General features: G+C 37.7%; 9 protein-coding genes and 1 pseudogene across 13 annotated transcripts in view; 6 read left to right on the top strand and 4 right to left on the bottom strand.

The window, feature by feature from the left end:
• The first annotated feature begins 6,153 nt into the window (after positions 1-6,153).
• Positions 6,154-10,428, top strand: LOC111324809 (QRFP-like peptide receptor). The gene is made up of 5 exons (XM_022928458.2): positions 6,154-6,422; positions 6,629-6,776; positions 7,636-7,906; positions 8,518-8,772; positions 9,330-10,428. Exons 1-5 carry the CDS (start codon positions 6,335-6,337, stop codon positions 9,681-9,683), a joined length of 1,116 nt encoding a protein of 371 aa, XP_022784193.2. The 5' UTR covers positions 6,154-6,334; the 3' UTR covers positions 9,684-10,428.
• A 239-nt stretch (positions 10,429-10,667) lies between these two features.
• On the bottom strand, positions 10,668-15,630 carry LOC111324804 (galanin receptor 2a). 3 transcript variants are annotated; one of them, XM_022928453.2, is made up of 6 exons: positions 14,882-15,630; positions 14,234-14,526; positions 13,683-13,819; positions 13,052-13,316; positions 12,022-12,270; positions 10,668-11,608 (listed from the first exon to the last, which is right to left on the bottom strand). In XM_022928453.2, the coding sequence occupies exons 2-6, from the start codon at positions 14,285-14,287 to the stop codon at positions 11,243-11,245; spliced, it is 1,071 nt and encodes a 356-aa protein (XP_022784188.1). In that variant the 5' UTR covers positions 14,288-14,526; positions 14,882-15,630; the 3' UTR covers positions 10,668-11,242. The 3 variants fall into 3 exon arrangements, with proteins under 3 accessions (XP_022784188.1, XP_088592586.1, XP_088592585.1); XM_088736460.1 differs by lacking the exon at positions 14,234-14,526 and having other exon boundaries at positions 14,882-15,629; XM_088736459.1 differs by lacking the exon at positions 14,882-15,630 and having other exon boundaries at positions 14,234-14,862.
• Positions 15,631-15,910: 280 nt separating this feature from the next.
• On the bottom strand, positions 15,911-18,313 carry LOC111324779 (adenosine receptor A3). The gene has a single exon (XM_022928413.2). It carries the CDS (start codon positions 18,035-18,037, stop codon positions 17,039-17,041), a length of 999 nt encoding a protein of 332 aa, XP_022784148.1. The 5' UTR covers positions 18,038-18,313; the 3' UTR covers positions 15,911-17,038.
• A 5,065-nt stretch (positions 18,314-23,378) lies between these two features.
• LOC148721454 (E3 ubiquitin-protein ligase DZIP3-like) lies at positions 23,379-24,330 on the top strand (annotated as a pseudogene).
• A 53-nt stretch (positions 24,331-24,383) lies between these two features.
• LOC111324757 (NACHT, LRR and PYD domains-containing protein 3) lies at positions 24,384-27,790 on the top strand (the record flags this gene model as incomplete). The annotated part of the gene is given in 10 exon segments (XM_088736177.1): positions 24,384-24,595; positions 24,597-24,767; positions 24,803-25,143; positions 25,146-25,256; positions 25,812-25,850; positions 25,853-26,005; positions 26,008-26,310; positions 26,355-26,555; positions 26,558-26,790; positions 26,792-27,790. Coding segments are annotated over 10 exon segments (2,511 nt in total), but the record flags the coding sequence as incomplete, so codon positions are not given.
• A 4,068-nt stretch (positions 27,791-31,858) lies between these two features.
• Positions 31,859-33,497, top strand: LOC111324786 (adenosine receptor A3-like). Its single transcript, XM_022928418.2, has one exon. It carries the CDS (start codon positions 32,204-32,206, stop codon positions 33,113-33,115), a length of 912 nt encoding a protein of 303 aa, XP_022784153.1. The 5' UTR covers positions 31,859-32,203; the 3' UTR covers positions 33,116-33,497.
• Positions 33,498-34,323: 826 nt separating this feature from the next.
• LOC111324767 (tubulin-specific chaperone D) lies at positions 34,324-54,753 on the top strand. Of its 2 annotated transcripts, none has more exons than XM_022928400.2 (49): positions 34,324-34,498; positions 34,639-34,689; positions 35,085-35,182; positions 35,866-35,967; positions 36,570-36,722; positions 36,835-36,890; positions 36,984-37,066; positions 37,277-37,326; positions 37,824-37,869; positions 38,524-38,612; positions 38,872-38,915; positions 39,127-39,187; positions 39,661-39,702; positions 39,888-39,930; positions 40,095-40,155; positions 40,499-40,573; positions 40,691-40,719; positions 41,205-41,267; positions 42,390-42,449; positions 42,538-42,634; positions 42,874-42,931; positions 43,242-43,271; positions 43,504-43,589; positions 43,703-43,783; positions 44,206-44,279; positions 44,750-44,867; positions 44,977-45,037; positions 45,293-45,315; positions 46,681-46,712; positions 47,046-47,108; positions 47,321-47,376; positions 47,455-47,536; positions 47,638-47,692; positions 48,316-48,379; positions 48,772-48,863; positions 49,380-49,520; positions 49,838-49,921; positions 50,193-50,297; positions 50,735-50,788; positions 50,957-51,095; positions 51,257-51,309; positions 51,575-51,643; positions 52,031-52,108; positions 52,456-52,545; positions 53,037-53,124; positions 53,310-53,419; positions 53,558-53,636; positions 53,846-53,903; positions 53,995-54,753. In XM_022928400.2, exons 1-49 carry the CDS (start codon positions 34,354-34,356, stop codon positions 54,015-54,017), a joined length of 3,594 nt encoding a protein of 1,197 aa, XP_022784135.1. In that variant the 5' UTR covers positions 34,324-34,353; the 3' UTR covers positions 54,018-54,753. The 2 variants fall into 2 exon arrangements, with proteins under 2 accessions (XP_022784135.1, XP_022784134.1); XM_022928399.2 differs by having other exon boundaries at positions 40,688-40,719.
• A 396-nt stretch (positions 54,754-55,149) lies between these two features.
• LOC111324769 (histone H3) lies at positions 55,150-56,560 on the bottom strand. The gene has a single exon (XM_022928402.2). It carries the CDS (start codon positions 55,892-55,894, stop codon positions 55,484-55,486), a length of 411 nt encoding a protein of 136 aa, XP_022784137.1. The 5' UTR covers positions 55,895-56,560; the 3' UTR covers positions 55,150-55,483.
• Positions 56,561-56,618: 58 nt separating this feature from the next.
• Positions 56,619-64,228, bottom strand: LOC111324768 (disheveled-associated activator of morphogenesis 1). 2 transcript variants are annotated; one of them, XM_022928401.2, is made up of 17 exons: positions 64,000-64,228; positions 62,793-62,847; positions 62,596-62,702; positions 62,318-62,383; positions 61,880-62,079; positions 61,475-61,553; positions 61,027-61,089; positions 60,532-60,656; positions 60,048-60,119; positions 59,452-59,541; positions 59,143-59,211; positions 58,963-59,034; positions 58,333-58,465; positions 57,977-58,029; positions 57,805-57,876; positions 57,002-57,160; positions 56,619-56,890 (listed from the first exon to the last, which is right to left on the bottom strand). In XM_022928401.2, the coding sequence occupies exons 1-17, from the start codon at positions 64,037-64,039 to the stop codon at positions 56,867-56,869; spliced, it is 1,479 nt and encodes a 492-aa protein (XP_022784136.1). In that variant the 5' UTR covers positions 64,040-64,228; the 3' UTR covers positions 56,619-56,866. The 2 variants fall into 2 exon arrangements, with proteins under 2 accessions (XP_022784136.1, XP_088592149.1); XM_088736023.1 differs by lacking the exon at positions 64,000-64,228 and adding an exon at positions 63,191-63,502.
• Positions 64,229-66,515: 2,287 nt separating this feature from the next.
• The window catches only part of LOC111324761 (delphilin), a 19,707-nt gene continuing 17,604 nt past the window's right edge, over positions 66,516-68,618 (top strand). The window contains exon 1 of the mRNA XM_022928391.2: positions 66,516-67,852. Coding sequence (XP_022784126.2) covers positions 67,298-67,852 — 555 coding nt within the window. The 5' untranslated portion in view covers positions 66,516-67,297. The remainder of the gene's footprint in view (positions 67,853-68,618) is intronic.

Here is a 68,618-nt window from a genome sequence, read left to right as displayed (position 1 = left end):
ATCCCCTCAGATGTATATATCCGTGTGAATAGCCTCTGAAACAGAAGGTGTAGCTCGCAGAAGGTTCACTTTGTTCTTGCATTTTTTTATCATAACGCGAAACGTTATTGTCAGCATGATCATATTGCGACATGAAGAACACCATTTAATGGCCTTAAATGCGAATTCCTTGTTCTTGCGATAACACATTTCTTAAATGTGCCAGTCAAAACTGTTGAAACCTATCCAAGCACAGCCGGTGCCATGTGATGCATGATGCATGATGCTCCGTATGGTAATGCGTATTCTGGCGTGATGTTCGACAAGTTTAGGACTTGGAAGGCTCACGTGGACTATGTGTGTGGAAGGTGGCGTCAAGAGTTAGTATTCTGGGCCGTACTAGAAGTTTCGTCACAAAAGAGGCAGCAACACTTGTTCGTAATGCTTTAATTCTTCCCTTATTTGATTACTGTGACATTGCCTGGAGTAACCTTCTACAGCAAGATATAGATCCACTACAGCGCTTACAAAATAGATCTGCACAGATTATAACACGTTTCTCTCGCTCATCTGAAGCAATAGAGCAGCTGCAATGGCCGAATCTTTCCAGTAGACGCTATTACCACAAGGCTAAACTCGTTTTTCTCTGTCTTCACTCATTAGTTCCTAGTTACTTTTCATCATATTTTACCAGATTTTCGAATATTCACAACTATTCCACAAGGCAAAGTATGAGGCTATCCCTACCAAAAGTAAAACAAAATTCTGAGAAAAGGACCTTTCTTTTTACTGGTGCAGAAATCTTTAATAAACTCCCTTTAAACATTGTGAAGAGTGAAAACATTCAAACGTTCTGCCGCAGAGCAAGACATTTCTTTTCATCTTAACTTTGACATTTTACCTACTATTTTAGGTCTTAAGAGAGGCCGCCAGAATATTTCGAGAATCGAAAATCAGCGACGAAAACCTAATTTTTTTTTATTTTGCCAAAACATCCTTTTCTGTGAACTAGTTTTGAAAAAAATATTTTAAAGTTCCAGCAGTTTTTTTTTCGGCTGAAAATTTAAAAGGTTTGAAAAAAAGTTAAGAAAGCCGTTTTCGCCTTGCCTAAACGGTCAAATTGTCACGCAGCTTTAGGAAGATGTTGGCAGTGCAAAGAAAGTCTATTCACCATCAAACTTTGTACAATAATTACAATATCACTGCAAAGTGAAAGCATATGGTGTGCTCAGTTGTTCTCTTTGGCACCCCATGGTTTGAATAAAAGAAAGGAATTTCATTCGAAAAATAGAATTTCCTATAATCAATTTTCCATCTTAGATTAGGCGCTACTAATTGATCGTTTAAAGGCACTTTACTTGGATTTTGTCGGCCCTTTAGGTGTGGATTGGACTCAGAGGCCCTGCCAAGGGATCTTATTATGATTAGTATCATTTAAGGGCCCCTCCAGGGATTTTGTCGCTAATTTTCCCTTTCGGGCTCCAAAGGCCTTGTTTTGGGATTTTGTTACGGTTTACAGTTGTAGTAAAAAGTGGGCCTTCCCTTTTTTAATGCTCGCCGCATTGCTTCCTTGCAATTGGTTACGCCACTCATATTAACATATTTAGTATTCTCATCTCTTAGTTTTTAGGGTTTGTTTCTTGTATTTTGTCCATTGCTTTCTTTGTAATTAGGTTTTTTGTTTATTAGCACCAGTTCATTAGTCGTTATCTGTAATTGCGTAATCATGAGCACTTCGATCCTATTTAATGCTCTTTTTTTTATTTCAAAAGTTGTAAATAACTGAAGAAGGTATCTGACTGAAACATTTTTTTTTTTAATTTTTTTATATTTTTTACGTCAGAAGTTGTCCATCCTCGCAAATTTTTTAAGCTTTCTATATGTATATACATATTATATATCGCGCAAGTCGTTAATGAAACTCTCAGGCCAACAAAGGTGCACCGCGCGATTCGCAGTCCAAACCTCACAGCCAACACGAACGTAGAAAGTTTGCAAAATTGCGAGGATGGACAAATTCTGACGTAAAAAATATAAAAAATGTTATATATATTATATATAAAATTATATATATTATTATATAAAATTATATATATATATATAATTGAAGTTCTTGATGTAAATTATTTTTAAGAAATAGGGCCCCTATGGATATCAGCCTTAGAGCTGAATGGGCTACCCTGTGTGAATAAATCGTTACTTTACTTTACTTATTGAAAACCTCGATCCCTTCGCACAGGCTGTGATCAAGTTGCTGAAGCGATTCACTGCAATGGTAATAATTGTCAGCATCATATTTGGAGTCTTTTGATCTACCGACTCGACCTTTCATGTCCTTTACTTCATCAGCTCCCCGTACAGTGATGTCGTTTTTGCTGACCCTGCTGATCCTATTTAACTCTGCTGTAAACCCGTTTGTATATGCCCTGGTGAACCAAAGATTTCGTCAAAAAATCAAAGCAGTGTTTCGCTGCAGTTGCGTCGCCACAAACAGTATTGGCCCCAATGTCAATCCCATTGGTAGGATCGTATTGCCAACCATTACCACCACTCTCACGAATCTACAGGGCAAAGCCGATGCGGGAAAAAGTGATGACAGCAATTAAAGAATAAAACATCAACGTGAACGCAAAGTTTCCGAACTTCACTTGTACAGCAGTAAACAGCTATAAAGACTGTATGAATTGCTTACGGCTGTTGTAATGTCGTACAGCATTTCCTCTTGACTGTATATGTTTTGTAGATAGTAATAACAATGATAGTAATAATGATGATAATAAAAATCATGATCATGATAAAGCACATAAAGACATACGAATGACATAATTACTATGAACTATGAAAATTAAATCGTCAGGTAAAAACTTTTTTCTGTCTTTGAATTTTATCCTTAACTTCTTCCATTGGTTTGATTCTCCCACCTTGTTTCCCGCCATGTTTGATGCGCAGTCACGGCCGGCAGAAATTTCCATAGGAAATCATTGACTAATATTGAGCTTTCCTGTATTCTTAGCAACAGACTTGTAGTTAAGTTTCTCCCCCTAAATGCCTAGTTATAGAGGACCATTAATTTAAGAAGCTTGAGGAAACTTCATACCCATAATGAATCAAAAGGCGCCCCTTAAAGCAGGTGCATTTACTTGATCTTTATTGACTGTAATTTTGTTTGTCTTCATTTCAATCGACAACTACGATTAGTTCAGATGATTGTTAGAACATATTGGGGAGTTGAATTTAACGTCAGTTCCAAGGAATATTACATTTACATTGACGTTTGCAGGCTAGACTTGCATACCAAAACTTCCTAACGTCTTACCCTGTCATATTTTTTATACAATCTCATGGGTTTGTAATGCTATCGTCGTTTCAAATAACCTTGGCGAATCTTTAACTGCTGTGGATTTGAAAGAGAGCGCAAGTCTGCACAGACGAGGTTAGTTAAAAGGTTTGAAAACAGATGTTCAATCACTAATGCTTTGTTTCACCTCTCAAGTAGAAGTTTTCACGTCTTTTATGCTCATGCAATAGGAAAGGTTATTACCGTTACTCAGCTGAATCTACGGAGGATCTACCTCAGTCTGCAGTAGACCTGGTGAAACAACCATGAAATTACGAAATGTGCATGTTAAATAAAAAACTACTTTGCTGTTGGCTTCTCACGTCCTAAGTTAACATATCCTTATCCAAACAAACCGAACAGATCGAAGGTAGTTGTTAATGGCCTAATTCATTTGTTTATTTCATCGCATTTCTTTTTTAATTTATATTATCGTTATTTTTTTCTCTTTTCTAGGTGAACCATCGACCCCATGAAATATGGCCATGCGATCAATTTCTGACGCAACAGCTATTGCTTGTGCGACGGTCCTTTCCGTTTTCATGATAGTTGTTATAATGGGGAGCTCTATTTTTTTGTACGATCGTACTGAAATATCGCGATATGAGGTAAAATATTCTTCCCACAGTGCTTTTGTGACTTTCTCGTCATTCCATTGATCGGGGACATCCCGTGTAAATGATATCGTAGCCAGGTTTTATCAGTGTCGTGAGTCCGCAACATTCTGACCACTGTAATGACGAAATATCGTTGTCGATAACAGCACAGACCGCGCTGAACCACTGTAGATTTGTTTTTTACCACAATATCGACGTCAAATAAAACGATTCTTTCAATGCATGATACGTTGCGTGACAGGTTGACGCGAACGGCGTCTTTTGCACTCTTATCGACAAAGGCAAATTGGCCAGTCAGAATGCGACATTACTGCCAACTGTGGTAAAAATCATTATCGTCACTAGCAACATCATCATTATCACTGTCATCACTATTACTGTTATCATTATCATTATTTTTATCGTTTGCTGTTGTGGTTATTGTTATTATCATTGTTTTTCGTTTAATCTTACATGGTCTGTGTCCATTTTTAACTACATTTTTGCGTTAACATTTTATACTCTGCGGAAATCCAATAAATTTTCTTCTTATAGGCCTGGCTGTTTCGGATATTATGATGGCAATATTTTTTCCACCAGAGTACATCTTCAGCCCTATGTTTACCCATCCTGATGGAGTGACCGGTACAGTTCTATGCAAGCTACTGACTGGAGAAAATTTTGCTTGGGTCGGAGCATATTCGTCCACCTTCACTCTGGTTTTTATCTCCTTTGAACGCTATAATGCAATAACATATCCATGTGGTGGAAAGGGAAAGCTTACTAATACCAAACTTAAGGTAAAAGCTGCCAGGGAGACTTCCTTGTTTTCTACTTTAGTGTAAAATCACGATGAGTAAAATAAAAGCAACTAATCAGCAAGAGGGAAACAACAATCCGCTTTGCCGGAGATAATTAGTCAATACGAGTGCGCTTTGAGTCGAATGCAAACACCTGTCTCATAAAGTTTTCAATACACATAAATCCCACGTCACCAGTCATATAGAGTGTTAATTTCACATAAATCACGCGCCAAACACCTACAAGGTATCCCGATTTACTTACGTTTTGACTTCAGTCCAAGAACTTGAAAATGGGCTGAGAACAGTTTTCAAGAATTTCGAATAATTATAGTAAACAACCTCGTATATCGATTTTCATCGATTAGCCGTCACCAACTGGCTAAAACCCTTGTTTTTTAATTCTTTACTGTGCTAGGTGATTATTCCTGTCTGTTGGATTCTTGCTTTTTCCTTCAATATACCACTTTTCCTGGCCATAAACTTCACAAACACTATAGGCGACTGCGAGGAAGACTGGCTTCAGGAGTGGATGGGTACAGCCAATAGCATGGTTTGGTTGAGGGCTTTTACAGTTCTTCTCTTAACACTGATGACTGGATTTTACTCTAGAGTCATGTACTCGCTGTGGTTCACACAAGTTGATGATAATCAACTTTCTCATCGGCAGAGGGTGAGAAATTTTTGCAAAGTTAATACGAGAGTTACAATTCTTATTTCCCACTAGCCTCTCAATACTGTAACCGTTATGTGACATAATAAAATAACATTGCAAAATATTGCAGTGCATCAAATCCCAAAGTTTTCTACTGTTTGAGGCATTCGAACAGCCTCGTGACATTTTAGCGCTAAGTTGTGGTTAATCAAATAAGAACACCACATCTGCTCTTAAATTCTCTCTATATGACTAGTACTATTTACCTCAAACAATGGTCATTAAAAATTCAAAACACACCTGTAACGCGAATTACTTTAAAACTTCAAATACAGACAAAAAATAATAATTTAGTAAAGCTGCATATTGCTTCCTATGGTAATGCGTATCCGGTCATCTTCTTCGCCCGGGAAAGACCAGCAGGGTATAAACAAAATATCACCATCCGCAGTGGAAGTCGCTGCGTCGTGTGACGCGCGATAACACTTCATTTATTATTAACACTTATTTATTATTAACACTTATTTATTATTAACACTTATTTATTATTAACATTTATTATTAACACTTCATTTATTAATGGTGTTTCCACCAATATGAATAACAACCTCCAATATGATCCAAAAAAAGTTGAACAAAGCAGCCGACCGAATAAGCATTAATAACTTTGTCGAATTCTAAATAAATTTTGACTAGGCCGCCCACCCAACTTTTTTTTATAATCCATAAAAGGAAGTTGGATGAACGCACGCATACAAAAAAGCAGTTAATCAAGTAACCACCTCAAAGTTCAACTACTAGTTGACACTAATGGCGGTGAAAGGATCACATAATAATCTTAATAGCCCAATCTGTTTTCCTTCTTTGACATTAATTAATTATATTGTATTATGGTTCTAGTTCAAAGATGATGTATGCTCGGCATACGGTCGAAATACTTTTTGCATATGGAAGCATGCCATGACGAATGATCGTATTATGTAAACTAAAGAGGAATCCTAAAAGTTCTGAGGCATCTATTGTGCGGGATTTACACAAAAAGGAGGTTGAGACTGGTAAGGTGTAAAGAATCTTCTGTTTCGCCACAGTTTCGAACTAAAAGGCTTTCATCGGTAATTTCTAAAGCGGAGGTTATCATGACACTCAAATGTGGCGCAAAATTAATTTTACAGTCGCTCAGTCAAGCATGAAACATTTAAGCCTATAAATTGAAAATACCATTTAATGTAAATACCACTTTTTGTGTACTTTGTATTGGAAGGATCGTCAAACTCTTTAGAGATGTCCATGCGTTCAACCTCAGAAACAGCTGCTTTTGCCTGTATCGCAGTTCTCTCTGCCCTTGTCATTATCGTCGTGTTAGGAAACGTTTTGGTGTGCACAATAATTATGAAACATCGGGATATGAGGTAAGTAATTAGCGAGCGGTTTTCTCATTGTTCAAACTGATTCTTCACTAATGAAAAAACATACCGCGGAGCTGAATTCTTTGTGAAGCGTGTTGAATGACACGAACACCGAGCCTGATAAAATATAAAATCTGGGATTGTTCGGTTTCTGCAATGGAGCGCTACATTTCATGACATTCATTGTGCGTTTTTCTTTTATTAATATTCAGCCATAATTTGTTCTTTTAAAAGTCTTGAGTTTTTCACAATTCCTTCACGTAAACAGAAAATTTCGCACAAGAAGGGTATACTAGCATTAAGCAGTCAGTTGAAGCACCTGACAGTTTAACTTGAGCATATTTCATGCATTCTTTTAAATGTTTTTGTTACAGTTTTCAACCATAATTTTCAAATATGATTCTCTGTCGGATTTTTTACATTTCATTTTGTTCTCATCAGTAGAATGCTTCATATTCGTTTGAAAATTAATTTATAGTTTCTTCATTGCATGTAATAAACCTTCATCAAGGGAGAAAGAAAAGAAATTAATTGACATATTGATTTGCAAATTTAGATTAAAACTTTCTTTAATATCAATAGAAAACAAAGTTATAATAACCCCTTAAATAAACCTTTGATAATAACGGCTGATAGTTTCTAAAGAAACTGTTTGGGGCTGCGTCGGTGGGGGTAACGAAATAATTTGGATAGTCAACAAAGTTGAAATGATAAATTGGCCACCGTTACGATTACAAGAGCTGACGTTTCGAGCGTTAGCCCTTTCGTCGGATCGAATAGAGGAATTGTGGGTTGTGTGTGCTTTTAAAGGCAGAAAACGGAGCTACGTTGATAATAAACGATGTTTTTTATGATTTCGCAGAAATCCTATAAACTTTCTACTCGTAAACCTGGCTATCTCAGACATCGTTATTGCAATCTTCATCATACCCGACTTCATCCTGAGCCGCACATTTACCCATCCTGACGGAGCTACCGGTTCAGTTCTTTGCCGCCTACTAACTGGCGGAAACTTCTCATGGGTTGGAGCTGCTTCATCGGTCTTTACCTTGATGGTGATATCCGTTGAACGCTATCATGCAGTATTGCATCCTTTTGGCAACAGATGGAAACTTAGTTATCACAAACTGAAGGTAAATTTGTTTTTGAGCGCAGGTGTTTTCCAAGATTTGCATGCGCATATATAGTCTAGAATTTAGCTATAAAAATTGGTGGAAGAATTCCTCTCATTAGACAAAAAATAGTGAAGAAAATGGTGAATATGATGAACGTTGATGGAGAACTTCCAAAGAATTAAACTTATTGGTAGCATTGCTGCCTAACTTTTTGGGTCTAGGAATAATTCTTTTACCGAGGTAGTGTTTTCTCTGTTTTGACAGAGAATATAAATAAATATACTTAAAAACATTAGAAATTAACACAATTTTCTATGGGAAAGTTGAGATTATAGATCACCAGACAAGCCCTGAAAGTTATGATGAAGTCAGCGTTCCCTCATATGCTAATAACGTTTTTGAAAGAATATCGCAGCCACGTCATTTTAATCTGTTTCACCTGCACCCAGGCAAAAATGTAAACATAGACAAAATGATGAAGACCTCTGATGAAGAAGGGGGCGAGGAAAGAGTGGATTGAGGGAAAGGGCTTGGAGATGATGTGGCTCGATTCTTAAATTAAGCATGACACCATTATTCCTTCATTTTTGTTGCTTTTATCAGTTTTGGTGCGTTTCTTTCCTATATAGGTAATTATTCCAAGCTGTTGGATCTTTGCAGTGATAATGATTCTACCAACGTTTCTTAGTGTTGACTTAAATAAGACTGCGCGCGACTGCGAAGAATACTGGCCTTCAAAGTGGATGGGTATAGCATATAGCATAACTTTGTTCTTAATCTTGGCCGCACTTCCTTTGGCATTGATGACCGGTTTATATTCAAGAGTGGTGCACGCTTTGTGGTTAAAAAGAAATGACCACACTCAGCTCTCTCTTCAACAACAGGTAAGAGCTGATTGTGTGACTCTTTGAATTTAACAGCGTTGGTAAATTTCCCCACTCGATTAAATCTCTCAGTAGATTCTCGGGTCATGACTGATCACTGAATTTAGCGCGCCTTATTTCACTGTAGAGCCTGCCAAATTTAAAGTTTTTTTTTTTTTTAATTGAAATCTTCTCCCTCCATCCGAACCCAGAAATATGATGTATCCTCGTCTAATCAGTCTGTACTATGCAACTGTATATGCGAGCGGAAAAAGCTCGCTTTGATTAAAAGAACGGACCGACGAAATGAGGTTAATAAGGAGTATATAAAAGAACTGTACTGTTACTAAAAAATGGATCCATTTTGAATCACCTAACTGTCATTAGGTGTGTTTGTCTAATCTCGACACCAAGCGATTAAAGCTTCTTAAAAATTGACGATGGGCTATGTATCGTGATGTGGTTTGTTTATCTGCTGGCTTTGTTTTTCTGTTTTGTTTCTTTGCTTCCACTCAGCATTGCTGTTCGCAACTCTAAGAAGTATTGAGTTATTTTTCAGTTAAACTTTCTTTGTAAAGGGTGTCATGAAAGTACGAAGGCGGGTCACTTTGACGGTGACAATTGTCAGTGCCAGTTTTGGAATCTGTTGGATCACGGACTCGACCATTTTTTTCCTGCATCATGTCAGTTCACCTTACAGTGACGTCACTTTTGCTATCGGCGCGATAATGATCCTGTTCAATTCTGCTCTCAACCCGTTTGTGTACGCTCTGACCAACCGAAGATTCAACCAGAAGATTAAGGCCATGTTGCGCCATAGTGTTTTCCAAGGGAACAAAGTTCATCCAAGTGAGGAACATATCAGCTGCAAAGAATTAACAGATGGAAACAATACGCCGCGTTCATTGAGATTTCCAGCTTTGTGCGATTAACTTCTTGAACGCAATTGTAGGTCGCTAAATCAACCAGCGCTACGTAAAGCTTAATTCATCCGAGTAACCTTTGGAGATACTAAGTCTTGCTTTCATGCAAAAGTGATCGAGCCTATCCCACAATGGTGATTTCAAAAATAAAAAAAAAAACATATTAATAAGTAACAAAACAAAGAACATAAAATAAAATGCATGATGATTCTCCCTAAAAAATAAATCCGAAAAGGGAACAACTGGACGCCTAACACAGTTTTGTACCTTTATGACGAGTGATTCAATGTTGTGCAGTGACATAAACTCCGCAATGACTATTGCTAACTTGTAGGTAAAATGAACTGAATATCAACATTTACGGTGAAGAATAAGAAACTGGCAAAAAAAGGCAATTTCCATGGGACGGTATAATGTCCCATAGCCTTAACGTCATCACTACTAAAACGCAAATCTCATGCAAGCCATGACGACATAAACTATCGTTAACTAAAAAATAAGAAAAGTGGATCAATCAATTCAAATATTTCCAAGCCATTGCGCGTATTAATTTCGGCATCGTTAAACTGGATAGAGTGAAATATCTCGCCTAGCACTTAAGTATTAGACCTATATTCGCGAATAAGTCTACCCCATTGTACACCTCGATAGAACATCTTTAGAAGTGGATCATAATATTTAAAACATCTTGAATTGTATGAATTTAAACAACCGCCCTTTACATTCGATGATATGGCAAATGTATCAAATAAATACCTGAGCTTTTTGAACCTGGCTGGACGATTTGTCTTGTTAGTTGCCCAAAGATAGCCCTACTTTACCTGGAGAGTAACCCTAAACTAATAGAAAGAGCTGTCCTCTTCCACGCTGAAAGAGCCTTTACCAAACGGTGGAAAGCACCCAGAAAGAAAATGGGCTCTTTCAACGGACGTCATATTCAGTATCTCTCATGGTAACCTACGTCACCCACGTAGGGAATCTCATCTCTCTAAATGATGATGATGATGATGAAACTTTATTTATGTGTCTGTTAGGGATCTAGCTCCTGACTAGCAAGGTGCTAATTGGTGACACAGTATAGCTATACAATAAACGTTATCTTAAGATGTACTAATTAATACACTAACAAAAACAGTTTATGGCAAGAAAAAAGGGAGTAAAAAAAAGGGGGGATTTCTCGTTACTCCTTCGAAAACTTAATGTAACTCTAATCTTTCTGACTCGTACCTTTCGTTTTGAATTCACCTATATAGTGAGTGCTCCAAAGTATCACCACAAAAAAACGGCAACGATGAATTCTTATTTCAATCACTTTTTCTATAATTCTTAAATCAAACGAGAAGAAAGTGGACAAAATAACTGGGGATAGAAACACAGGTTGTGAGAAAATATTGACAAGTTCTATGAAATTTTGCCAGTTCCGTACTTATCACGATTAACCTCTCTGATGATTTCCTAAAGCTACAAACCTTCAAAATTTCAACACTTTAACATTCTCGCAAAATTTATTACAAGACGACAATTATCGTGGCAGTGATTTTGCAAGCTCATTATCTCGATAAATCACATCACGAAGCCTCTTGCTGCAATGTTTGTTGCAACTGCACTACCTCCGTGGTGTAAGTGGCGTCTTGGGTGTTATCCTGTCCCGGTATAAAGGCATCCACCTTCGCTCTGCACAAACCAGGGCAGCATATCAGTTCCTTGATATGCTGTCTGAAGCGATGATTAGCGATAACATATATGAGTGGGTTAATGGCGGAGTTAGCAGTTACCACGGCAACGGATATGATATGCAGTAAATCGCTGTGATACGGGGTGTGACTGAAGTAGCTGATGACGTACATTGTTTGGGCGGGAGTTCTGCAAACGGCAAAGACCACGCTAACTGTGAAGACCATTTTGGTGATTCTTCTTCGAATCCTCAACACTCCCTGTAAATATGAAATTGGCGATATGGGTGTAAAAGAAATTGGTAACATCGATAACATTTGCTGTTCTCGATCTAATGATATCCCCATCTAAGCTTGCCGATTCTAAGCTTATGTTTCCCTGACAACCCTCATTCTTAAGAAAGAGAGACTAACATTTTTTAGTTACATCGTGTCTGTAATGGACGAAGTATTTATACCAGATAAACCTTCTGTCGTTTCTATTCAGGAGAAAGACATAACAAAGACGCTGATTCTTCTAATTTAACTCCAGCAATAACAACACAGGAAAAGTTCGCTGATGCTCTCTCAACAGGGCTGGTTTGTCAATGAATAAAAAACAATTGCATCGGCTTTCGTTCATTTTTTTAGTTAGTCTACGGAAACAGAAAACATTTAAAGAACCAAGTGCTTGCCTGTCGAGTGCTGTCGCCATCGTCCTCATCCAGAAACCAAAGCTGATACACGACTCTTGCAGAGAGTCCGATCATCAGGAAAATGGGAAGATAACCGGTCACCAGAAGCCATATCATGCTGCTAGACTTTGCCATCCATTCCTCTGGCCAATTATCCATACATATCTTATGCTTTATGCTGTAGTGGTCGGTCAACAGCAGAGGTAAATTGAACAGGATTGCAAACAGCCAAATTACTGGGACAATGATCTGCAAGGAAGTCGTGAACGTTGGAGCAAGAAACTTGACCAATATGAATTGGGAAACATTAGAAGGAAGAAAGCCAAATTATGAAACATGCTGTGAAAGGAGAGACGACACGTCAACTGGCTCTTGTTATCTCTGATCTTCGCGAGCCTTGGAAAAGCTGCATTCCGCCGATTAGTAGATATGTCTTATTAAACGTTTTGCTGTGTAGTATCGCTGAGTATTTTTACGAGTTGTGTATGTTTACTCAGCGATACTACACAGTAAAACGTTTAATAGGAGATTTATTACAAAACACACAATATTGTTATTTCAGTGCGGGCAAATTTCTAACCGGTTCTCTGGAGTAAAAATACCGCGTGATATTTGTACACGATTCGCGCGTTATTTGTAGTCTACGAAGCACAGTTCAATAACAGGGATAGATAATTCTGCAACCTCATTAATTTCTACTGCGTCACTCAAGGGATAAAATCGCCATTTATGTTTAGCTTCTCGGTTATTGATAGTTAACTTCTCGGTTATCTATGATTAGCTTCTCGGCAAACGAAGGCTGCACGAGGGCGTTCCACTCTAAGAAGCTCGCGAGAAGACAGCAAGCCCGTCATTTTCCCATTGTTTATTCAACTGTTTAAAGTCGGAAAAGTTAACGTCACCCTCGCACCCCTGTAGTGTATCTTTTCAAGATAAGATTTTCTTCGTATTTTTTGGCTGTTTTTCTTTTTTTTTTTAAGTATTTATTTATTTTTCGGCATTACTGTTTTCGATTTTGCCTTTTTCATACCTCCACCTTTGCAGCGGTCAACTGTGTGCCTTGCGGGTTCATGATTGCATAATATCTTTCCAAAGCTACAACAGCCAATGTAAATGCAGAAGCAACTGCCCCGATCCAAGACAAATTGCCACCTATCAGCAGCTGACAAATAACTGTACCAGTCATTCCATCAGGTAGCGTGTATGTATCAAAGAGCACAAACCGAGGAACGATGAAAAGAGCAACCAAAATGTCTGCTACTGCCAGGTTCATGATTAGATAATTCATTGGGATTCTGAAAAAATTAAATCAAAGTTGATGAACTTTTGATTTCTGGGTGTTAAGATGCAACGTAAGCCCATTTAACCACAGACTTCTTTTTGCAAAGATCCAGTACGGTTTATCAGTTAGTACGTATAAGTACTCTCTCGTACTATGATAAAAAGCCATAAAATCGACAAGAATTAATGTAAAAGACACACTGAATAATAACGAGAAAAAGGCTTGAAAGGAGTCACCTTTGTTCCTGTCTTCCCGCCAACTAAAATCTGGATAAGCATGAAATTTCAAATCACTTTCATTTCAGCCTAACTTTAAATCCTTTATGCGGTGAGCGTAGATGATTTTAGACAAGCACCATTACCAGTGGCGTCTGACTCACCTCATGTCCTTAAATTTAACAATCAGCACACAAACAATCACGTTGCCGATGATGTCGATGGCAGTGAGCATTGAGAACATTGTGGCCAGGCCGATCTTGGCAGCTTTTGACTCTGTGTAATACCACATCATGTAAGTCTGGAATTTACAAAAAAAGCAGCTTAATGAGAACTTGGATCTTTTTACACTATTGGAGCATACTAACGATAGTTGGGACACTTATCAGCATCAACGCAACGTTTTCTGTTGAGTCACAGCTCAAATTTTCCCTTTTGGAGTAAGAAATCTCTTTAATTTCTAAAAAGTGAGTTCCTGGCAATGAAACGAACATAATGAAGGCCACCTCCATGTAGTAAAACTGACTGGGTTGTGCAGCAGTGCAATTCTTGAAAATTTACGATTTAAGCAATTTGAAATGGGGAAAATGACAAATGTGCTCCATTTTTACGAAAGAGTCGTTCAGTAGTCGAAATTTCCGTAAAAATATAAAGACGGCAGTCTTTCTCAGTCTTTCTCTTTCAACAAAATATTTAGTTAAACATTTGTACTAACCTCCGAAATGTTACTTGTCAAGATTATCAAAGGGAAGAACCACAGGTCTAACATGAATCAATACTGAGTCATTCTCTAGAAGGTGACTTCGTAATGACACAGGAACTATCACTACCTCGTACAGTTTTTCATTTGACCACGCAGGATGTACCAGTTCAGAAAACTCTTCAGATATTCTCAAAGTTTGACATTTACAATTATTGCGGTTTGCTTTACAATGCTGAGTGATACTTTTCCGCCTCTTCCTTCGTAGAGATATTCACCTCCTATTTATTGAGGAAGATCATACGGGCCTAGAAAACAAACGATCCAATCGCAAAGAAACAATTAAATGGTCTCGAGGTAAGTTAAGTTAAGTTACGTTTCGCTTTCACGAGAAAATTACATTTTTTCTTGAATTATTGCCAGACTTTCTTAAGCAAACAAAGGTAAAGTAAAGGTTCTTGAGTGAGGAAATTGACTGAACTCAATAGTCATCGTAATAAAAAGTAATAATGGCAAATACCCGACTTAGTTTAAGAGGCTTCTCAGAGAAAAAATATAGAATCTATAGTTTCCACAGAAATAAGACTTAACCTTTACAGATAGAGAGCTGAGTCACTTTTGGTAATAAAAATTTGTCACAAGAACACTTTAATTACAACGCACCTTTTCGCCTGAGAAGAGGGAAAATCAAGGTCCAGTGATTAGGGAGCTTTAGCAACGACGACGGCGACGGCAACGAAAACGTCTTGTCGAAATCTAACTCTTCGTTTTTGTAACTCTTTCGAGGTTATTCCGATGTGTTTCACTTGGAAAATGCTGGCGAACCATTAAGGAACTATATCACTACCAATGGCGCTAAAGTGAGGAGAGAGAAAGAAAAATTAACCGTCATGCGCTCACGTTCTCAAGAAAACCTAAAGTTTGGTTATTTCACGTTGTTGTTTTGCCGAGAACGGCAAAGAAATGTACCAAAATGTTAAACGCACGTGCAGGGCGATTGTTTTTGCTCATTAAGCCTATTGTTTTCTGCCGTTCTCGTTCCCGTCGCCGTCGTCGTTGCTAAAGCTCCCTATTATCCCTGGTCGACGCGGCATGCTCCCAGCAACCACGACGTTGGCTCAATCTTCTCTTTGCCCTCGCGTTTTGTCTTCACTACAGCACGGGCTATCGTTCCTCGACATAACCAAATTTCAACTCGGCGGTCGCTATTTCATTTTGTCTTTGTTACATTTTAATTTTGATTTTTTTGCTTCTATGTTTATTTTGATTTTTTGTTTTTATGTTTATTTTCTATGTGTTTGCCATTTTTTTGTTTTGTTTTCTAGCGAGGCAAAATAAATATACATCTGTTGTAGATCGAACTGCCTTTCATTAAAGAATTCTATAGACCACTTTCATAAATGGCTGCCGGATTAAAATTCTTTTATTTACATATAAATTTGCTTGGGTGGCAAGCGAGGCCACTCGGGCAAATTTAAATTTAAACAAAAGAATATTAATCGGGCAGCCATTTATGAAAGTGGTCTATAGTTTGGTCAAACAGAACATCTCTCTCCATTGCTATAAATGATGGGCATTCATTTTACATGTGGTAGATTCTTTGGCATCGGTGCTGACATAGATCCGGGAATATATTCATAATAATTCGGGTCGTTATCTTCAATTAGGAACAATAAATTCAAGACTACCAAATGACCATAACCATTTTACCTCTTTATTACACGTCTGTACATGATTTTCATATTACGGCAAGTTGAAAAAAACCCACCAATACCATCTAATCTATCCCGTCTAATTTCAATCGTAAATGTTGATATATTTTATATAAGGTAACATTATTGCACGCAAACTTATTTTAACGACATTACACTATAGCACGTCCATCTAATTAATGGAAATCGTGCCTAGTAACATCACTAGCCATCAATCTTATTTTACATAATTATATAGGTAGACATTGTTTTAAATTTAACGATGCTACATAATTCACATGCATATAATTAAAATGTTACCTCCTCTACGTCCACGAAAGGAAACCTTTAAAATGACATTAAATAGGATGTCATTTGTTACTGACAAAGTCATACTAAGAAATAGCAAACTTTACGTTAACTTTGTTATTCCTATCTCCCCTTTTTTTTATTAATACATTTTTCATAAGCTAACGAGCCTCATGGTATCCTCTAAATATAAATGTATTTACGTGGCTACATAAGAACACTTCTGTTCTTTAAAACGGCTTTGCTTTAGATATTTATTTTTTCTCACTGTTCGGGAGAAATTCAATCAGTCGTTTCAATGATACAAGGGCCCCTTTTGCCTCAGTGACGTTTCCAAACAAATTTTTAACTTAAGGTAAACAATTTCGCTTTAAGGTTGTATTATCTGTAATAGTATGGCAGTATCACAGTTTTTATACTATTTATTCTAACCATTCTGATCAACCTGTAAAGCATAGCACAGTGATTCACCGTTCTTTAAGATTATACGACACGGCCGGATTCTTAGGGTACGCTATAGCTAGAACACATTAAATACACTTAACAGATCGGTCCGCGCGTCAAAGATTTCCTCGCAATGCAAATATTGATTTATGAAAAGAAAGCTTCTATTCGATGTCACACTCGTTTGAAGTCAAATTTCAGATGTTTGGCATTGTCAGCTAAACAAATAAAAAAATTAAGATAAGTTATTCCTTTCCGCTCTCCCTGAGTAAAGACTTGAATCTAATTTCAAAGCGTGTAATAGTTGCAAAGGCAATTTGTCATCGTCCGTCTACATCACGTATCTTTCTCAAACAGCACTTTCTTGCTTTTGTTTTCAATTGCTCTTACAATAAAATTTTGCGAGAATTAAAACTACCTCTGATCTAATCTCTTGTATCCGCCAGCAGTACAGAAACGGGTTAAGGGCCGAGTTAGCGAATAACAAAGTTATCGTATAACTTAAGACGACAACTTTCATTTTGGTTATGGGCGTCGTTTGTATGACGACGAACATGGCTAGATATGGAACATAGCAAACAAACATTAAAATATAGACATAAAACATGTTAACCACAGATCTTTTGTATGCTCCATATCGCGGTTTCGATTTGGAGCCACCCGAGCTGCTTTTCTCTTCTTGGTAAGTCGTTGATTCGGCGTCCTTCCATCGCGACGCGGTGCGAACTCTTAGTTGGCGAAGCCTGTAGCCAAGTCGGGCATACGCACTTGTACAGAAAACCAAACATATTGTGACAATAGTTATATTAAACTTTTCGTACAGTTTAATATCCCATATCCAGTTGAAAACCCACAAACCAGTTAGCATCCACATTGTGACAATGACTGTTATTACCCTGGGAAGTGTTATGGTTCTCTGATATTTGGACCCAAGGTGAAGAGCCAGAAGGCGATCGGTAGCTATAGCTGTCACCGTCAGAAATGAAACGGCAGAGAAAACGTTCGCTGACAAATGGAATCCAATTCCTGTTACGCAGTAGAACCGATGCATGTCCAATATTTCAGCCGTTTTGTACATCACGTAAAATGGCTGAACTGTTAATCCAACAAGGAAATCAGAGGCGGCAAGGCTGTAAACCAGAGCTCTCGATGCTGGTCGAAGCGCCGCGGATCTCCGCAGCGCCTGAAGGACGATTCCATTTCCGAGAATGGCCAAAATTGCCAATACTGTGTTTAACGTACAGTTAACGATGTATTGTGTTGTAGGTGGACCGCTATGGAAAATTTGAAACCGATCCAGGTAATAGCAGCTTTTTCCTGCTACATCCGAAGAATTGATAAAGGGTGGCACGAATGTTGAGTTGTCCTCCATCATTTAAGGTTTTGCCTCACCTGCAGTTACAAATCACTGACTCTGATCAATGTGATCAAATAAATATATGATTCCATTTTTTTGATCCGGAGCTATACAGCTGCGTTGTATCCACACATTTTTTTTTTGTCATACATCAATGTCCTTCCGATGCGAGGCAAACATTTCATAATATATTATTTGTGTTTGAGAGATTCTCAAGTTGCAGATTAACATAAATGGTACCAAGGGCATAATACAGAGGAAATGTTTTATTGCCTCACACAGTTTCCATAACAGTTCGAATTGTTCAGTTAAAGCGTGACTTATAAAGATAAGTTTCCTTGAACGCCTCGCAATTTGGACAGCTTTTTTAACACAAAAAATGTCAGGTCATTCTTACATTTTAGATTTAAATTTAATGTATGTCGAAATTCTTGACGCGTTTTTGTAATAAAAATTGACTGAAGATAAAAGAAACGCCGTGTTTCTTTTGTGATAAATGAATACACAATTTCCTAGCCATCGTTACTGAAACTTTAATTTCAATTGATACTCCCTAAAAAATAATGTTAAAAAAAATAATTATTCGTATAACCAACAACGTACTATATATGCATAAGTGTTTGACACGCCAAAACTCGTTTTCAAAATGCTTTACTTGTAAGTTTTTTCGCTGAAAGCTTTGGAATTGCTTGAAACGTTAACTAATCTGAAAAATATTGAATTTGTCAGGATCAGTGATAAATATTGTATTATGACCTAATCGGAAGCACTATTGCAGGAACAGTAATAAGGTAAATAATGCTCACAGGAAATTGCTCGTATAACAACGACAGCCTTTTGTTTGTTTATTTGTCCCTTTTTGTGTCATTATCCTATGTCGCTTTTTTATCCTTACATCCAATTGTTTACCTTTTCTCCGCTCAGCTACTCAATAAAACTTTGGTTTCAGTTTCATTCATATAGAGTTGCATTCTCAAAAATATTTTAAAAAAATGTCGTAAGTGCAAGCTACCGGGGCCAATATCATGATATCAACCATAATGGCAAATCTATATTTCAACAGAACTTCCTTCCTCGCTGCACGTTTTTCACAGTTACGCTGCACGGTTATTCTTCCATTTCTTTCAGGATCTCCGGGTTTAATGTTTATAAACATTTTTTGCGACAACATTTAGCCAATGAAAAACACACGGAAAATGTACTAAATTCGTAGGTACTTTTTCATTTCGTCTCTTTTCTCTTTCATTTAATGATTCCCTTCTTTCCTTTAACAATTTTGGCATTGCTTACATGTTCCTCAACATTATGCTATTTAATTTCATTTGACCGGAAAAATCTCTGAAACACGTACGAAATACCATGCGTTACCTACTATTGAGTATTACCCAAAAATTCCCGATCTCGTACAAAAAATCTGTTACAAAAAAAATACAAATTAATCCAACAAGGCTACTGATAAAAGTATTAAGAACATTTTATTTAAATTAGTAAATGGTTCCCAGGCAAAAAACTCGATAAAAATGTTTACTGGTGGTAACATTGACTTTCGGTCAAATTAAACATGTGGTCAGTGTTTGTTTGACGCAATAAAACTAAAATATTTACACTGAGTTTTGTTTCATTCTCACGATCCTTATGGTAAATGCATTCATAAAGGCGGGACATATTCAATATTTCTAGCAAAATGAAATAATTCGTTATTGTAATTTCACATTTCATTTTTTTATAATTACACCTTAAACCTGTCTTTTTCTTTATAAACAAGAAGTATCAAAACGTATACTCGAGGACAATTAAAATCTTTATTCAATCGCCTTCTAACAATTTTTCTTGGTTTTTTTTTCCAGTTGGAGGAAATTATTATTAGTAGTAGTAGTTTCTCTTAGAAATATTTGATGTTCATTCTATTACGAATAGTTCAGATTAACCTTTGATGCAAAGGTGTTGTCTCAGAAAGGACTTAAAGATGGATTCCCTCAGCTTAACTTCCTAGAGAGCAATTAAACTTGTGTACCCGTCATATATTTCCTCGCCCGGAACTTCATCTTTCCAATTACTTTACTCGTCTACTAACACATTTATTTGCTCTTTTTTTCAATTAATCATCTCTTCATTCATTCATCCACTCATTCAGCGTTTTATTCTCTTTTTTTTGTTCTCATTCAGTTATTGAGTTTACCTAATAACAGAAAACGTGTTATTCCTCTGCGAATCTTAGCTTTCAACCCCAATTTCCCAACTGTGACTCAGACAGTATAGCTGAAGCTAGCCAAGTATGATATCGAGAACAGAAACCGGGAAAAATCTCTCGCCAGCACGAGATGTCGATTTTTTTAATTTTGTCTTTGAATTTTTAACTAAAACAGACCGGGTGGAAGAAAAATCCTTTCAATTCAATCTCAATTCCCTCCACTCCTCTCTTCCCCATCCCTGTGACAAAGAAGTGTTCCATACAACACAGTAAGTAACAAGTTCCACTGTGTAGAGGAGGGGAGGGGAGGGGGTAGCACCACTGATATTATGTCGCATAGCGCAGTGCCAGAGGGCATAGTTTTTGAGCCGTTTTGGTCTGCAAGCGGGTTTCAACTAATTCGGCAATCATAGTCATAGATTAGATATGGGAACCACTAGCTGCGTATAAATGTGCTTCTGTCGTCAAACTCAAATGAATAACTGAAGAAAAATTGATATCCAAAACATTCATTCAATCAAGCATTCAATTCATTGATTTTTTTAATAACTTTCGTTATGTTTTGACCTCGGCATTGAAGTGGAGCTTAAACATACTACAACAAAGCTTAGTGGTTTTTTAATTACAGCTTTTAGAAGCCATGTCCAAAAGGAAATGAAATGTAGAGACTAGAAGAAGAAATTGACAAATTTGTAAAAATAAAACGATTTGCTCACCGCATCAAAGAAACCCAACAGGGCAACCAGTTTGAGGAATGCTTTCCCTCGTGAACATATTTTCTTAAAATTTTGCCTGCAGCTTAATTGGAGTTAATAATAGCGAAAAGTTCAACATTCAAAACGACTAACTTTTTTTAAAGTGATGATTTATGACTCATTCAGTCAACAGGTCCACAGTCAGCCACGAAAAATGACTAACGACTTAGGGAATCCAGTATATGATGAAGCCTAAATATGAACTTTCTTGCCAACATCTTCATCAGTGAAGTACAGTTATATGACCCAGGGAATTGTTCCCATTTAAACTATTTCAAGGTTGTTTAAAATTCTTTGGATGATTGGAACCTTACAGACTGGCAAAAACACATGTTGGCGGCATAAGTAAATATGAATTACATGGCTGATTTTTGTGTATATCCAGCGACAGCAAGGATACCCTTCGAAAATTGTTATATGAAAAAAACAATCTAAGCTATCTTAAGCTTACGACATGAAACTCGATTCGGCTACACAACTTTCTTCCTATTTGAATTCACGACTCATACACAAGAGTGGGTGTGCAGCTCGAACTAGGAGCCCGAGTATTTAATGCCGTCCGACAAAGTTACACAGAGTAGTAAACAACTAGTTATCACCTTTCGGGCTGAAACGTTTAGAGTGCCGCCGCCTGATACGAAAACCCAAAAACCCAATGGGAAAATGAGAACGTCCCACCGAAATACAGGCGCACCGAGCTCTGGGCCGAGTTAGAGGTAAAACAGCTTAATTACATGCAAGATAAAACTTAACATGCTGACTTGGAAAGTTTGAGAGCTGAGATGAATACATTACAAATGTCAAACTTTAAATACACCATACAACAAAGGACTCAATTAAAGTCATAGCGGCCCACGTGCCAACATACTAATAGGAAAATATTTAAATTCTTTGTCATTGCCACTTACAGTTTAGTTCCGCCGATTGTAAATACATTTCTACGATCGCCAGTCAATGTCACGCCTCGTTCGATACTAAGCTTTTATTTCTAGAATGTTCTTTTAGCATAAATTCTTGTGACTAAAAAGAGAGCTTTCTCTCAGGCGTTGAAAACGTTTTTCGTTCTGACTCAGGACAACAATCCTTTATGGGATCTCAGTCTCTTGCCCGAACACACCACGTGATCGACATTTCATTGTATTGATCTGAATTGGGAAGAAGGTCTACAAGATCTGTAAATTGATGTCTTTCGTGGCACACCTCACCTAAGGATTTGAAAAAACCTTGGATATCTCTTAATTATTCTGTACGTGTCGCCGCCTCTTGCTTCGCCACTTCCAACCAATCAATCTCCAGTTAGTTTTAGCCTGCGAGAATTCGATTGCTGCCATCTCATTCAAGCAATGTGGCAAAATAAACTAGATTCGACATCCGCAGTGGTGGCCAAAGTTTGAAAAAATTTTTCTGTGGCAACAAATGTGACTAAGTGCTTGTATGTTTTATTTTATGAACATTTATTATCCATCGAAACGATAGTGTCACAATTCCAAGTAGTTAATCACGTATTTATCGCATTTTTGTTGAACTCCCAAAACATTTGCTTGTAACGGCGTTATAAACGACAACAGAGTTGATTAACCCTTGTACGATATGTCTGGGAAACCAAATAAAAGCTCCCGCTTGATTTTTAAGTCGAACAACATCCGATCTATTCGTGCACGTTGATCAATGCCAGAAGAGTGCTATCCCTGATCAATCCAGCTTGTCCATTGCTCATTAGAAGAGAAACTCGATATTCATTACAAGCTAATTCATCATAATTTAATGTGTGTGTGATTCAGTTGCGATTTTCTTAAAACAAAGCAAATACATGTCAGACTGGCCGCCAACCTGGAATTTTTTTTTTTAACTTTAGCCTTGCCATTACAATTTTCTTTTCAGACAATTCAAAAAAGTTTTTTAGCCCTTGCAAACACTACGAACATCTTGCTACTTTAAAAAAAGGCAACATAATTGGGCGACGTACTATAAAAGAAAGCTTGATATATATTATATTTGCTCTACTTGAGCGAGACCCTCATATTACAGTCATGAATAAATTATCTTCATTTAAGATAAAAGGTCATGGTTTGTTCATTTCCCAAAATTCACCTTCTTTCTATTTGCTTTTTCCTGTAAGCCAATCCTTTTGGGATCTGCTTTATTCTTAGATAACAAAGGATCTAAAAGTCGTCAATGGCAAATGACAATTAGATAACTGTGCAGGGTTCAGATAAATATTAACCGTTTTTAGGGGCATCTTCGAGAGTAGTAAACGATGCGTTCTGCCAAAACATTATTAATGAACAATAACATTATTGCCCTAGTCACGGTTTGATAAGCAACTCATTCGAATCTTTGAGTCATTTTCCAATTCAACTTCATCTCATTTTACTTTTAAGGTGCTATCAGTTCTTTTTAACAGCCGTTATCCATGGCCACTGCTGCACCAATCTTCCATTCTTCAAAACAGACGGCTAATTATGCTCGGTTATGTCCCCTTCTGGTGAATGTGTGTTCATCACAAGTTCTCAGAGAGACTTTTGACAAGAATCGTCCAACAGGAAACCTGGACGCAGTTTTTTCAAGTTCTCCAGTTCATAAAATGCTACAATCACTTCGAAAGAAAAAAATACTCAACCCTTCATAATAGGGCAGACTGAACCCTGCCATCAAGTCTTCGGTTTCAACTCAGCATTTTGATATCACCTTGCTAATGGTTTTGTTGAGGAACATTTTTGGTCTTGTTCCTCCGGCCACGGGATGGGATACACTTCCTCCTGCAGCAGACACAACCCTTCAGGCAGACATTGTACGCATCAAGTGCTACAGAAACACAGTTTATGGTCATGCCAGCCAGGCCTCAGTTGATGACCCAACATTCAGTCAGTACTGGCAGGACTTCCAAGATGCCCTGGTGAGACTGGGAGGACCGGGTTACCAAGCTGCTATTGATGATTAGAAAAAAGAGTGCATGGACCCTGATTTCTAGGAACACTACAAATAGCTTCTGAAACAATGGGTAAAGGATCAGACCAGCATCAAAGAGAAGTTAGAAATAATTGAAGAAAAATCGGATGTCATAAAAGATACGTAAACATTCATAAATCCAGCGACAAGAGTAAACATTGAAGGTAATGAAACCAACAGCATGTACCGTAGAAAATTTAGATGAGAATCTCATAACCCCCAGTCAAAACTAATATGATCCCAAATGGTAACATATTAGAGCCTAAGCCTATCTCATCATTCTCGGTAGAATCCATTACGAAAATAACAAAAATAGAACAGCAAATGTAAAAAATAAAAACAAAAACAAAAAAGACAATAGAGTGAAGACTTGTTTAACTCCCACTTACTCTCTTCGAGGGATATTTCTATTACAGGAAAATAGCATTGATTTGTAATTTGAGTAACACGAGGTCTCTTTTCTGCTTGACATGTCATTAACAATTGCTCGCTTTTTAAAGTGGAAAGCTTTTTTATAACGTATCTCGTATTCTCCAGTTCACACCTTGGAATTTTCTTATCTTCAGTTGTAAATTCCCACAGCAGTGCGCTCAAAGAGTCCATCAAAAGCCAGACGAAGTTTCAGACCAATCAAATGCCCTTTTCTTCCATTTCCCACGTGAAAACGGATGAGATATTTACTACTCATACAAAATGGACGGAAGCCTGTTGAAGACCCCAATATCTTGGATGAACACCTTTCTCAGCCCGACTTGGTGACTGAAATACCGGACAGATTGAAACGTCTTCGTCAGTACGGTCAATTGAGTGGAACTCGAATGAAACACAGTCAAGACATATTAATTCATCCGCCATGAGATTCACACCGATGATTTAAATCTCAGGTCTATTAGTCATTCTCACTGGAAAGGCAGGAATTGGAAAGACCTTGTTTTGACAAAAGGTGATTCGAGATTGGGCTCACAACAATTTGTTTAAAGTGCAAGAGAGTGAACAAACCCCTGATTTCAAGTTTGCTTATTTGCTGACTTTCGGTCAATTGAATTTACAAGGAAATGACCGCGTTTCTTTAAAGGACGTCTTAAATTGTTCGTCAGTGCTAGATGACCAATCAGTGATTGACGATTCTTTATTGGAGTATATTGTTCATCATTGTGAAGAGGTTTTGATCATCATCGACGGGTATGACGAGTATTAACAACAAGATGACATCCTGACTACCCCGGATGACAATATCCTAATGACGTCAACGACAAGATGCCAGTAGCAGCTCTGTGTGCTAAAGTTATCAAGGGGAAAATCTTGAGACGTTCAGCAGTTAGGGAGAAGCAACGAAATAAAAGTGAGCCATCACTTAAAGGGATGAGAACTGTTGAAATTAAGGAGCTTGTTCAGATCCTCCTTATCATGACATTCTGGAAATTGTAGTGGTTCATACATAGGCTTACTGCCAAATGAGGAAACAAATAACGTATCTGACTCAAGTGGTTTGTACTCACCGAAAGGACAGGAAGAGGATGTTTTCAGCATGGCAGGAATTAAGGGAGGCTCAGAACCTTGTGTGGAACAGCCTAAAATTATGCAAAACAGGGCATCACCACAACCTTCCATGATGTCAGCTTCCTTTCTGGATACCCATAGACCACTTTCATAAATGGCTGCCGGATTAATATTCTTTTTTTAAAATTTAAATTAGCCCTACTGGCCTCGTTCTCCAGTACAAAATTTAAAAGAATACATTATCTCAAGCGAAGCCAGAAGGGTTAATTTAAATTGAAACAAAAGAATATTTATGCGGCAGCCATTTATGAAAGTGGTCTATGCAGATGGGAAAACCCAAGGTGAAGGTGAAGAACAAAGTTCAGATAGCACTTGTCACTATGTGAACTTACCAGAGCAGATGAGTCTGATAAGTTGAAAGATGCAATTCGCTTTGATTAATTGTGGAGATCACAGGATTTTCAGGAAAAAAAGTTAACGAACACATTGGAAAGTACTTTAAAGACAACGAGCAGATGAGGAAGATTGTACTTGATCACGTGACAAGAAACGATGAACTCGTTAGCTTTGCTCACGTTCCTGTGCTGTGTTTCTAATGTGCTGCTATTTTGAGTATATACTAAAGGAGTCAACAATGAACACTGATAGTCTCCCCCTCCAAATGAGCGACCTTTATTTTGAAGTTGTAAACAGTTTTGTACGAAAACATGACAAGAAAAGAGGATTTTCTCCCAAATATACACTGGATAAGTTATCCATCTTAGCGGCTCAATTGCTTCTAGAGAAAAAGTTTCTTTTTGTTAACGAAGACATGAAAAACTTTATTTCAAATGAAATCACGTACATCAAAGCAAGTGGGCTACTACATTGTGGTCCTCCTTTCAGGATATTTTTTTCTCAATAGTTAATCGAGGGGAATGGTTCCCCTCGATTAACTATGCTCAATCGACAAAGCATTTGTGCTTTATCCACTTCACTCTCCAAGAATACTTGGTGGCTCACTGGTTTGTCAAGAGAAAAGAGGTTCCTTGCAGAAAGAATTCATCCAAAATGGTCATGAAATTTATGGCCGGAATTTTATCAAAAGGAAAAGATCAAGAATTTATGGAAAAATTACTCGGAGGGCTCAGTGCAAAACTTGTTAAAGACAAAAGAAAAAGCCAACGCCCTCTCCTTTAATGGCGGAGTGTCTCGCTGAGTACGAAGACAAAAAGTTTGCCCAGCATTTCGTAAGAAATTGTCACACTCGATTCTCTCCTTCTGGGAGAATTTAATTTCATTCATTCATTGATGTTGACTGTATTGCAGTATCGTTCCTCTTGGATGTTTTCAGTGCGATCAATGACGAAGATGTCGTAGAAAAGGATGACATTGAGGACCACATTGGATCTGAGTGATAATCAGGTCACTGATGTTAGCGTTGTTAGTCTATGTCAAGCATTACAGGCACCAACATGTGAAGTCACCCAACTGAGTCTGGATAATAATAAGATCACCGATGCTGGTGTTGACAGTCTATGCCAAGCATTACAGACAGCAACATGTGAAGTCACCCAACTGAGTCTGGATGATAATAAGATCACCGATGCTGGTGTAGTCAGTCTATGTCAAGCATTACAGGCACCAACATGTGAAGTCACCCAACTGAGTTTGGGTAATAATGAGATCACCGATGCTGGTGTAGTCAGTCTATGCCAAGCATTACAGACAGCAACATGTAAACTCACCAGACTTGATCTGGATAGAAGTCAGATCACTGATGCCGGTGTTTTCAGTCTATGTCAAGCATTACAGACAGCAACATGTGAAGTCACTACACTATATTTGAATGGTAATCAGATCACTGAGGCCGGTGCTGTCAGTCTACGTCAAGTATTAGAGAGAGCAACATGTGAAGTCACTACACTATATTTGAATGGTAATCAGATCACTGATGCCGGTGTTTTCAGTCTATGTCAAGCATTACAGACAGCAACATGCGAAGTCACTACACTATATTTGAATGGTAATCAGATCACTGAGGCCGGTGCTGTCAGTCTACGTCAAGTATTAGAGAAAGTCAATTTTGAAGTATGTGATGTGGCCGGTGGTCCTCGTATATATCGATGCATAACAAATCTGTGAAAATAGAAAAAAAAAGATTTTGGACCATTTTAATGCAGAGTGGTCTGGATGGAAATGAAGATAAGAAGCCATACACTGTGTTTATATCATGACATTTACTTCACGCCTCTACAACAAAAGTAAATATGAATGTGTTTCTAAACGGTATGGTACCGTCCAAAACTTTGTTTAATTTGCAACTAATGATTACTTCTGAATCTATAACAGGGAGCATTTTAAAACTTATTCTGCTTTGTGCACTGGTCGAATAAGTACAGGAAGGAAAAGTAAATTAGCTTAATATCTTGGGAATAAAAGGGCTAACGTCAATTTGAACCTGCTGAATCAATAACGCATGGCTAAGAAATAATTATTTCCGTGGAGAAATTTAGATGATATCATCTAGCCGCGCCGGTAAAGACATTAAGCAATTATTGGACGAGGTTGAGCATGTTAGCGTGAATCATCAAAACCGATGTCTGAGTCATCTTCCGAAGCCGAACACAGACACGAAGTTTCAAGAATAGAGCATTTTATAGTTGTGTACTTAGTTGCCAAGCCTTTGATTTATAGTGAGGCTGAAGGTGACATTGTTGTGATAGAGACCTGTATCTGGTTAGCATGATAACAAAGAAATTTGCCTTTGAAAAGCAGCAACATCTGTATCATAACAAGGTCACCCTTAGCCTCACTCCTGTTCAAAGGCGTGGCCATCAAGCTCACAACTGTAAAAAGGACTATTCGCGATCTCATGCGAAAACCGAAAAAAATATAATTGTTTTATCATACATTATTCAAACAATTTGCAGAAGAAGACACTCATCTGATTTGGAGACATATTGAACGCCCTTTTCATCAGCTGTTGTTTAACCGTCCGTGCCGGGGGCGGGGGGGGGGGGAGGATTTAAACCTTGCCTGGCTGGGGCGGCAAACTTGAACCTAAAGAGTCAAGTCTTTCCAGCGAAATGCAAGTGTTGTATCTTTAAACGAAGCGGCGTCTAAAAGGAGCATTTCAAAACTTAAAGCTTGGTCAATGTGGAGAAATTCACGGTCGCTGATTTTTCATTTTACAAAAAATTGGGTAGGGTAATTGAACACGTTTTTTGCATGTTAATCATCCGTTCAACTTTTTAACTCGCAGTAAGTTAGGCTTGATTTGAAACAATTAGTTTCATAGGCCACGGAATCTTGGGAAATATCGATCAAATACTTTGCGACATGATTTAGATGAGAGTCATCTGAATGCGATATCTTGAATGCTTTAGTTTTCCTTCAAGAAGCGCAAACCATAATCGTAAAACGACACATGCAAATCTGCCATCGAAGTGCATAACATGAGCGACCCTGAAAATAAATATATCTTATTATAATTAGACGTTTTGTTGTGTAGTATCGCTGAGTATTTTTACGAGTTGTGCCGTATTTTGACGAGCCCGTAGGGCGAGCCAAAATAAAAATAACGAGTAAAAATACTCAGCGATACTACACAACAAAACGTCTAATAAGTTATTTATTATCCAACACGCCAAACTGTTATTTCAGTGCGGGTGAATTTCGCGAATATTTATTTACGGGGAGTGCGTGACAGAACTATACGAAGCGGAACGGAATTGGCGCGTTGTTGTGATGCTGTTTCTATTTTCTTCATCAAATGAAGAAATTTTCTGGTCGTCAAGCTGTTTTTCTTCGTTCGATTCATCTAATGAACTTGAATCTATATTTGCCAGCCATTCTGACTCTTCGTCGTCGGAAATATGATTCAAATAGTCCGCCATTTGTTTTTTTTTTTCGTAACTACATTCCAATTCTTCGCTTGCGCGATGTGAGAAAACCTGTTTAACCGGTACTCTACAATAGACGAGTACAAATACCGCGTGATATTTGTACTCGTCTATGGCGTTATTTGTACTTGTCTAGGTGTAGTTGGATAATAATGCACCGCACTCACTCTTAAGTCCCGGATTGATCTCCTTGGAGATCTTTTTAGTCTCACCAAGTGAGCGATCACGATGCTCAGTTGGAATTATGGGAAACGTATAGTTTGATAATGACTCGGAAGTCAATATGATAGCTTTTCATTTGTCGTAAAAACCTGATCGCGAAAAGATTAACCCTCACGCCGAGGAATTATGTCATCCTAAAATAGATTTGATATTGAATTCTCTTTGTTTCACTCTTCACTGAGAAATTATATTTGTACGTGTAAAATCGTCTATTTATTTCTTCTTATTTATTTTTCTGGTTAACCAAGCTTTTGACTCCGATTTCCGGAATCTAGTTTGAAACGTGATATAAATATTATGGTTATATATGTGATCATGTGGGGCAAGCAAGCCACTGGCATGATATCGAAAATAGAACAGGGGAAGTCCTTCGGGATAAAGAGATGCTGGTGTTTTCATTTCCCTCTCCCCCAGAAATATCTATCATAATGAATTATCAATGAAAGAGACTTAAAGAAGCAAGATCCATTCTTGTCAATCAGAAATTGCTTTCCCCTTGACAAGTGCTCGATGGTATTTACGCCATCGAGCTGTAAACATGTAACGCGCTCGAAAGTTGGGGGATGGCGAGGAATATTTGCAACCTCAGTCTGTATGGTTTTTGGGCCGTTTGGCCTACAAGAGCGGACGAATTTTGATCACGGGTACTAATACGTTGACACGATGGCGTGTTAAGGTATCAGTACATTCCGGCTCCAAATGAAATGAAGAGAAGTAACCAAAATATATCATTCCAGCGGAATTTTCGATTTAATTTCACTCGGCAATGCTTTATCGACTTCGGTACGATTCTCCTGGTGAGAGGTTACGGTTACACGAAGGCTATGGCAAATGACGAGAGACTGCCTGCGCAATTTTTCGGTATATGATCGTATAACTGTCTTTTTTTTATATATATATATATATATATGTGCGCAATCGCTTTGCCTACTTTTTGCAAAAAGTAGAACAGATCTTCATTCGCTGATGCGTGCACTTATAAATTATGTTGCCCCTTCCATAGTCAGGGTTTTCTGCAAATACATGTAACCTTTAAATGATCTTTTTATTTTAATTGAAACTAATTGTCATTAATTTTTTTTTCTGTAACAGCGACCGCAGGTGTGAGCAATATAAGAGGAAATTTGCGTCAACGATTGGCATAATGTAAAAGCCATAGAAAAATGTCATCCGTGACACAGTTTCTTAGCTGCAAATTAATCATGAGAGCAGGTGGCCATCATTTTGTTTATCCGTAGGCAGATGCGGGGCTGAAGGAAGCTAGTACGAGCGCCTTCTTTTAAGTAAATTTTTTAGCGTTGCAAATATAAGGAAAATAGAAAAGCTAGAGTACTTTGAGCTATAGAAGACTTTGAACCATAACAGAACAATATTTTGGTGAGGAAGAGTAGGGACATTTCATGATCCTTCCTAAAAATGGACTTTTCCAGATGCTGCATTGCGTGCTCTCCTCCCGAATCACGTTTAGCAAGTCGGTGAAGGATACTTCCTCAGAAGTATATATAGCTCATAAATGTACGTGTTCTAATCAAGAAATTTGTCAGGAGTAGGGAAATTTCATGATCATTTCCTAAAAATGGACTTTTCCAGATGCGTGCTCTCCTCCCGAGTCACGTTCAATAAGTTGTTGAATTGAAGGATACTTCCTCAAAAGTATATCTAGCTCATAAATGTAGGTGTTCTAATCAAGAAATTTGTCAAACATTTGGTGTGAGCGCGCGTAGGACGACAAATAAAGATCACTAGGCGGGTATATGGAGGGAGTGCCTACGTGTAAAGCTACCAGCTTTCTCTGCTAAACTCAGCATTTCCCTCGCGCCTTACATATCATCATGCTATTTAATTCGAAAATAGCTTTTGTGAAGTGAAACTGTTATGATTGACCCCTGATTCTCAAATGTACTTCCCTATTTTTGCAAAACTCTCTTATTTTACATCAACAACACTTTCGTGTTGTGAATAAACTTGAACAAACAAAAAACGTCATTTCAAGAATGAATCTTTTATAAATTTGGTCAGAATAGCGTAATGAATCAGATTCAACTTTTATACTTGCTATGTAATACAAGGTAAACCATTTCGAGAACAGTCAGGAAAAGTGTAAAAGAGTCAGTGATTGACGATATTCATTTCGTTCCCTAATGAAAATATAGTTTGCCTTAATTTGTACAATACTTAGCAGTAGGCACAGAGTTTTTCAACTGACAGATTTTCTACTCTTGCGAAGTAACAAACATTTGATCGTCGTGTCAAAGAGACTGGCGTCTGTCGGTAAATAAAACGCCTTCTGTAGTACAAATATAATTCTACACCTCCCCTGTTTCCATTATCGCCAACAAATTTATATCTCACTTTTGGATTGTAATCCGGAATGCTAAAGTAAAATAAAACAAAGCTGGCTTGCCGTTTATTTTCCTTTCTGTGGAATGCCGAAAGCTCTGAATCTGATTGGCGCAATTGACATCTCCTTTGTTTATGTTGACACAGTAAAACCATCGTTGTTTGTATATAGATTTTAAACTAAACTTCGAATTATCAGTCAAACCGGGCAAGGTTCAACATCGGTCACGACTGAGATGTTAATGAAAATATCATGATGCCGGCGAGCTCTCTAAACCTTGAGAACTCGAAGTACTTCTCCGGAATCGAAGGCTAAGCGAGCAATTTTAGAAACAGTTTTAAAATGGAAGAATGCAATAACTCTTGTACTAATCAAGATTTTCGTGAGTATCAGTTTATACGCAAATCGCCTCGTCACTGGTACGTGTTCTTGTGCATAGCGAATGTTGTTCTTTCCATTTCTGCGATTGTTGGAAACTCTATAATCTTAATCGCCCTTTTCCAGTGCCGCACGATTTACTCGTCTTCCAAAGCTCTTTTTTACAGCTTGGCTTTGTCTGATTTTGGAGTTGGCTTGATCGCACAACCGTTGCAAGTTGCTACAGGCTTGGGCGCTCTCCGTGGTAATCTCGAATTATTTTGTTCAGTTCAACCGTTTTACGCTGCAGTGGCCTACTTCTTCTGTGCCGTGTCTTTTACAACAACGACAGCAATAAGCATTGAAAGATACCTGGCGTTGAGACTCGGAATGCAATACAGATTGATAATAACCGTGAAAAAAGTCACTCTGGTTGTAGCACTCCTATGGATATGCAGCGCTATCTGGGCGATCTCCCGAATGTGGAATATCAGAATCAATAAAATCAGCGCCATAATTCTCGGCTTTTCTTGCATTGTCATAACGTCTTCATGCTATTTCAGAATATATCGCACTCTGAGGGCTTTAAGAACAAGAATATCAAACGAAGCTTCCACAAGGCAACCTCGATATACTTTGAACATGATGCTATACCGCAGATCTGTGAACAGTATGCTAGCAGTTTTCGGTTTGCTTTTAGCATGTTATACTCCTTATCTTTGTGCAATAGTTGTAGTGGCCTGTTTGGGATATAGCTCCACAGTTGTGTTGGCAACAAATCTAACATCAATGGTGATTTTTCTTAATTCTTCTATAAATCCTTTTGTCTACTGTTGGCGAATTAGAGAAATTCGTTTTAAAGTAATGCTAATTGTTCGGAAATTGCCTTTACCTTAACAGCAGGCTTAAAACATCTTGTCAGCTAGATTAGTCATCAATTTTTCATTCTGGGTGACGGCTCAGTCACTTCTCAGTTCTATAAACAGAAAAAGATAATAACTCTTAATGTATTCTTTTAGCAAAGTTGATTTTCGGGTAAATTTCCATACGGGAGAATTCTTGACAATGTTAATATTCTTAGCTTAGTTGGAAAGATTTTATGATAAACTCTGGACTCACTGAAACGTAAGCTATATTTTCTCGTATTGCCTGTTAACACTTGTACAGCATGATTAGTAAGCATGATTTTATCGCAGTTAATTAGCAGGCCCCGGCAGCAATTTAAGCGGTCGGATGTTGCTTGCGTGGGAATTAAACAGATTGTGAAAACACGAACCAACCAAGGTGTCATCTTTCTTATATTGGGTTGCACTGTGTTTAACAAGGGTTTCCTTTATGTTATAAAATGAAAATAAAAAAGTCTCACTTTCTTTGTTTAAAGATATAAGGTTTAGCCCTGAGGTCGTATGACTCTTCGGCATTGGTCCTTAAGACATACGGATACTACGCCGAACTGAACAAACCCATTTGACTATTTCGAGAGTTTTTATTTGAGATGTTTGTTCCAGACATCATGCCTTAAAATATCATGAATATGATAATTTTTTGGTTTAATGCTTGACTTATTCTAAGGCAAAGAGTATTTTGATGATTTCATCTTCTTAAGATCCACAAGAAATTTCAATATTTGATTTTTGACAACCGCTGTTAATATAACAATGAATGAATGGCGCACACTCGAAGGAATGTTTTTAGTCGGGATTTTGAACTGATTTTGCACGATGTCGGACGTTTTGTTCGCAATATTCGCCTCTATCAGCAAGTGTAATGGAGTAAAACGATAATAGAACATTTCGTAGCGTCTTTTTAATATCTCCAATGTATCATGCGCTGACTTTAAAAAGACTTTCGCCTCAGATCTCTCTAATTCTCGTCTGTACTCTTGCGGTAGCTCTTCAACTTTGGGCATTGATGGAAATATGGAGACTTATTGTAAGTACTGATATTTCTTTTCTGTTTCTTCCCGAATCTGCTATATTGTTTACCCACAAGTTTTCTGAATGACGTGTTTTTACTTCATCAGATAAACAAAGAAAAAAAAAATTGTTTAAACCTTGACATCTCAGCTGCTCAAGAATATTACCCGGCTAGGCTGCACTGTAACCGAGTGGGTCTGGTAACTAGTGCCAAATAAAATGGCGGTGAAGGAGGACGATAATTCGGTGACATACAGCTTGGATCATTTTACCGAGCTCAAAGAAGTAACATCATTGATCGAATCAATAGGAACGATATGTCATGATAATATTTTACTCGAGGCTGCAGAGGAGCGGTTAATTCGTAAGTGCGGCATGTTTTCTTTCCTCCTTGTTTTCTTTCATTTACCAAGTTGTTTGTGAGTATGTTATTAACTGCTAGCCTCAGCCTTCCGTCCAAAATTATCTTAACCACTGGCATAACAAAAAACGATTAATTTTCAGTTATATTGAATAAGTATCAAGAGCAGCCGCATTTGTTGGATCCGCATTTAGGTAAGTAGTTTAAATTGGGTTTTAAATCAGCTCTGAGTTATGGTAATCTTAATGTATAGTGTTGTACAATGTTGTAAACTATGTAATACATAATTATACTCTTGAATTGCGATTTTTTTATTTTAAGAAAATAAGGATATGTTCTTTACCCGAGCGTTGCTTGGACTATTTTCTTAACTAGGAAATCCCCATCATTCCTATCATAAAAGTAGTAAACTTTACCTCACTTTACATACAAGTAAACAGTGTACATTTAGCTAATGATGGGAACTATAGATGTTGACAGAAATAAATGACTGAAAATAAAACAAAAATTTGTATTCAATTTTCAACTTCTTTTGAAATTTGTTTGGTGCAAAACTGTGCATCACAGTTATGTGGTTTTTGTCTTCTAGAAAGCCTTGTAAAGAAATTACAACATATCGTCTGTAATGCATCAAATCTAGCTAGAGTGATTCAACAGGCATTCAAATATTTATATTTCATCACCAAGGTTTGTTTCCAATTGATTGTGCATTTAGATACCATTTGATACAATGAACTGTTTGCCTTCTGAGACTATTATAGCTGTATGTGGTCACAAGTGAACATTATATAATACATAGATAACACACACAACACGCAGTTCCTGTAATAGCCCTGGTGAAGGACTAATGCTCATCAGCTTTAGAAACTCTTTTTGTGGCCAATTCACATTATCAACTCAGTTGATAAAACAAAATTACCATGTTGAACCTCTCATGTGCAGTATGCATGATATCAACTGGCAAAGTTGACTGGAGCAATTGGGTTGCAATATAAGACAATTGTTATTGGACTTTAAATTAGTACATTTGTAGGATACAAAGAATGCGGTTGTACCGTCAATAAATACATTTGCTGGTTGGTAATATGATAGGTTTGAGACCAGCTATAATTGCAATCCAATGTGCAGTTGATGTTGTAGTCTCAATTAGAGGTCAAGGGGCTAGCAGGTCCCCTTGTTGCTTATTTCTGTCAAGCTTTGAAAATAGGGTATTCCTATTGGATTTTTATTTCACTGTATTAAGGGTGAATCCTATACTCATTTTGAGTGGATCTTACCTAATATGATCTATTGGAAGACAAACACATAGGTGTGATCACCACTAGTAGCATGTATTCCATTCTTTAATTTTTTCATTTGCTTTCAATAAGGTCAGGGGACCTAAATATGTGGTACGACTGTTTTCTCATGAAGTTACTGATGTGGAACCACTTCTTAGAATGCTGTCTCAGCAAAATCCTCAAGATCATGAGGTGTATAATCTTTACCTTTTTCTTGCTAGTTATGTTATTGCCTTATATTTTATAAATTACTATTGATAATACCTGAGTGTACACACGACACATACAAGTTGATAATTACCATGCCTCCATCACTTAGCAGGGCTTGACACCAACTTTTCAACTTACTAGCCAAGTGGCTAGTGACAATTTAGATGAACATTACAACAATTTCAGTTTGTTTACTGGCTGTGGAAATCGAAAACCACTAGCTAAAACTGAATTTCTACTAGTCTGTGGCTAGTTGACTACCGTTAGTCAAGCCCTGACTTAGTGAATATAATATAAAGTTTAAAATGATTCAGTTCAAAAGGATTTTAACTACTATTTCCATTAATTTTGTATTTTTCTATGTTCCTAAAAATTTTCTTTTCTTAAGCAAAGAAAAATGCAAATCAACCCTTTTTTAGCTTGTGATCCATTTTAACTTGCATCATGCAAATTTGTGTACAGTACATTCGTGTACTGTGGCTTTCTAAAATCTATCATTTTATCTTTTTTTCTTGCCACTGTGATTCATGATCTTTAGATGATCTTTAGATTAATATGATTGTGATGTATATTCTTAACCTCAGACCTGGGAGACACGCTATGTTCTTCTACTGTGGTTGTCTATTGTTTGTATGATACCCTTTGACATGGCTCGCTTTGATGGGTTAAGAAAAGCCTCTGATGAAACACAGGAGAGATGCAAGCCTGTGGTGGAGAGAATTCTTGAAACTGCAAAGGCAAGTGGGATAGACTTTAAAGTAGTTAGTGTTGTACAGCTGGTTTTATTTTTGTTAAATGCCTACTCTGTTTCCAACTGTAATATTTTTCATTTGTTTTTCTTCACTGCAGATGTATCTTTCAGTTCCAGACAAATCAAGAGATGCTGCTGCATTAGTGATTTCAAAGTATGTTAAGTAGATCTGAACAACAATTTAATCTCTGTAATATATGTTTAAGGTTTATTTTAAGTACTACTTGTATCCTCCACTTTTTGATAGGTTTGTTACAAGACCCGATGTGAAGAAAGAAAAGTTGGCAGAATTTCTTGACTGGTGTTTAATAAGGATGGAGAAAGCAAATGGTTTGTACCTTGATGCATCATGGTTACAAAACTCATGTACAATTTAAACCACATGTTGCAAAGTTCATTGAGCTAACTAAGGGCTAAAACCTCATCGTCCGATGGGAATGTCAGACATTCAAATTAATATAATGTTGCGCTTCCTCTGAACTCTTTTCTATTTAGAGAACTCATTTAAAAAGATTGCCCCTTATAATTCTCTCTTGCCAGGTGAAACAATGGATGGAATGCTGTTGCTGACAGGAATCTTGACAACATTGGTCTGTTAAAATTTTCACAGACACATATAGCATGTTTATTACTAGGCAGTAGAGCTCAGAGAATTTTGTGGCTCATGTGCAGAATTCTCTGCATTTATTTCTTTGGCCTTTGCTATTTTTTACTCAGACATGGAGAATAAAGTCCTGTTACTTTACACCTGTTCTTACAGTACATTTCTCAATTAAAACTTTGAGTATATCGTGAAGAAATTCACAAAATCCTATTGGTGTGTAGAATACTTTTAACTGAATCTCCACAAATATCATAATTCAAATTTGAGAGCAAGTAGATATGTTTCAGGTCTGAAGACAAATGGTTTTAAAGCAAACCTTGCCAGAGGAAAATCTGCAGGAGTTCAGGCCCTTACCCTACCTGCATTTCATGTTGCCCTTCCACTGACTCATTGATTGACTGATTGATTGATTGATTGTTACCATTATAACACCATGTGATAACATCTCATTTTTGTTATGTCACTTATTTCCTGATTTTCAAGGCCCTGCTTTTCAAGCATGGAAAGCGAGATGACTTAATACCATATGGTTAGTATTTAAAGTATTGTTTGGGATGACACAGTACAACAACTTTGTAGGACTCACGTGAATTGAATCAAGGTTTAAGATTATCAAGCAATACTTTACATTATGGTCATTTTTACTTGTTGTTATTGATATTTTAGATTATTATTAGATGTGTGTATGTGAGTATATGTTTCATTACATCCATTTTGAAATCACTGGTGGTCCCTGTAATCTGGTTGGCTCTAACTGGTGCGATTTATTCTCAAATCGCACCATTTTTTGCTCTAAATCACATCATTTTATGCTTGACTGAGTTTATGACACATGACGTCAAAGTCTTTCTGTTTTGCATACAAAATAAGCTGTAAAAGCATTTCCTGTTGGACCACTTTTTATTTAAAAACTGGCTCAGTACTGCATCAATGAAATATTTGAATTTACCAAGTCCTGTATTTGGGCGATTTCAAATGGATGTAATAAAGTAGTAATTGAACTGAGTGTCATGCAATTTTGGTCTGAAATCATACTTGTGATTTTAAATCGAACTTGTGCTGCGCGCTCATGCGATTTTGAAATCATGCGTATGATTTCAGCCCAAATTGCACTCCACTCAGTTCAATTACCATTATAAATATCATTAATACTAATCTGCTATATATTTTCAAAAACTCTCAGCTCCTACAGTTTTGAAGCAAATAGGAGCACGTGAGATTTCCAACATTAACAACACACTGCTTAGGAAGCTGAATATTAAACTTACACAGGTAATTGTACATGTATTTATACATTGAAAGTGTGTTAAAATAAGTACAAAAGAAACCACTCACAACTTAGGATGTGACTGGTTTGACAACATCTTCACCTTTTTCATTATATACTGAATGCATTATTCCCTGTGTGTCTTCTCCATAACTTCCCATTTTTTCGTGTCTAAGTTGAAACAATTTTTGCAATTGTTGTGTTATTTGATCGTCGTTAGCTCCCTCTGAGACAGACAATTTACTTGATGATTGTTTCTTGTAGCGCCTTGGTTTAACATTTCTGAAGCCTAGGATAGCGGCCTGGAGGTTAGGTTTACTGAATCAATTTACTAACTTAAAGTTTAATCTTAAGAACCATTATTATTGAATACTAATTGTTATCCTGCTTCTTGTTTACATAATTTTGGTGAGCAAAATATATTTTATTGATAAATTATTAATGCTAAATCAGAGACTATGAGGTATGTGTATGTACACTGGATTCACTAAGTTACTGTTTCCTTGTGTAAACCTGTAGATATCAGAGAGGGAGTCGATCTTTGGCTTTCAACCTGGAAAATCCATTCTCTCAAGAAGAGGTAGTTTATGATTTAATATCCACTCTCCTGAGTGTCCAAAGAAGGGAGGTGTTAACTGGTGTAAAAAAATTGAAATTTGAGTGAGCAATGCAAGAAAGCTGCCTACTCAAGAATAAAGGCTGCCGTGCACCCACCAATAACGTAGCTCCATTTTCTGCCTTAAAAATCACACACAACCCACATTTCCTCTATTCGCTCCGACAAAGGGCTAACGCTCGAAACGTCAGCTTTTGTAATCATTATGGTGGCCAATTTACCATTTCAACTTTGTTGATATATCCAAATTATTTGCCTACTCAAGACCTTCCAAACCTTCATTTCTATTTATTGTTGTATGCATAATTTTATAATGATATTTGATTTTTGTGGTGATTTTTAAGGAAATTCTTCATCATACCTGTAGTTGTCAAACCTGTAGTTACATCTTGCAGTGTAGCTCATCCCCTTTTCTATGAATTTATTTGTTATTTCAGAATGAAAATGGTCACCATACAACAGGATTAAGCAGAGATGAGGTGAGTTGGTAACAAAGGGAATTTCCATCTTGTACCTGAGCTCAGGCCAGGTTTGACATGTTTGTCTGTTTTGTTTTGTTTGACTCAACGGTTCATGAATTTAAAATGAAAGATGATTACAGCATCAAAGGTAGTTTTTCATTGTTTCAAGTTACTTGCTTCAGTTTTGAACCAATTCATTTCAGGAAGAAGATTATGATGTTCCTGAAGAACTAGAAGATATAATTGGTTGGTTTACAATCTCCTTTTGTCTACAAAATAGTTAAAACTTTTTTACTGATTTTAGCAACTTTAGGAGACTTTTCCATCTTGGGAGTTAGAGAAAATCATTGGACAGGTGTGTTTGATGAAATTCAATTAGAGTAAATGTTCATGAATGTAATGATTTGCAGAGAAACTTTTGACTGGCCTCCGAGACAAGGATACTGTAGTGCGATGGTCAGCGGCTAAAGGGTGAGTAGCAAGATTTTCTAATGTGAAGCTTTTCAATTCCTGAATTAACCTTCAAAGGCACGGAGGTGAAGAACGCGTGGCATGAAGTTCACGATGACGGTCTACGACAAAAATGCGATTTAGTTCAACTCAATTTTCCTTTAAACCTTTAAACCTGAAGCAGTCCTGTGAAGAAAATATTTCAGTAAACATTATTTTAGTGAACATAGTTGATGCAAATATTCTCATTGAAGTGTTCAGACAAACAGCTGCAGACAGAAAGCATGAAGTGCGCCTTTGTTTTTTTCTTTTAATTTTCCGTAAACGATACGTAAGCACTTTTAAATTTTTCTTCTCCAATAAGGATCGGAAGAATAACTGGGAGACTTCCTCAAGAATTAGCGGACCAGATTGTGGAAAACGTCCTAGAACTGTTCAGGTATGAAATCTTATCTATCAATCTGTAATTATCTCTGCATTAATTAGTATGTGGCTATTGTAGTTGAGCTTCATTTATGCACATATATGTAACAACAGATTTTTTTTCTTGCAGTAGCCGGGAATCAGATAGTGGCTGGCATGGAGGTAGGTTTCAACCCTTTCACTCCCATAATCCCTTTCACTCCCATGATCCCTTTCACCCCCATGATCCCTTTCACTCCCATGATCCCTTTCACTCCTATGATCATGTTAGTAATTCTCTTAACAGTCTGCTATACAATTCTTGTGTTGTTACTTTGGATAATTTTGAATTGAATCAACTAATAATCCCCTAGTTGATATTTATACTTTATTCTCATCACTTGTCTGCTTGATATTGTATTGATATTGTAAGGAGAAATTCTGTCTTGGTCACTCATGGGAGTCAGGGCGTTAAACTGCTTTTAAAGCATACCGTTCAGTTAGCTGTGCTACTTCATGCCATATTGAATTTTGATTTATAACGTGGAAAAAGAACAAAGATTCAGGTCGTACTGTTATTCTCTGTTCCACCGATTTCAAATATCTGCGGACACTTGGCGACACTTAGATGAGGAGTTTGTTAATTCTTGTATTTAAATTTTTTGTAGGTTGTTTAGCTCTTGCTGAACTTGGTCGTAGAGGACTTCTTCTTCCCGATAGGCTCCCTGAAGGTTAGTGGTATTGAAATCAACCTGTTATCTCCCCTAAAAATAGGGACTTTAAGCAGTCAGGACGGCAACGGCACGGAAGACGTCGATTAAAAAATGAGTTTCTACTTTTAGTTAGAATTTTGAAAATGGCTGCATGTGTTTACCGTCTCATAGGGCGCCAGACCTCAAACTCAACAAAACGCATAAAAGTAGCGTTGAGTTCCAAATTTAAATTAAAATAATTTGCCGCCGCGGTTTCGGTTCGCAGACGACGCAAATTTGGGTGATTTCACCTTGTTGTTTTGTAAAGGAAGGCTAAGAAATGTACAAAGTTTTAAAACGCACGTGTTGGGCTATTGTTCTGTCAATTAGATCTATTGTTTTTCCACGTTCTCGTTGCCGTAGCCGTCGTGGTTTGCTAAAAGTCCCTAGTAGGGACCTTAAGCAGTCAGGACGGCAACGCCATAGAAGACTTTCATTAAAAAATTAATTTCTACTCTTAGTTAGAATTTCAAAAACGGCTGCATGAGCTTACTGTCTCATACGGCGCCACAGCTCAACTTCAGCATGACGTATAAAAGTAGCGTTGAGTTCCAAATGGAAATTAAAATAATTTGCCGTCGCGGTTTCGGTTCGCAGAAGACGCAAATTTTGGCGATTTCCCGTTGTTGTTTTGCATAGGACGGCTAAGAAATGTACAAAGTTTCAAAATGCACGTGCTGAGCTATTGTTCTGCCAATTAGATCTCTTGTTTTTCCACGTCCTCGTTGCCGTCGCCGTCGCCGTCGCCGTCGTGGTTGCTTAAGGTCCCTAATATCTGGCACAAAACGGCCTTAGGAAACGCACAAGTCAAAGTTACGACTGAAGAAACTTTTAATCAGCGGCGATTAAGATTAACGCGGAGATCCAGGTAATTGGCAAACAAATTAAGCAATCCTGTGTTCTTCGATTTTTTTTTTAGTTTTTCCTGCCAGGCAGTAACAATACCTCGACAGGTGTTTTGATAACAGAGCAAGAAGTTCCCAGTCGATGTCACGAATTAAAGGGGGAATTTTATGGGAATCACTTTGGCGTTTGAATTCCTCAAAAAATTGTGTTCCATAACTTGGTATGATTTAAGTATGGTTTTTGATTATTTTCCAGTTGTCCCTGTTGTACTGAAAGCTTTGTCTTATGATGAAATGAGAGGAACATACAGTGTTGGTAAGATTGGTTCCTCTACGAAATTTCATTGGAGTTTCCTTTCTCATACATGAATGGCTATCGTTATCATTGATATTCTGCTTTACAGGGAGCCATGTTAGGGATGGTGCTTGCTATGTTTGTTGGTCATTCGCCAGAGCTTACGATCCAAAAGAGATCCAACCCCACGTGCACGGCATATCCAGGTACAATTGAAAAACAAAAACTTACTGTTCAGCAACGTAAGGTTGTTTAGCTTCCTCTTGCGAGTTAAGGATTGAATGGAGTGTGATGTGCTTGTGTGATGTCGATCTGAAGGCTGGAAAATTCAGAAGTAACACTATCTTGCAGAAGTGTAGTTCTTTACTTTCTAATTTGATAAAGGATCAAAAGTTGGGTTTGCCCTCTTAACAAGGAGTTATTGATGTTTTAATTTTCTCGGCAGTTCTCTCATAATTGCCGCTCTGTTTGATCGAGAAGTGAACTGCAGGCGGGCTGCTTCGGTAAGTTGGCATAGATGCTTTTAAACCTGTACAGTAGAATTTTGACCTTGATTTGCAGATCACACACATAACTTATCTGCACCTAAAGTCATTCCAACAATTGTTTATGTTTTTGATTTGTTTCCGCGTAGTTCGGTTTTGGTTGTTATTTTTTGTTTGACTTCTGGTTTCGCTCTAGTTTAAGGAGCATTTTCCCAAAGGTACCGTCTCTGAACACGTAGAAAGTAGTGTATACGATAAAGGTTCTTGAGAACGTGATTGCATTTCACCTCGACTGTATTAGAAACACAAATGTTTTTTTTTCCTATAGGCTGCATTTCAAGAAAATGTGGGAAGACAGGTCAGTTCAAATAAGGGTATTTTGAGAAAAACATAAGAATTTTGTAAATGTAAATGTAGTAAGATGTTTTTAAGTCCTACTAACTTCCCTCTGTTACTTGACCGCGTCTTAAAGACAACTTTATCATTTTCATTTTTTTTATGATTTTCGTTATCCTCAAAACTATTTTTATTATTACTTTTTTTAAGAATTTTGTTTATATAATAAATACCTTTATGTTTTGACGTTATAGGGAACTTTTCCTCATGGCATCGATATTCTTACGATGGCCGACTACTTTGCGGTTGGGAACAGAGTTAATACCTACCTGACTGTAAGGTAAAATCTTATACCAGTATGAAATAATTTTGTCTTTTTCCTATTATTCTTATCTTTACCAAACTCCTCCATTAAGTTCAACTGGAAATGTTCTTTTTTTTTTTTTTTTTCAGTGTATCAGTAGCGGCGTTTAAGGAATATACAAAAGCGTTGATTGACCATCTCGCAAATGTTAAGTTACAGCACTGGGACAGGTAAGATTGACACTCGTCTAGCTGCCAACATGTAAGGGTCGGAATTTCTTTTGGATACAATTTCGAGGACAGATGGTCTGGAGATGAATTTGGACAACATTCAGAGATGTAATCATTACACCACAGTATCTTTATTTCTTGAAGGTTGAGATCATTAGGTGAAAATTTTGCGGAATATTTAAGCGTTGAATGGAATTAGCAGCGATCACTACTTCCACTTACTGGAACCCTACAGCTCCTTCGACCAGCGTCCAGGAGGCAGGCCATGTGCAACTTCAGGAAGACAAAGAAATTGTCCGTCACGGGAGCTGGCAGCTTACCCGACGGAAATTACCAGAAAAATATCAGCAGAATTGAAGTTTTCATGCATTATCTCTTAGATAAGTTTATCCTCTTTTAAGCTTTTTCTTTTTCCTTTGCAGAACCATTCGAGAATTGGCATCTCAAGCTTTACACAATCTAACTCCTTCAGATCCAGAATACATGGCTAAGACTGGTATGTTGTCGATTATCGAGCCGTTTCAATAATTGTATTTATTACACGACTCGGGCAGTCAGAGGGCCAATAACTAAAATCAACCAATCAAAATGCTCTATTGCCGGTCAATATTCTCTCAGTATTGGACCGGGCACTGTCCCGAATAGTCCCGAATGATACAGCACTTGTGTCCCTTTGAACTTCAGTCGTATAATAAATCTCTTATTAACCAAGCTTGCTCGGGACCGTACTGGAAGAATATCGGCCCTCGGTCTTTTTTGTACAGACCTCGCTGCGCTCGGTCCGTACTATCAAGACTTCGGGCCGATATTCTCCCAGTACTTCCCTCGCGCTGGGTTAATAAGATATATCTATTTTTGACGGTCGTAGAAATCGTCTAGCAACGATACCAAACACAGGCTAATGGTAAATCAAAGGTATTTCATATTTTTGTATCACTTAAACACTCTTTCTCTGTTCTTTCCTAGTTTTTCCAAGAATTCTTTCACAAACGAACAATATCGACCTGAACACGCGCCATGGCTGCATCCTGGGTTGCTCTGAAGTAATACACGCTCTGTTTCTTTACACTAAGGGAAACGGAAGGTAATATTAAAGACTTTTAAGATTTTAATTCGTCACTTTATAATTATTGTATGACAGATCAATTAAAAGGTGCATAGTTTAAGAAATTTAAATATTTCTTATTTTTCAGATTGCTAACGGACTTGGTTGACAAAGATTGTTTTGAAATCATGAAAGACTTTGTACCTCAGGTAAGGTTCTTATTTGTAGATTCCGGTGCGGTTTTAAACTCTCCAAGGGGATTTCGAAACGGTTAACTTCTCACAATTTTAAAACCTTATCTTAAAAAAATATAAGGTATGAAAGTCGTTGAACGTATTTGGTGGATAGAGTGATTTGATGAAATACGAACTCCTGTCTTTTGATCTACACTTATTAAGCAATATGCAGAGAGGGTGATAAATTTATAAGCACTAATTCATATCCGAATACCTTCTTGCTTTTAGCTTAACTCGGCAAAAAGCTTCAGGTGAGATTTTGAACTAAATTGTTCTTTTCCCTGTATTAAACGTCATTTTAAAAAGGAAGTGAACTTGCATGTTGGAATTAGGTTCGCCATGGTTCTTACTGTAGGAATCTCGCATGACAGTTCCTGTACTCAAAATTATTGTGTCGTTTTTTTATAACTGGAGAATCACCTTCTAAACTGCAGGGTAAATTAAGGTGGCTCTTACCGGTTTTCGTCTTTTTGATGGCTTGTAACTTTGAAAGAATGCAATAGAAAGACTGACCAAGGCCAGTTGAACACTTTTACGGGGTTGAATTATATAATCATTGGTTATCCAAAAATAGGTGTCATTTCGTCACTACCAGTTTCCATGGCAACGCTTTCGTAGGCTTATTCAGACGCATTTTTTAGCTTGTGGCTTAAATAATTCGAAAACTAACCCGGTGACCCCATGATTTTTTTCAGTGATTGCTTTTGGCACTTGAAAAGGAAAATGCACAAAGATTTTTAAAAAATTCTACGGAGCGGAATTTCGGAAAATCTAGAAAAAAGGCAATTTTCAGACATCGCAAATTTCCTTCCGTAAAATTTTCTAGTTTTTTTTCTGATGATTCCTTTCGACGTTATTATCATATTGGAACAAGAAAAAGAAGGGGTCACCGGACTTGTTTTCATGCAATAGCTTTCGTGAGTTTAGCAATTGCCACGCGCGTTCTCGCGGATTTAAAAATCTGGATTCTATAAGATCGACATTTGCTCATGATCTGTTATAGCTACCGCTGACAATTGCGTGTGCTCGCGCGCGCGCCTACGATCTGATGTTTACAGACGTTTACTGCTAATTAAGAAAATCATTAAACAGCTGTCAAAGATAGCCTCCCGGGCTCATCTTAAAAATCCTACACACGACTTTTGGCTATATCATATTATTTTCCTTTAAGTCCTCTTCTACTTCAGGTAGATTATCCTTCACTTGAGTTCTTCTTTTTTCGCCGTCGCAAGATTTCATATCGGTTGAATATTTCTTTTAAATGTGAAGTGAAGCAACCTTTACTTCTCCAAAAATCGTCGTCTTTATCTTAGTTTCTGTCTCCTGCATTCACAGTAGCCGTTCAACACATCAAATACAAGCTCTTAGGTAAACTTCTCACAAAAGTAGAAAAAATTATACGCGCCGCCATATTTGTTTTGAATTTTCATCTTTTGATCTCGCGCTTCTTTCGCACGTTTCTCTCGCGCGCGTCACGAAAGAGTGACCTGTTCCCCGCGCGAGGAAACTGGTACGAGCCACCTTAAAATCCATGCTGCGATCTCGCTTCTACCGCAACGAGTTGCACGGAGGAGGATCTGGAGTCATGAATTGTGTTTTTCGTTTTTCTTTTTCAGAGGTCTAGGAGGGGACTACATGCGACAGGCAGGTATGCAGCGCATGGAGTCTCAATGTAGTCACATTTTTGTCACTGCCATCAGTTGTAGGAGACCTTTATATTCCAACAGGAGTTTGAATAAAAGTTCGAGACTCTCCTGTCGTGAAACAGTGCGCGTGCGCGAATTTGCGTCGCTTTGGCGGGAAAAACAGTGCAGTCGTCAGCATAATATGACGACTTACCGCCAATATGCTGTACTGGCAAAATCAAGATATCGAGAAATACGCAATTGTGAAGTTTTTAAACCAGGAGAGGATTTAGCCCTGTTGGGTTGTTGCTATAACGTCTCCACTCAGTTGGTAAACCTCTCTTTTTACTTTCCAGTTTGTCATCTAATAATGAAATTGTCACTATCGGAATTACCTTGGCATGGAGATCAGATCATCGGTGAGAGTTTCAACATTTCCATTTCTATAGAAAGAAATCATTCTTTTGAAAGAGCGACAATGTTTTCCCCCTGCTCGATAATTTATTGGATTATTTGTGCTTGTAATGATTTGGTATGTTTGTCTTTTTTTTTATGATGGGTTCGCCAACATTCGTGTCATGTATCGTGGGTATGCTCACGTTTTTCGTGTCTTTATCTTTTATTTTCATAGGCGTATTTCAAGACACTATCGATGACAACCTCTCACACACAGAACCCATTATACAGGTGATATTAACCCTGTGTCAATCTACGATGGATGTTTTACTGCTTCTGATATTAACTCTGTTGTCTTAAATATTTCAGGAAGGAGCTGTTCGAGCCCTCGGTGCTTTGTGTGAGCAGTATTACGTCAAAGACGACGGTGTAGCTATCGATGGAATACAAGGTAAAACAGAAAATTATTTAGGTTTTGTTTTGACTTTCAATTCTTCCAGTGAACGAGTTGGTAGTTGTCAACAAAACAATGGACTACTATCTCTTTTGCAGATAGTATTATCACACATTACGTTGGGCAGTTAAAAAGCCCTTCAGAGTTCTCGAGGTGGGTAAATGTGTTCATGAAGCCCGTGAAGTCATGTGACCTTTCACTCGTTCTTTCATTCTTCCATCTGTACACCTACTCGCTCGTTCGTGCGTGCGTGCGTGCCTACCTGCGTGCATGCATCCGTCAGTCATTTATTGCACTTTTGATTTCATTATTAAATATTTTGGTTTACTCATCATCAATTCAGATGAACATTTGTATGTTTTTTTCCTTTCTTTTTTTTTTTTTTTTTTTTTCATGTCAAATGAGATTATTTCTATTTCGTGTTAGTTATTTACAGATATCTTATTAACCAAGCTCGAGGGCCGTACTGGGAGAATAGCGGCCCAAGGTCTTGACAGTACGGACCGAGCGCAGCGAGGTCCGTACAAAAAAGACCGAGGGCCGATATTCTTCCAGTACGGTCCCGAGCAAGCTTGGTTAATAAGAGATCTATTATACGACGGAAGTTCAAAGGGACACAAATGCGGTATCATTCGGGACCATTCGGGACTGCCTGGTCCAATACTGAGAGAATATTGACCGGCAATAGAGCCTTTTGATTGGTTGATTTTAGTTATTGGCCCTTTGACTGCCCGAGTCGTGTAATACTCTCTACTTATTCCTTTTTCTTTTATCAGAGTTGGGTTCGCTCAAGCTTTAGGATTTTTGCCAAAATTCATTCTGTCATCTAGGCTAAAAGTGGTAAGTACCAGTATCGTCCACTACAAATCATTTAATAAAAAATTGCTTGTTCAAAACCTAACTAAAAGTCATCGTTTGCTATTCGCCATGATGCGTCTGAATGTGGTACTTTTTCGCTGTTTTCAGTGTTTTGCACGGTATGTTGTAAGTATGTTTTGCCTTGAGCTAGTTTCGAAATCATTTTGATATTTTTCTTTCATTTTGTAAACCTGGCTTTAGTTAACTGAATCAGTTTGGTTTACTTTTTATCATCACACATTGACATAATAGGACAGTCCATGCCAAATTCAAGATATCTTGACGCTCTGAATTCCCTCGACTTTAGATCTTGAGATCACAGTTCTTCATTTGAAATGTCAAATCTCAAATCTATCGCTGTGCCTCTATTCTAGGTATTTACTGGTTTGATCACAGCCTCACAGCTAGCGGATGATCCGGGAAAATTTGCTGAATCGAGGAGAGAGGCGCTCAAATCTCTTGCAAGGTATATATATATCAAAAGCCACCAGTGAAACTTCATTGCAATGTGTCACTGCTTCAAGCGCGACATCACTCGAGATCGTTGTTATCGTTCTAAATCTAGAATTCAAACGATTGTTCCAAATAGACCCCTTGCATTGACGTCACACTTTATTTACATACCGTTAGTTATCAGGCACCTGGAGGACCACTACTCGATTGATCATCGTAGCTTTCTTGTAAATATTTTGATAGTGATACCGAAAGATGTCCAAAAAAACCGTCGAAAAAGGATATTTACCTGGCTACCATGAGTCGCTCCCCGACCAAGTATCAAAGGAAAGATATGGGAGTAAATTAGAGCTAAAGTTGACCATGATTGACGTCTCTGCGTATATTTCTTTCGATCTATCACGCTAGGTTGTCCTCCTGATGGAAATTGTCACGTGATCCTAAATCGCCAGTGGCGTCATGTGCAAGGGGTCTATACAATAAAAGTCAGGGAGTTATATTGTAACATTAACTTTTCTCGCGGCTGCAGAATCGCTTGCACCGTTGGACTGAATAGGACTGGAGACGAAGAAGAAGTTGTGACAGAAGGCAGTGTTCATGTACTTTATGAGGCTTTTTTCGTTGCTATGAATGACTACACGATTGACAGCAGAGGAGATGTCGGCGCTTGGTAAGATAGCTGATAGCTGCCTTGTTGTGGGAAAAATAAAACCCAAATGCATTCTTCTGTTATACAGATGTGATTTTGTAATGTGTTTAGGTAGTGATGGCTCTCTGCAAATCACGTCATTTTTTCATTTCGATTCAATCAATTGGCCAGCAGATCGTTCTATCAGAGCTGCGTAAAAGTCTTGAATGTGACCCGAAACATCGAGTTCGGCAGAATTTTTTTATTGAACAAAGTTCGTATGAGGGAAATTATATCTGGACTGTATGCTTAAATTCTAGTACTAGGCATTTTGACAGATGCATTTTCTGTTATTGCAGGGTGCGTGAAGCTAGCATGAGCGGGTTGGAAACCCTGACTCGATTTGTTGTAGAAAGTGATCATTCTCTTTTTACGCCAGAGATGTAAGTAGGAAGTTTTGCTCTTCTTCTGATGTATTTTGTCTAATTTTAGCGGTTTACTTCAGCCGATTAAAAGCCATCCTTTAAGGTAACGCCGTCGCCAGGTGCTCGGTCATATGACCCACGAACAATCTAAGAGGCGGTTCGATTCACCGCATTTGTCTCCTTCCCTAAGACCCAGTGCCCCTCAGCACAAGATAAAGACGTTGAAAATCCTACATACAGACAAAGATTTCATTCTTGTTTGAATGGAACTTGCTGCTCCTTTCCTTAGCTGTGAGCGGGTGATGTGCTGTCTTGCGCAGCAGTCTTCCGAGAAAATAGATCGGACAAGAGCTCATGCCGGGGAGATATTCCTCAGGCTTCTGTACATGGACAGGTGAGTCACAAATGTAATTTTATATCCCTGTTTAAAATATTTTTTGAAGCTTAGTTTGCTGATTAAAAACATTGTAACATATTAAAAAAGGTAAAGTCTGTTTACGAGCCTGGTGGCCCATTAGGCCGGTGCTTAACTCCGGTTTCTGTAGCGTGAAGCGACTAGAAGTATTTCTACTCCCCCCTGGATGAGATGCCAGTCCATTGCAGGGTTACCCCCCAACATTATGTTGCCGGTACCCATTTATACACCTGGGTGAAGAGAGGCACTGTGAGAGTAAAGTGTCTTGCCCAAGAACACAACACAATGTCCCGGCCGGGGCATATTATTAAACGTATATATTTGTGGCTGTATTTTTGTAAATGACGGTTGTTCAAATACTGTTTTTCATCTCCTTCGTTTCTGTATTTTATTATTTATTTAATCACTTTTTTTAGTCCTAGGTTGCCGCATATACCGCACCACGAAGAGCTTCTCGACATTTTTCCAAAGTAAGTTGTACTTGAAGATTTAAATAGTTAGCCAAAGTGGGAACACAATATGTCGTGTTTGTGGTCTGCTTCCTTGGAGTCCTTTAGTCAACAAGTCTAATTTCTTGAAATTGAACATTGATTTAAAAGGTTTTTTACTTTTCTTCAAGTTTTTCCCTTTTGTCTTAGGGATAAGTGTTTAGAAATGAATTGGAGCGCTTCTGCAGAATGTTTTCCTCGAATAACGAAGCTCCTCGGTTTGGCGTCGTACAGAAAATCGGTTCTTCTGGGCTTAACTGTCAGTGTTGGAGGGCTAACAGAATCACTGGTAATTATCATCTTCGTTCGTTAAATTTTTGAGACACTTCACATCATTAGTACTCTCCGCTTGCAGGAGTTACTGATCTTTTAAGAGAGCTTCAATGGTTGTTATCAAGTTGTAAATTGGTTCTGGTTCAAGACTTTTTTTCTCTTCTTCTTCTTTTGCAGGTACGACATTCCCATTCATCGTTGCTAAGATTCTTGAAAGTCATAAGCAAGAGGTAATTAGACATAAAATTAAATGGAATGAATGGAAAGTTCAACAGCACTGGAATTTCCCCGACCTAGCTATTCGTCCACTGTCTACCCGGTCAAGGTTGAAATTTGGATTATTTCTTCTGAAAAGAGAAGAACACCAGAACAACCCAAGAAAAATCCTTGAACTTAAAGGAAGGGGTCGGCAACAACAAACTGCACCATTGTGTTCCCCCGTATGATCATATGTAAACCTAGTGTCGTCACCATTTACGATTCTTGTTATTATAGTGAGCCTCAGATGAACGAGATTGCGGAAGCCCTTTTAGATATCTTTCGAAAAAATGAAAAAAATGACAGGTAAGTGGCTTAATTTGTTTCTGCTTTGAAATAGTTTATTTACTTAATTAGGAAACCCGTAAAGATGTTCTGCTCCATCCAAATTAAAATGTTATTCTTATGCAATTCCCATTTATATATTTTGGTTGCTGTTGTTGTTTTTGTTATCGAGTCTCACTATTTTATGTATTTTCTGTGTCCCCTCACCTCAATCCTAAGTCTGCTTCCCGTGATTCAGCGTTGGTTCTCGATCATAATCTCATTTCTCACCCATGGGGCTCCTGAATTTTTTAAACGGGTACGCCGGCGGCGGTTGCAAAGTTTCCGCTTTCTCTAGTGGCGTTTTTTTGTTTCTATACCCTCGGCGTCGATTAATTTGCTAACAATCTAACATGTTTGTGTACATAGAATTATAGTTCCGTTATTCAAGATGCTTGATATGCTGTTAGCCAATGGCTGCTTTGAGCTGTTCGCCCAGGATGAAAGGTAGAAAATTTAGCCCAAAAAATGGAAGTCTAACTCTTACCACCTTAGTTCATGCTGGTTTTTTTTTTTTTTTTTTTTTTTTTTTTTTTTGTTCTTGCCTCTATTGCGTTGGAATTCTTTGGCAACTGATCGCTCTAAAGGTTCTCCGCGGGAACAAAAACACTGATTTGACGCAGCTTTTTAGAAGTTTTACATAGTTGAGCAATTTTCCTCGAGCGATATCAATGCTACGTTTTGTGGGAATGTCGATCTTATCTTTGGAAAGCTGACAGCTGAATGATCATCATATGGAAAGCTTTTGAGTCGTTTTCCTCAGTTAATATCCTTTTTTGATTGGTTCATTACAGCCATCCTTTCCCTGCAGCCGTTTTCAACCTCACAAAGAAGGAAATCTTCAAGATTGGTGACGCTAGAAAGTTACTCACGAGTGTCAGTGTGTAAGAATTAAACTCTTTCAAAGTTGATCGTAATTCAAGTGTTTACGGCTTTTAGCAACCTTATGAGCTATGCCTTTCTTTCGATTATGACAAGGGCGGTGTTGTACAATGTTTTAAGGCTTTTGTTACTAAACTGTCATAATTATGCGAAGACCTGATGCTATCGAAGCTGTGTTAAGGGACGCTGTCGTAAATGCACTGCTAAACGTACCGCTGACCGCGTAAAATGTTATTTTTAGACTGAATATAATGCGAACTGTGCAATTACACATTCCCGGTGCAACAGCTGGTACCTTTCACGGACAATTTTTACGCTCGAGGTCGTCTGCTTTCGTATGTCTGAACTACGCAGCCCAATATATCACCCATTTGCTACGCAAGCAGTTTGTAAAAACAAAATTTAGCTGTTGAGCCTGTCCTTTTTTTTTTGGTTTATGATTATTGCACAAAGCTCACCCTTAATTGCACGTTTCCTCTTTTACTTTTAAAAGATTTTGCGGCTTGTTACAGTTTCCAGGGGCAACAAGAACGAGAGCATTCCAACAGCTCTCCATTTTTCTCTGTCATCGATACCCTCAGGTAAGAACTTCCATGACTGCCTTCAAGCAAGGATGGTAAATGTTCATTATACTCAAATATACAGTGTGGGGAAAAAGTCTCTCGACGATTAATGGTTTACTGCGTGGTTGCATTGTTTTTGGCCCACCTCAAATACCCCAGTTCAATGTTTCATTTATTTGTGACGTATCCTTTTCTTTTCGAAGGTACGTAAATCTACCGCTGATCACCTGTACTCGGCAGTGCTGACGTATGATGACATCATACCGGCAGAAAATTTTGATGAAGTTTTAGCGATACTGACCGAAACTTCATGGTGAGATATGCGAATTTGATTTTACTCGCGTTTTGTCATTATCTAAAAATAGATAGGTTAGTTTTTTTTAAACATGTTGACCTGTTTGGTTGCAATCAGTTAGTCACCGCTTTTTCTTTCACTTCCTTTTTCTCTCAGGGATGTAAAGATTGAAGAACTTCGTGTCATAAGGAACAGACTTTGTGACATTATAGGCATCCCTCATCCGGTTTTAAAGGTAATGCACTTCGTCAGTCTCTTTATGTTGTATTTGTCATCAAACGTTCGAAAGGCTAGACTGAAATTTATCACCATACAGACGGCGCAGCAACTTGGGAAAACTTCTACCTTTTCGTGTTACTCCAATTTCCATCCCACGTGATTTTTCTCTTTTCATTTATTCTTTATCTATTCATCCACTCATCCTTTCTTTTTATTTAATCTCAGTCTTCCACGGCGCCAAACACCGTCAAGAAAAAGAAAGATGAATTAGACAGCTACAAAGGTGAGAGCAGTATTTTCGTTTTCATGCTTTTCAAGTTCTCTTTTTGTAAGGATTTGGAACACATATAATTGATTTGCCTTTTTTTTAACAGACTTGGTCAGTCGTGGTTATTAGAACTTTTCCTCTAATAACATCCCTTGGAACTGTAGAGGTGACTACATATGATTGAAAACGAGGTACAGGTTATCGGTTCCTCTCCCCTCCCCGCTGGAGGGCGATTTCGGCCAGTAAAAAGACATGAAAACGGGTAGCATACGGTAACTTGATGGCCTCTTGCTAATTACGGAGCTTTCACTTTCGAAAGATAATTCGAATAAATGTACTGAAGATGGGCAACCCACTGCTTTTGTGTAAAGTCGTTGCGAAAACAGGCACGATCAACAGACTAGTTATCTTTACCAATTATGCCACGGAGGACAGTGCAACCATTTCAACACCCACTTTCGTTTAAGATGTTGTTGACTTCGAACAGTTAGCGTTCAAAAAATCAAAAATGCTAACAGGCCGCTCTGATTTATGTAAATTTTTCACATGAAAACATTTATTTATGACTGAAAAATATTGTATTATATTTACGAATTTATTTTAAGAAATGAAGCCAACATTGCAACCTTGCTTAAGTGTGGCATTGCTTCAAATATTTCAATTTTTCTTCGTAGTGCTTGTATATTCATTGCATGCGTTGAAAATAAAAAATCCAAATTTTGAAAACAAAAGACTACTAGTCTCTGCGGAGTTCTAATGTTATCGCTATTGTTTTCATTTAACGAAGACTGAATGCATATTTAATGTTGGGGTTATATGGCACTCTTGCCAGTTGTCAAGATGAAAATAAAATTGAAAACTCCAACTCAGCCCGTTCTTGCTATTCCTGGTCTTCTTGAATTGAGAGTAAAAATGAAATCTTGGAAAGGAATTTAGTCCGATGTCGAATGTTTGTTTAGAATGATGTTGCATAACCATCTTAGTTTGTAGGGCGAAATGAGATTTTACGTCAAAGCACTAAAGGATGTTTGCAGTTCAGAACTTGCTTGACTTTTTTTCGTTTATTGTGACTAAGTTTACGGTGTTGCGGTATTGTAGTCACAGGGAATCTACTGGCTTGAAATTTACCCGAAACACATTGTAGAGAACCTTTTAAACTTCGAACTTTTTTAAGTTTTTCTCGCACTATATGAGCAATTCGGTTGCAAAGCGCAAGTTTCCGTTTGCAGCGCAAAACAGGATTACTCTGAATAACGCGAAATAGGTGACTGAAATTTTTATTTAACTTGCCTGTTACAATGAGAAAGATAAAATAAAACGCAGATGATGGCTGCTTGTATTTACATGCAAATGATACTTCAATAATAATGAATTTACAGCAGTTGTATTGCTATATCTTACACGCGTTATATACACAGGCGTTACAAATTTACGAATACGCAAGTCTTCCTCAATTTCGAGTTATTTCTGTAAACAAACGGTGCCTGTACGTCGTCTAGAAAATTTGTAGCAGTAAAATTTCACCAATATCTATGTGAAAATTAAATCAAAACAGGTTCAATCAAAAAGTAAAGAAAAGTACCAAGATAGTTCAGTTAAGCGCGTTCTCCGCGGATTCGTCTCGCTAGTTGAATGTCTTTAGGCATGATGGTGACTCGTTTAGCGTGGATTGCACAAAGATTAGTATCCTCAAACAATCCTACCAAGTACGCCTCTGCAGCTTCTTGTAGCGCCAACACCGCAGAACTCTGGAAACGCAAGTCTGTTTTGAAATCTTGCGCTATCTCACGGATCAATCTCTGGAAAGGGAGCTTGCGGATGAGCAGTTCTGTGGACTTCTGGTAGCGGCGAATCTCTCGGAGAGCGACAGTTCCTGGCCGGTAACGATGAGGTTTCTTAACGCCGCCAGTGGCTGGAGCACTTTTCATTGCTACCCTTGTTGCGAGTTGCTTTCGTGCAGCCTTTCCTCCGGTTGATTTACGAGCGGTCTGTTTGGTGCGCGCCATTTCTCGAAAGTCTTGCAAAACTCGCTGGTAAGGTAGTCTTGTACAGAAAATCTGAAACAGGATCTGAAATTTCTCGGTGATGAGAAAGAATTGTCATCCAACTTTTATACCGCTATAACGCACGTGCGAATTATACATAAAAAAAAAAACACATAGCACGGAGAATTCGCAACCTTGCCATTGGTTGTTGCTAAAGATTCTAAATTTCTGGCCTATCTAAAAAGCTTTCTAATTAGCTATCTTTTGTCTAATTTCTAAAGAAACGAATCACAGTTTTAATTACATTGGGGGAAAATTGGTAATTGGCAGTCGAGGGGGCTCGATATTATACCTCACCTTAGCGCCATTTGCACGTGACAGAAGAGCTCCATATTTTATTTTGCATAACTGTAGCAACGAAATGCTATCTTTTCGTTTATCCTTTACATTCCAATGCGTTGATCAGGTTTATTTTTATCGAAGGAGAAAACATTTAAAAAAAGAAAAAGATGAAAAACTGATATTTTTCCGTATGATGAAGTCGGCAAAGATTAAGATGATTTAGAAGTTTAGTAGGATCAAGAAATGCGTCGACAAAATTTTTATTCGAGGCCTCTAATCTGCTGTCAAAAAAGCCCCAGACTTTACGTTCTTTTGGTGTTTCTGTAAAGGTGTTTCGCGGCTTATCGTGGTCATTGTTTTTATTGTCACAATTAAAAACTCGCTTTTATAGCATTGTAAAAAGTATTTGAAAATTCAAACTTTATTCAACTTTATTATTTACACACACAAAAAAATGCGTTGGGTATTGGTATTCACCATGAAAATTTCTGTATGAAAATATTTGCTTTTCTATGTATAGTTTTTGAAATATGTATATGTAATAATGATTGCGTATAGTAAACGATTTATACAACTTTAACTGTTGAGAATGCTTCTGGATATTCTGAAACTGAATTAAATTTCTTTTCTTGGTGTTTCAGCTTTACAACTTCATTTGTACGTTTTCAGCACATCCTGAAAAAAAAAAAAAAATGTAAATCGCGACAATTAAAGCTAATGATAGTCACTTCAGATCCAACCCAGTTTAGACGAACTATTATTTATTGTGATTGCCGGATCTAATACCTCAAACTGCCGCATAAATGTGGCGAAGATTCCAAAGAAATCTTCCGGTTTATCGCACTCTTCGCCAAAATACTGCATAAGGAGGCTAAAGCTTCGCTTGGCATTCTTCTGTAGTGATAACACGTCTTTAAGGTCTTCTTTTGCCGAAACAGCAAAAAGCTTTCAGGTTTGTCAAGGAAAAGCTTTATATGACTTGATCTTAAAGCTTTCTCTCACAAGTTCCTATATTTCTAGCTCGATAAAGGAAGAGATCAAGTGAATAATTCTCTTGGCGAGCTAGCGTTTCTCTTAAAAAACAAAACAAAAAGAAAACGGATATTTTACTAGGCACTTTGTGCCATCCTTAATTATGAAAAAGGTTATACTACAATTAAGTTGATAATTTCGCAGTTCGATAAAGATGCCTCCTCTACAAGAAGTGGTACCCCTTTATTATGGTGACAGACAGTCCATTAAACACTGTATATATATAGACTAAGCGAACGAATGCGTGAAAACTTGGTGAACTTCACTCTGAGTTCTTGTGGGTAACCCTTCAATAGCCACAGCCCCTGCTAACTAATGTGAATCGTGATTTTTCCGAATCATTTCTAAATTGCAACTCAGATACCGAGGTAATACCATAATAGTCTTGCTGCGCCCAGGGAAAGGTACGCTGTTCGGGTGAGGTTCACTGTTTGATCCAGTAAAGGAATAGCCACCCCTTCCCCCCCTCCCCCCCACTCCGCCAAGATTGTATGTGCATCATCCACTGTTTGTATGGAGTAGACCATCCACGTCTGATCTTCAGCTTTGAAGGATACTCTAATACTTGTACTGAAACAGTCTTCCTCTACACTATCGTTGTTTATTTTCTCTACGTCTTCTTCAAGGACCTGTGAATTGAAATAATTAAAATCCAACAAGGCAGTTTTATTTCATACACGTTAAAATCAAAGAACTTCAAGTGAGAACTACACAAACTCGTCGTTTTACCTCAATTTCTGTAGACAGCTTGCATATTTCCTTGTCAAGAGAATGAAATGGAACTGAAAAGTCGGGAAACAAGGCTAATTAAGAATCGTATATCACTTGGAATGTAACACGAAGTAGAATATTCATAGAGAACGGCACGTAAGGCCTTTGAACTCGTTATCCTGTTAAACACCACGTTTTTAAACCCATCAAGCTCCATTCGAGCTTTGTACGCGACCGAGTGGGAATAAAATACTTACAAAAAGTTGAGAAGTTGAGGTACTGTTAGACAAGGATTTCAAATTTAATAGTTTTCGAATAAAACCCTACTTATGTCTGATTTCAGCTGTAAGTTAAAAATGCTTTTACATTCACACCTTTTGATGCTTTTTCCACATATCTGAGATCGTCTCCCAAAGCGGCGATGTGCGGACATTTTGTGATGATAACTCGAGTCAGATAATCCAACACAGAAGTGGCCTTTTTCAAAGACGATTTGTAATCCATCAGCTATGAAAAAATATGATAAAACAATTTTCATCCGAGTGTCGAAGATAATTATGGAATTGCATTGGCTTTCTTTACTTCTTTCATTCCACTAATTTATTCATGTTTTTCTCGTTGCCATGCTCCCACCAATAACGTAGCTCCATTTTCTGCCTTTAAAAGCACACACAACCCACAATTCCTCTATTCGCTCCGACGAAGAGCTAACGCTCGAAACGTCAGCTTTTGTAATCATTACGGTGGCCAATTTACCATTTCAACTTTGTTGATATATCCAAATCAAATCGTTACTCTCAAGGACGCAGCCCCAAACAGTTTCTTTCGAAACTATCAGCCTTTATTTCTTTACTTCGCTCAGTGATTGGCCCAGAAAACTCACATCGCTCCCTCAAACAATCACAGCTGCAAAACTAAGACCAATCACGAGTTGGTCGCCTGCGTCTTTCCGCGCGCAGGTGTGTGAAAATACGTTGTAAGTGAAAAAAAGTAAACAAACTTGCTTTTGTAACAAAGGTTATCTTGAAGGCCCAGGTGTCGCTTCCATTCATGATGTTCCCCATGGTCAACACCATCTACAATTGGCAGAATAATTATAAGTGTGAATAATAAAGGTGAGTAAATGGACGTATAAGGTCGGAAAAACAAAGTACCTTGCTTAGATATACACAATTTATTTGTACCTCAAGGAATTTTGTGAGTTTCTCAGAGGTCATAAGCTCTTGGCAGGCGTTGATGACTGTTTCAAGATGCTGAAATACAAATCAAATGTGAATTCATGACATGAATGTTCATAGCTTCAAAGTGTTTGCTACAGAAGATGAACCTCGATCAATCATCTTTGGGAGAAATTCGCCTTTGTCTCTGATTGGTTTGAGTTCGATTTTGATCTCTAAGGAGTGACGTAAATCAATTTGAGGCGCGAGCCTCATGAAATTAAAAGAAATAGAAGTAACGAGTCATAATAAGCAGGCTAAGGGTGAACTCATTACTGGTTTGATTTGTGTGATCCTTTCTTGTAACTGGGCTTTAAGCAAGACTGTGCGGAGTCTTGCTTTATAGGAAGGCACAGTCGCAGCAACCTGAGGATGAAAAAAAAAAGAAATGCATTTGATATATATTACCATCAAACAGTGTAAATGACGTTGTTTGCTGATGCACTTTTATACTCCTGGGCCTAGTTGTTTAAAGGTTGGATAACGCTATTCAGCGGATAAGAGTCACCAAAACGTACTAGTCTACACTATCCACTAGCCGGATAGAGACCTATCCAGCGGTAGTGTCGTCCGCCCTGCCAACACCTGAGTTCTGGTTGGAGAGAAGCTTTGTAAGAGTTACTGGAAGTGTCTTGCCAAACAGCAAAAGTTGCTTTGACTTACTTGATTTGCCATTAATCAGCTAACGATCCACTTTACATAACATACACTACACAGGTAGTAGATGTATTGTAACGCGACCATCAAAAATGAATTCCCTGGCCTTCAATGCATAAGAAATTTGAATAAATCCCAACTAGCCAACAGCCTTCGCCGCTCACTTTTTAATATATTCGACTTATTAATTATGTGTCTTCTTATAATACCGGTACCTTAAGATAAAACCGCTCAGCTGGCTCAAGTAAAATCTCGTTTTCTTTCTCCATTTTCCTTAAAGCTCTAGTCTAATAAAATGCATGAAAATGTAAGTCATGTAGTTCGATGAGGATGAGGACTCAAGTTTGGATATGCATGAAATAATCTTTACCAGTATTTAGCTTGAGAAAAACATTTTTGGCGCTTCTACATGGTAATGAATCTTTGCATAAAAGAATACTTGCCTCGAGTTTCGATAGGCAGTCACTTTCATAAACTAATGAATCATAAAAGCCCTTCATGAAACATAAAGTGAACTGAATTTTTAAAAAGATAAAAACATAGGGTTTTGCACTTTCTTCCTCATTTTCCGCTACTGACTAGAAAATTCATACCTATGTAATCCATTAAACTTTCTTTTCCAAGGGCACGTTTGCACATATTGAGTTGCTCTGTTTTGAAAGGTTAGTTTTAAAATGCATATCTCTGCATAGCTGTTACCTCTCGATCATCCGGTGCAAAAGCCAAAACCTGTCTCAGCTCATCAGATGTAAGTTGTGTGTTTCCAGATATCAGGCATTGGGCCACACCTTCTGCTTTGAGCTTGTAATGCGTCAAAATGATTGCTGTGATAAATCAGTTACTCTACCAGTTAGTCAATTCATCTATGAAACAGACATTAAACCTATCAGCCGTCTTTGAGGTTGTTACGTGAAATGCCCTGCCCTTCCTAATAAAAGAGATCCTCAGTTGCAAAAAGTTGTAATTTCTAGTAGTGACCAGATTTGTTCTTTTTGACTTGTATATCTATCTTGGTTAACTCTTCTCACACAACGCACCTTAATCACAGATATTTTGAACTCAAGAAAGATAAGATATCAACAAAATAAACAACATCAAGGTCCATAAATGGATTTCTTTGTTTTTTATTACTGCTCAACAAGTTTTAATTTACTTCTACCTTTTACTGTTTTTTGAAGTAACTGAAGTACTTACAGACATTGAAAATTTTCTTTTCGTCCATCGCATTTTCTCTTTTGGTCTTTTTTAGTAAACTCCCTTTGAGGCAAAATTACATAGCATGCTAGTTAAGGAAACTTTATGCTTCCCATATCATTGCATTGGTATGAAGCAAGACAAAAGAATCAATTCTTCGCATATTGTGTACCAATGACTTCTCGAAAAATAGAAAATCCCGACAACGATAACTCTTCTAAGGAAGCGATGTTATTGAGATTGCAACTCTATCATCAAGCGTCTTTTACCTGTTTCATTGAAACTCTACATTTTTAATATATATCGGAACTAAGAACTGGCAAGAAAGTTATTGCAGTCTCATGTTACGACCGGTAGTGCATACAACGAACTTCATATTTGTTTTTTGTTAGCACCATATACAACTGATCATTCACTTTGTTATTATGATTAATACTAGAACACACACCTGAAAGTGACGTAACAGAAAATTCCCTGATTATATCTTCAGAGTCAAAAATACCTTCCAAAGGCAAATTGTCTTTAACCTAAATACGGATTTGACAAAACAAGATAAAGAAAACGTTATTCCGAGTGAGCAGAGCAAAGAAGGAAGGAAAAATGTGGGAACCAGTATAAAAGGTTCTATTTCTGATAGCACGGATCCGATCTGTTTCCTTTCTTTTAATGTTAAACAAGGACAATTAAGTCTCAGGAGAGTTCCAGACATTTTTCCCTGAGGAATTAGTAGTCCAATTGAATAGGTTTCAAAGAAGCATTTGATAGCAATTTTTGCATTACCAAAGGTATTAATTAATTATTTTGCCATGAAACTATGTGTGCACATAGCTGTAATATCAGTTCCATTTTTCACCTTTTTCCAGATAGTGTCTTTCTCGAGGAGGTTTGGGCTGAGTTGTTCCCAAGACAGTTTCCGACAATCGATTCGTTGTCGCTTGTGTCCATTCATGGTGTTTGGTGGGGGAGGAGGAGGGTAACATGGTGGTGGAGGGGGTGGGGCGGGGGCCGCGTTGACAAGGGGATAAAATGGTGGACCTTGACTTTGCCAAAAGTCTGTGAAGAAAAAATTGAAATGCAAAGCATTGTTTTGCATTATGAGTTTATTTACCAAACCTTGGTTGAAGGGAAAAGTCTTAATCGTGATTTTAAGAGCAGTTTCTTGTTACTGCCCTCAAATTCAAGTTCAAGCTTTCAGGGAGTGATTGGCTAAATGGGAAAACGAAACAAGTGGGGAAGGAAAAGGAACCTGTACTTCGAAATACCACGCAATCGTTTTTAGTGATCTACGTACCTTGATGTCGGAGAGCAGGAATCCAGTTTTGTATGCTGAGAACTGAAGCCATGAGCACGGCAAAACCTGCGTAAACGTTCAAGAGCGAGAGAGGAATTAGCTGTAAGTAAATATCGCTCCTAGAATCCTCATTCCCGAGAGGAGAATTGCATAGCCTCCCTCGCCTGTTCCGCTGTACAAGAGGAAAGAAGGTTCAGGGAACGAGATTGGCAGTGATTTAGCTCTGAAGTAACCGACAGTGCATCAGGTGTACTTGATGAAATAAAAGCATTGCTTACTTGGAAAGACCCAGATATTGACAGCAAAAGTGATGTCTTTTTTCGTGAAAACGGTAACGAAGAACAGCAGAATTACAGCAGTAAAAGGTAAAATCACTTTCCAGTTACTATGGAAAGAAAACGACACAAAAGGTTAAAAGCATTTTTCATAGGATTACAACAACATGAAAAAGAAAGAAGTTAATACTATGAATTACCATTTGAAAAACTCTGAAGTACTGTTGAAGAAATTGCGATTGTTTTGCGTCTCCTCTGAAAAATAGAAAACAATATTACGATGTAAAAGATAGAGCCAAGGATTTAAAGTTTTCCTATATATGTTCACCCTACCTTCATAGAACGATATTGGTAAGATAAAATAAACAAGTTGCCCGGATCATCAATAAGACGAGGGAATTTTACTTCATCATTTTTTTAAATATCTAGGTTGTTATGCCTTTACGCTCGTTTAAAGTTCATTCACATTTTGATAATACATAGCCAGGCTCATTTAACAAGGAGTGGTTTTGTTCCCCGGGAAGTGGTTTGAAAACATTCGTCTCAAGACGAGAAAGCCTAATTAAAAGAAGCGTGCTTCAGAAAAAATGGTACTTACGACAAGTTGACTTAGTGAAATTAAATTCGATTTCAGGGAATTCAGTGAATCTTTGGAAACATTTTGTAACGAAGTTGAAACAAAATCACTAGTTCCATTCTGTTCGAGTCGTTTACAAGCGGTTTCTGATAAAGAAAACATCGTTAAAAATCGATGAAAGCCAGTACACTTGTCAGTTGTCTGGCTGCTGTGGCAAACACCCGTCAACTCCTTTCCAGCTGCTGGAGTTTCAAGATATAAGCTTTGTCGGCTAGATCCATCAAATTTCCAAAGTAAACAACGTAGCTATCAATTAGATAATATGCCGATTTGTTAGTGTGGAAATGTGAAACTAACCGGCTGTTTGAACTTGAACTTGTCAGTGACAGTGATGGGCAATGAAGAACATGCTGTGGTAAAGCTGCTCTGTTTCAGTTCAAAACGAAAAATTGAAACAAGTACCTTTTGGTTCCGTGCTGCCTCGATCATGTCCAAGCATTGGACTTACACCGGTTTCTTTTCAAGTGATCATCGAATCTATTATTTGTTGTTATTAGTTTACTTAAGGTAAGTTTTTGTTTTGCTTTAAGTCATAAACAATTTTCAACTTTTTGCGCTTCTTGGTAGAAAATAACGACTGTCTTGAGTTCGGCTGAGAGAATTCCAAAATTTTTCCTCGGTTTAATTTTGTTACAAAGATTTCTGTATATCTGTAATCAAACACATTGAGAATCTTACTGACTTATGCGTAATACCTTCCATCAATGGGTTATTAACGCTATCCAACGAAAGGTTTATAGTTATCACTACGGAACAAGTCAGGCACATACCTTTTGTGGCAGGACTTGATTCATTTTCAGCCTCTGTCATGGCAAAAGTATCTCTTGAACTGATTATATTTTTCACTTTAAATAAATTCTCATTGTTGACCAAAAACTTCTATGACCCATCGTTTAGGGTGTCTAGTTTTGCTCAAGTATCTACATGATGAAGCTATTTGCCGAGTGTTTATGTATGAGCAAATACTCCGACAGTTGCTTTGAAAAACAGCCGCCTTTGTAACGTCATAATAGATTTAGACGTTTTATTAAAAAGCTTGCCCGCGCGCACGCGACTAGCCTCACTTGACGCGCGCGCAAAATTGGAAATGGAGGGCAAAAGAATGTTCACTTCATCATAGTCTTTTACAGCATAAAAGCAGCATTTACTACTAATTTTTTGGTACTTTAGAGTGTAATTAATTGTAGTCTTGAACAACGGATTAGAAAATTGAATACAAAAGTCGCATTTTCGTTTTAAGAAACTGTCTGTCTCGAAATTTGCCCCTTGCAAAGGAACTTCCGTCAGAATTGTTCATCAAGAAAATGAAACCTATTTATCTTTTTTTTTTTTTCTTGCCAACAGCTTATGTAATGCGATCTTGGCTATCCTCAAAGCCATCTTTAACCTCTTTTGGTTTATTCTTATTTCCTTAAATATATAGTGACGAAGCTCCTTAATAAATAATTAATTTCAGTCGCTTCCTATCGCATAGCCACTTTAATAATTTAGCTTTCGCACTCAAATACAGATTTTTTGTTTCGAAATTAACAAATTACGATGGCGATAACAATTCTGGTCATCCTCAGAGATTTTTCAGTTATTTGCAGAAAGGAAAAAAAAGATTTGAAGACTGACGATCAGCTACGGATAATGGGCCAAAATCAAGACATGATTTCTTTGTAATAAAAATTCTTCTTTGGCACTGGAACTCGTGAGCATTTAGTGAACTGCAAGTGAGCAGTCTGAAGCTGGTCGTTGTCAACTAAATTGGCTTTTTGCCTTATAGACACAGATCATGCCATAAGAGGAAGGCAAAAGACAAACATTACTTTCTTCCCAAGGAAACTTAACAGTGATTCACAAACAATTATAGGACTATCTGCTATGAATTGCGACCGGTAACGATTAGAAGTCGCATTAAGAGGAAGTATTTAGCACACCTACCACTGTGTACTGTTTTTAGAAAGACAAAATATTTTTGCAGACAATTTCAGCAGACGTGCAGGTTAGCATGAGTGCAACACATGCAAATGACTCATCATTGTTTATCAGTATCCACAATTTTTCTTCTCAGTTTTTTTTCATCTCTCAACAAGTCGTTATAGAATTGTGGATGACGGGTATTAAAGTGGCCTAAATTGCAATGAAAAACCAAAAAAGTCATTACTTTTCGTAGAAAAAAGCCTTTCGACTTAAAAGATGCTGGACTTGTGAGTAATGTGCAACGAAGCGGTCACTCAAGATAACATGCTTAAAGTTGACCTCTTATCACAGAGAAATCTCTGAGCTAATCCGGTTTTTCTTCTTCTAAGAACAAGTCACGTACAAAAAAGTAGCCCTTAGGGGAAACTTCTTTGAATCTAAGATGAACTGAGAAAGCAAACATGGAGAAAATACATTACAATCCTTATTGTATATTCCTCTGTTTCTCTGTTAACAACGACTATAGAGAAATCTTCAGTAAAAGGATCAGGAAGCCAAGTGAGATCTCGCCTTCCAACCACCTGATGATTAGACCTTAATCGGGTAGCGATTGTTTTCAATTAACAGATAATTCTATCAGGAAAAAAAAAATTAAGATTGGCAAATTGTGACGTCATTATTTTTCGATGACGTCATTTACGATGCCGTGACTTTTTTATGGCTTGTAAACTTTTGTTAAATGACATCCAATGGTTTAAAGGTGTTAATGATTTTAACGCTTGAAATATATATTGATGATTTTCTCCTAATTGACTCTAGATTATACCGTACCTTTTCCATTCACAAATGCATGGTATAGCCGGCATATTTTTTTTATTTTCCAGCAGCCGTAAGTCGGTAAGCCAAGTCAGATAGTCATAATTAATATTTAACTCGATTAATTAATGATCGATTATACTTGGATCGCGGGTACCTATTCCCAGAACATCTTCAAATAGGCGGATTGTGCAGTTTTTAGTTTCTTTAATAAACGTATGGAGCACATAGCAAAACAAGCTTGCTGAATAAATATTATGAGAACTATGAGGGCAGCTAAGTTTTTTATTCGCAGAAAACTCGTTTTGTTCCATCACGGTTTGAGAGCTGGATCCGAGCGGGTAGAAGAGAGAGACTTTTGTCTCTATTATTTCAACTCTGCAAGGGTTCTTTAGTAATTTTTTTTCAATTTTTATTTCGGTTAAAGAGTTTGCGTTACAGAGCTTTGTCTCCAGATTATGACGTAAGGTCAAGGGTGGCCATCAAGGAATATTTACTTTGCCCCCAAACAAAATTCTTTCAGACACTCTGAAGGACTCTTTAGAAAATACCCAAGGTTCTTTTTGTGCGTAGCTTGTTTCCAACAGAGTGAGCCTGTGGCCGTAGTGTTTGGTTTGATAGTTCATAGCGTTGGAATCTTTTCTCCGTTTACGATGACTGCAGTTGGTTTCAGAATTTTAAAGATATGCAAATTTGGTGGCACTGAAGTCATCATGTCATTAGCATGAATAATTGTGGTGATTCGGCTGGGCGAACAACAGCGTAATTGGTAGTAGTGAATCGTTTTAACTTGATACCGCGTAGGGAATGGATTAAACAACCACGTCTCCTTTTTTGTTCCACCACTGTGGATTCATTCTTCAGTTGCGCAGCTAGAGTTAAGTATCAGAACAAGGGAAACATTGTGTTCGATAAAAAACTTTCACGGTTTAGTCGACATTTCGTTGCTACAGTGAAATCTATACGCTGCTTGCGGGTTCTGGTTGCCTGGTTTCATATTTAGCGTCGCCAACCCTGTCAATCTGCGTTGAGCTACTCTTCGAAAACGTGTCTCTATCTTCACATGGTTTAAATGTCATCAACTTGTCGTGGATCTAAACAGCAAGGATTCCAAGATCACAAATTCATCGCTGAAGCGAACGGTGTTTTCAAAGCTGAAAACTTATTGGAAAGTTTGTTATAACTTGGCATGGTTTAGATGTTATGCTATTAATGGCATGGCTTAATCGAGAGAAGGATCGGTTTTTGATAAACAAACGACTTTGTGGTGGAAAGAAAACATCACGGAAATTTCTAGAGGTTTTTTTATCGAAGCTTTAGGTTTGAGCTGATACTTCAACTTTCACCATGAGAACGAACGAAAATTGGCCCGAAGCTTTCGGTTTTACCGTCGGCGGACGGGCTCCTGTTGTTATCTTGTCTGTTGACGAAAATTCAGTCGCTCAAAGAGCGGGACTTCAACCCGGCGATCAAATACTCGAAGTCAATGGAGAAAACGTTCAAGGATTAAGCAAGGAAGAAATAATCCTATTGGCAAAACGATCGCGAACTGTCCCTCCAGCTCTCGCTGTAATTTCGCGCATTCGCACGTTTGATCTGCGTCGAAGAAGAGGACGTTTTGGTTTTGCAGTGCGCGGAAAGGGTCCTGTTTTTATTGAGGATGTAGAACAGGGAAGCCCGGCTCAGAATGTCGGTATTCGTCGCGGAGATCTAATTCTCCGTTTAAATGGTGTTAACTTAAGACATATGAATGAGGATCAAGTTGGAGAAATGATAGATACTTGTGGTCCTACAATTTCTATAGTTCTCATAGCTGGAGCAGCGGACATCGGAATTACGGATAAAAGAGGAGGAAAGAGTTCGTCTTCGCGATACAAGAGAGCTAAAGATTTCTTTGTGCAGGTCAGTTCTACACCGCCATGTTTTTCTGCGGATTTTATTTATTATTGATCCAAGTTCTTGTCTTTGTGTGGACATCAAACACGTAAGTTTACACTTGAGTAACGAAATAAGGATTATTAGATATTGGTCAAGTTGTATGACATTTCTGTTAAAGCGATTACAAACCCCAATGTTTATGCGAATGGCGTTCATTTGTCAAAATGCTACGTTTTTCAGTTGGACAGTTTCGATCTTGACACATTCCAAGACAAAAAAGGATGAAAACGCATTTGTGTTTCATTCAACTTCAATTGTTCAGATAGTAATGATTCCGTCCTTTTAATTTTGTAGATTTTACACACCAATTACATTTAATGGGCTGTATTGCTCGCCGGACGTTTTATCTTACCATTAAATTGTTTGATTTGTCAACAAAAGGGGAGGTAAAAAAATGTTTAACATTTTTAAAACCATGCAAGTAATCAGTTGGTTTATTCTTTCGATCCAAGATAAAACAATGAGTGTAAATTTATGACAAGTTAGTTGTTGTGTAAATTCCCGGAGTGATATAGAGATAAACAGTACATTCAAATGCTTGCTCGAAATGGTTAATGAAAATATTACTACCATGTTTGATAGCAGGCTAAAGTGTAACAATTGCTTTTGGCTGATACATCAATTTTTATTTTCGTCAAGTGAAACTGAAAGAACAGACAATATTTACTTCCAGCTATTTATTGAATTCTAGTTATTGAAACTGACTTTTGTTTTGCTGCATGAGTGGTGA

This window comes from Stylophora pistillata, chromosome 10 (genome assembly GCF_964205215.1).
Source record: "Stylophora pistillata chromosome 10, jaStyPist1.2, whole genome shotgun sequence".
Taxonomy (NCBI): Eukaryota; Metazoa; Cnidaria; class Anthozoa; order Scleractinia; family Pocilloporidae; genus Stylophora; species Stylophora pistillata.
This window is presented reverse-complemented; position numbering and strand designations above follow the sequence as displayed.

What these genes read in the sequence shown, in the direction of transcription:
- LOC111324779 (XM_022928413.2), bottom strand. Translation starts at nt 18,037, where the DNA reads ATGATGGAGGACAACTCAACATTCGTGCCACCCTTTATCAATTCTTCG.
- LOC111324769 (XM_022928402.2), bottom strand. Translation starts at nt 55,894, where the DNA reads ATGGCGCGCACCAAACAGACCGCTCGTAAATCAACCGGAGGAAAGGCT.
- LOC111324768 (XM_022928401.2), bottom strand. Translation starts at nt 64,039, where the DNA reads ATGACAGAGGCTGAAAATGAATCAAGTCCTGCCACAAAAG. An exon ending in ATCAAGTCCTGCCACAAAAG is followed by an intron (nt 62,848 to 63,999) that starts GTATGTGCCTGA and finishes TCTATTTTTCAG; the next exon opens with AGGAGACGCAAAACAATCGC. An exon ending in CATTTATGCGGCAGTTTGAG is followed by an intron (nt 56,891 to 57,001) that starts GTATTAGATCCG and finishes TTTTTTTTTCAG; the next exon opens with GATGTGCTGAAAACGTACAA.
- LOC111324767 (XM_022928399.2), top strand. Translation starts at nt 34,354, where the DNA reads ATGGCGGTGAAGGAGGACGATAATTCGGTGACATACAGCTTGGATCAT. An exon ending in ATCCATTCTCTCAAGAAGAG is followed by an intron (nt 39,188 to 39,660) that starts GTAGTTTATGAT and finishes TTGTTATTTCAG; the next exon opens with AATGAAAATGGTCACCATAC. An exon ending in TGAATTAGACAGCTACAAAG is followed by an intron (nt 53,904 to 53,994) that starts GTGAGAGCAGTA and finishes TTTTTTTAACAG; the next exon opens with ACTTGGTCAGTCGTGGTTAT.
- LOC111324786 (XM_022928418.2), top strand. Translation starts at nt 32,204, where the DNA reads ATGGAAGAATGCAATAACTCTTGTACTAATCAAGATTTTCGTGAGTAT.
- LOC111324804 (XM_022928453.2), bottom strand. Translation starts at nt 14,287, where the DNA reads ATGTTAGACCTGTGGTTCTTCCCTTTGATAATCTTGACAAGTAACATT. An exon ending in TGACAAGTAACATTTCGGAG is followed by an intron (nt 13,820 to 14,233) that starts GTTAGTACAAAT and finishes TGTAAATTCCAG; the next exon opens with ACTTACATGATGTGGTATTA. An exon ending in ATGGCGACAGCACTCGACAG is followed by an intron (nt 11,609 to 12,021) that starts GCAAGCACTTGG and finishes TCATATTTACAG; the next exon opens with GGAGTGTTGAGGATTCGAAG.
- LOC111324809 (XM_022928458.2), top strand. Translation starts at nt 6,335, where the DNA reads ATGATCGTATTATGTAAACTAAAGAGGAATCCTAAAAGTTCTGAGGCA. An exon ending in CAAAAAGGAGGTTGAGACTG is followed by an intron (nt 6,423 to 6,628) that starts GTAAGGTGTAAA and finishes TTGTATTGGAAG; the next exon opens with GATCGTCAAACTCTTTAGAG. An exon ending in AGCTCTCTCTTCAACAACAG is followed by an intron (nt 8,773 to 9,329) that starts GTAAGAGCTGAT and finishes TTCTTTGTAAAG; the next exon opens with GGTGTCATGAAAGTACGAAG.